The sequence below is a fragment of the Arachis hypogaea genome, chromosome 19, assembly GCF_003086295.3.
Source record: "Arachis hypogaea cultivar Tifrunner chromosome 19, arahy.Tifrunner.gnm2.J5K5, whole genome shotgun sequence".
NCBI classification, from domain to species: Eukaryota; Viridiplantae; Streptophyta; class Magnoliopsida; order Fabales; family Fabaceae; genus Arachis; species Arachis hypogaea.
The window spans coordinates 1,950,830-2,021,913 of record NC_092054.1 but is presented as its reverse complement, the minus strand read 5'-3'; the positions used below and the strand labels follow the sequence as shown (position 1 = coordinate 2,021,913).

Sequence of the window (71,084 nt, the reverse complement as noted above, 5' to 3'; positions counted from 1 at the left end):
CAATATTAAGGCCTAAGGGATAGGATAAAAGTTAGATAATGTTTTAGTAATTTTTTGTTTTAAAAAGTTATAAAAAAAATTAGTATTTTTGAAATTAGTCTTTGAAAAAAATTTTTATAATGTTAACAAAGAAAAAGGGAGAAATTTTTGTTTTACAATCTATCCATTAAATTACTAGAATGCTTATTAACATTTTTCTTTTTTTTTTTTTTTTAGTATTTCAGATAGCCTAATAACTAATTCGTTGCGATGTAAGCTCCATTTAATAAAATTATGCCGCTGGCTAATGAGTTGTTGCATACACAAGACAAGATTCGAACTTCCGACATTTGTTTAAACAAACGAGTGAGCTGACTACTCGACTAAGCCAAATTAGTTGTATTAACATTTAACATTTTTTTTTTGTTATTTAACATTTTTTTGGACTTGGGTTATACCCAACAACCCAAATCCGACTCCAAGAACCACCCGACCCACTTCCTAAACTAATGTTGCGTTAGACATGTCCTTCATGGCCGTCGTTAATGTGAATAGCCTCCATAGTCATGAATTATGCTTTCTAGTTGTTGTGGATGACTTCCTCTATGCGCGAATTCCGTCAAAGCCAACGACGACGACAACAAGCTCTCAGCGCAACAAGCTCTGACGAGGCCAGTGAAAAAGACGACGGGCAAGCTCCGATGCGTGGCAAGCTCCGGCGAGGTAAGCGACGAAGAGGACGAGCAAGCTCCTCAGTGCAGGGATCTCCGACGCCGCCAACAACGAAGATGACGAGGTGGGTCTTTCAAGGTCGTTCCAAAACGTCCGATTTGGTCTCTTCCATGAACAGAGCTCCGACGTGCCTCTGTGTAGGAGGGAGGACAGGAATGTTGGCCGCGATTCCGTGAATCATCAACGCCATAGATTATGTTGGTGCATCTATTCCGTTTGAAATCCAATTAACTGCATTCATTTTTAATATTGTTTCCCATTGAAGAATTTTTGTGAAAATCGTATCAATGGCTCTCTTTTTCTTTCTCTTTTTTTTTTCTTTTTTGTGTGGAGGATCTAGTATCTTATTGTTTGGATGATAATTTTTTTTTCATCTCAAAATTCGTTGCACTGAATCCCATGTTTTTTCTCATTATTGTGTTCTCAAACTTTTTTTTTCTATAATATTACGAATTTTTGTAGACAATTGAAGGCTCCAATTTGAGTACAAAATTTTCGCTTTTACTGTTTTAGCCACTACGTGTGCTAGAAGGTTGCTATCCCTAAGAGTCTACATCAGACCCTTTTCAGTTAAAGCTTCCAAAAATATGTGAATATCTTGAATAAATGTTGATGCTATGCCAATGGAACTTTTGGATTTGATCATCTGCACCAATTTTTTATTGTTTGATTCAATTAATGTCCTTCTCAATTATAAATTGTTTACAATGATAAGGACCTGTCATATTGTCATGACTTCAACTATAATGCTTGAGTTAAGTTTGAATTTTACCTGTAAATCTTAGTAACACCTTCCTTTCTTTGTTTCTAACTACAATAGAAATAATTCTGTTGTTAGATTCCTTCTTGAAGGTAGCATCTACATTTAAGAGACGATGACGAGATAGGGAGCGATGACAACGACCAGCTCCGGAATCTGCTACTTCTGCATAAAGAATATGTTTAAAATAGGGATAAGGAGGCCAAAAAATCTTTATGCAAGTGGCCAAAAAATATTTTTTTTTAAAGCTGTTGGAGATAGATATGTCACTTACATAAAGATGTTTAAAATATTTTTTTTAAATTTTTTTTTATTTTAACCAATCAAATTGTAACACACATAATTAGTTAGTGAATCCCACTAGGGAGCTAATGAGAAATCTTGACAATATATACAATGGGCTGGTTATTTAACCCAATAGAGATAAATAATAAAAACTCCTCCATAGATTATCCTAAATTCAAAAACTTTCATTGAGTTATTTCACATCAAATTTCAAATTTCAAATTTTAAATCCCCTAATTTTAAATTTTAAAGTTTTAAAAAAATTAATTAATTATTTCAAAAAAATAACCATCCAAAATCCTAATTTACCAAAACATTTCATTCCAATACCCTCTTCTTTTTCAACCAGTGATTCGCTGCTTAGCTTGCCACACGCCACTCACCCTTAAGAAAAATAACCATCCACTTAAGAATAAAAATAATCATCCGCATATCTAATGAATTGAACATCCAACATATTTTAATTATATACAACTAACCCAATCCAGTCAAAATAATCATCTAGATAAAAATTAAAATGATCATCCGCATACCTACTAAAATGACCATCTTAAATTGACCTTTAAATACAATAAAATATCCCATTTACATTAAGAATAAACATCTCATTTACATGAAAAATAAACATCTACATGCATACATAAAACTTTTGCTCCGCTGCATACTGTGCCCCAGCATCCCTCTGCGCGTCCAGCATCGATCTTCTGATCGCTTCTTCGATGACGCTGCTGTCGCCGCCATCATGCCTGTCGTCGTTTCGTGCCGACCCACCATCCTTGGACTCGGCGTCTCAATCCTCACTAAAACCCTTTCATTCGCTGCGGCGTTCTCAGACTTTGGAGACCCGATATCGTTACTCGTCTGTCTCGCCTTCTTCTTCGCCAAGCTTGTAGATGAAAAAGTGGTGAAACATAATTATTCTGACGAAGCATTGAAGGTCTTAAAAAAGTGGAGAAATTCATGAACTTTCCTGCTACAAAGTCTTGTTGGTTTAATAATGGCGAGTCTGATATTCTTGGTTTCTTGAAAGTAGTTGTTGCTGCTGACGATGATGAATTATACAAATATGTGTATGAGAATTGTGATGCTGCTGCTGCCGCTTGGTGTTTATTATTATCTTTTTCTTTTGAGGGTGTCTTCTTCGTTGTTATGATACTACTATTTGTACTTGATGATGATGATCTTTCTTTCACCACAACTTGCTCCAAGAAACAATCGTTCCCGTAACTGAAAATTCAAAAAATGAAATAAATAAACAAAAGAGAGAGAGTAAAGAAAGAGAGGGAGAGTGGCTTACACAGAGGTTGGCTTCTTAAGGGATTCATCAAGTCCGGTTGCACGAACTGCTTCTTATACGAGTTCGTCTCACTCTTCGAAAGCTCCTCACTGGAGTTAGGGTACAGTTTGATTTTCAGTGAAGCGCTTCTCGCATCGGTGATTCCGTCGGTTTTAGCGGCACTGATGAGAGAGGATGGAGAGGGAGAGAGAGACTGGTTAGAGGTGTTCGTAACTATTTGAAATCCTTAGTTGCTTTGTATTTAAAATTGGAAATAATTTTGTAATTAATTAATTTAATTATCATTTAATGTTAATTTCAAAAATACTTCTATTGTATACATTGTACACTAATTACATTGGCTTCTTATACTTTCTCTTAGTTAAACCATATTAATTTTGTCCAAATTAGACCGAATAAATCGGTTTGATTGAAAATTAGATAAATTATATTTTAAACCGGTCTGAATTAATATTTTTTATATAAAATGACTACAATTCTGTCCAAAATGCCCACATTCAAAATTGTTAATTCCAAGTGTACCCGTTTGCCAAATCAAATTAGGGTTCACTTATCTACTTATCTCATTTGCTCATCTTCTCGGTTTAGGAAACCATCATCTTCTCAGCTAGAGCCGCTACTCCATCGTCCGCGCCAGCGCCAGGACCACCACCTCGTTGTTGCCATGGTAGCCACCGTGAGTTGGGTGAGTTGCCGTCGCACGCTGAAGTTTGTAAGACCCAGAAATTTCAGAAAAATCTTATTAAGAGCTAATTTTGATTTATTTATTCATTAAGTACCTTAACCTCATAAATTATTTTATTAAAGACAAATTAAAGCAAATCTTGATTAATTGAGTTTAAAGTAATTTAAGGTTTTATCTGATTTTATAATTATCGAATTATTTTCTATACTTGAATAATAAAGTTTAGCAAATATAAAATAATAAAAAATTTATATAACTTAGTTTAAGTAATTGAGATTTCAGAATTTAATACTAATATTTTTAAAAATAAAAAAATTAATTATATTACTTTATAATTTCAATTAAAATATTTGATTTCAAATCAATTAATATTTTAATACGATAAATAATATTTTAAAATAATTTTAGAAATTTAATTAGATTTTAGATTAATCCAAAAATTTTCAAATTTATCACAAAATCATAATTCCCAAATCAAAACTCTAAATCCCCAAAACACAACCCTAACCCTAATTCCCTAACCCTAGCCGCCATACCCCTTTTTCCAAAATAACCTAACACCCACAGCTTCAGAATCCAACACCCATAGCTTCAGAAAAAAAAAAAAAAAGGGAAGAGGGGAAGGGGACCGCCGAGGAGAAGGAGAGGAAGAGAAGGGGAAGCTGTCCGCGCCAGTTCCTCGCCGCCGTGCTGCATCGCCGTTTATAGGGAGTTGCCGTCGCTGTCGATCCCCCACGAGCCGCCATCGCAAGTCAATGACGAAGAGAGAGAGAGCCGCGAGGAGGAGTGGGTCGCGCCACCCAGTCGCCGTCGTCGTCTTCGCCGCGCCGCCGTCAGCCATGGGTGAAGCAGAAGAGAGTGTGCGAAAAGAGAGAGACCGACGGGAGAGCATGCGCGCGGGAAGGGAGAAGTCAGTTCTGTCATCGTCGTCGCAGAGAACGCCCACCGCCACTGCACCACGCCTCGCCGCTACCGCCGCGCCGTTGCTGCAAATTGTGCCACGGCTGGGGTTTGTCCCCGCAGTCAACTGGGTCGCCAGGAGAAGCAGAACAAAACAGAGGGAAACGCGAAGGAGGATGACGAAGGCCACCATCGCTGCTATTGCCGTCGCTGGGGTCGTCGGATGCCACCGTGACCACCACTGAACTCTACGCTGCCGTTAGTCACTGATAGAGGTATCTTTGCCGCCTCTATTTCGTCCTTCGCTTTCTTAAACTTGTTCTACTTCCACGTTTACTCTAATATTATCCTATTTTCTGTTACAATTAGGTTGAATATTGACGCTAGTGTTGTCGTGGGACTGCTGAAGCTGCTGTTACTATTTTGTCACTGCTATGGTTTTCATGTTCTAATTTTAATTCAATTCTAGTCCTTACTTTGTCTTGAATCCCAGGGTTGTAATTGCTTTTAATTCCTATCCAATTTGAATCTTCTATTTTGCTGCAACCATGGCCACTGCTGTGAAGACTAATATTGTCGCTGTTCCGGTTGCTGCCACTGCCGTTCCAGTTGCGTGAGAGTCACAGCTGCTGCCATGAATTAAAAGGAGAGGAAATTATCACGATAAATTTATGCGAACTCGGCTAATCGAGGTAGGGGATTGTTTTAAAGTTAAAATATTTTGGAGTTGAATACTTGATAAGTTTAGTAAATTAATGCAAATGAAATATAATGTTGTGATTGAAATGAGCTTTTTGATGTGATTAAAGTTGTGGCTGAATTGAGAATCGATTTATTATTCTTTGAAATTTCTGGCAAAATGATTGGATATATTGATTTTGAACTTTTGATTGAAATTGGTTCTTATTGATTTTGAATGATGAATTTGGGAATATTAGTTTGAAAAGTTGGTTTTGACTGAGTTGAGGTTAAAAGAGGGGACCTGTGATGGGTGGCAAATTCCAGTATTTAGGGGAGGTGTTGTCGGAATTTTTCTAAGAATTTGAAGAAAGTTTTGGTTGTGATTTTGAAAATGATTTTGATTTAAGTAACTTTAATAAAGGAAGTATATTTTGAATGCTTTTAAATATTATTAAAGATAATCGGATTCTTATGATTTTGTTAACTTTGTAGTTTTAAACTCACTTGATTTTTAATAATGAAAGGAAATTTGATTAATTAACTAAAGACTTAAAAACAGTAAAGTAAGTATAAATTCAAGGGTTTGGGAATAGAAAAGTGAGTTTGAGGTTTTTAATGAAATTGAACATAAGAGTTAAGAGGAAGAAGGTTATTTTAAGGAATATGATGAAAACTGTGTGGTATTGATTTAGAGGTAAGTTTAGTAAGTTATTTAAAGATTATATTTAAAATTGAGATGTGATTTAGTGACAATTAATTTTGGTTGAGGTCTGATGATGATTTCGAGGTTGAGGGAGGACAATGATTAAGTATGATTGATGTATGGTGATAATTTTGGTTAATTATAGTGTTGTGGGGGTGAAGATTGTGATTGATGACAATGGTTATGTTACTGATGACAAGATTTGTGATGAATGAGACATGATTAAGAATGATGCGGATGTTGATGAATTATGATTGAAATATTCATATGGCTTATTTATTTGAATTATCTGAGATACGAGTTTCTCTGGGTAAAGAGCCGTGGCTTGCCACCACGTGTTCCAGGTTGAGACTCGATACTCTATTGACCCTGCGACGTAAGGGTGATCGGGCACTTATAAATTTCCGGGAATGGTACCCCCATTGAGCGATTTGATATATATATGAGAAAAAGCTATGCATAGGCTCATGGGGATGCGTGTCGGGGGACAGTCCAATGGTTTAGCAAACCGGACTTGTCGGGTTGGCTTGATAATCGACATATGAGACTCATCAGCCATAGGAGAGGCATACATCATATGTATTTGTATGTTTTGATTGAGTGTGCATTTTTTTGGTTTGCCTAACTGCCTAGCCACATTTATCTGTTATTTGTTTTACTTGTTTTACTTGCTGTACCTAAATCCTACCTGTGATTTCTTTGTTTGTCTTGTATGTGTATGTTTATCTGAGAGACTTTTTGGGTGAAGGCGTGATGAGGGTGGTTTCTGGTATGAGGTAATGAAGGTTGGGGTAGAACGAACTAGGTGTTGTCTTATTATTTTAACTTATGTACTAGTTGGATAGGAAAGAGCAAGTAAATTGAGGGATAGAAAGTCTTTATGCACGACTTTGATTTTTTCATTTTTTTTAAACTATTCACCTTACTGGTTTGTAAACTAAAAGAATTCCTTTACGACTTTTCAAATTAAGTTTTTATACAAAGTTTTTCCCAAAAGGTAATTTCATGGATAAACTGCTTTTATAACGAAACTAATTGTATTTGCAAGTATGTCTTTGCTTTGATGGTATTTCCTTCCCTACTGAGAACCTGCGAGAACGATGTTCTCACTCTCTTACAGGTCTTTTCTTTTTCAGGTTATATGCGACAAAGTTTGGAAGAGCTTATTTATTTCCATTTCTGTTCTAAACGATATTTGTGTTGTATTAGTTACTTTTTCCCTCGTCTTTATCTTTACAAGTTTTATAAGAGAGATATAATTCTGATTATGTAATGCTTGTGAAATTAACAATATGTATATATATGTATTTTTTGTGAGTATTATAATTTGTAATGTATGGATGTAAGCTTTGAAAAAAATATATGGTTTAAGTTTTAAATAGGCTCCTATTTTAGTATTAAATATGTTTAGAGTCGTCGTAATATCCAATTTATCAGAGTGCTGCAGCCGGAAGCATGACGTTCTGATAATGAGGGTGTTACAAAGTTATTAGCCACTCATCTTCTCATCTTCTCCCATCGCAGAACGCAGGACTAGTACTTCAAGCACGACATCAGCGTCGCTGTCGTAACGTTTGTAAGCTGGGTGAGACGTCATTTAGCCAACACCGGACCATCATCTTCTTTTCCACTGTGTTCTCATCTTCTCTTCTTTTGCCAATGCAGGACCATCTGAAGATAGGTCCTCTAGCCGCCGCCAAGACAACCACCTCCTCGTCATCGTTAGCTTGCCACCGTGGCCTTGGTTAGTCGCCCTGATCTTAATTTGTGTCGTGATTGCATAATGTATAACTGATTTGTTCATTCAATATTCAATTTTTCATAGATAAGTAGTGTTAAATTTTAATCTATGAATTGAAAGCCTGAGATTTTTGTATAATTTTTTTTACTTTCATAACTTTGAGACGATGGTTATACTGCAATTTGTGATATTGAAATCATCCCTGCTGGTATTTATCTAGCTGTAGAAATCTGCGAATTGAATTACTTTTGCATTGTTTGTGTATTCTATGAATTGAATCTGCGAGACCATCCCTGCTTGTACTACATTTTGTAGAATTCCAAAAATACTACATTTTGTAATCACGTAGATTTGAGGACTGGACATTTATTTTTATTAGACTAGAAAATCGTTCATTTAGGTGACTACAATTTTCTAGCCTAATAAGAACAAGTGTCCACTCCTCAAATCTACGTGACTACAAAATGTAGTACAAGCAGGGATGGTCTCGCAGATTCAATTCATAGAATACACAAACAATGCAAAAGTAATTCAATTCGCAGATTTCTACAGCTAGATAAATACAAGTAGGGATGATTTCAATACCACAAATTGCAGTATAACCATCATCTCAAAGTTATGAAGGTAAATAAATTATACAAAAATCTCAGGACTTCAATTCATAGATTAAAATTTAATACTACTTATCTATGAAAAATTGAATATTGAATGAACAAATCAGTTATACATTATGCAATCACGACACAAATTAAGATCAGGGCGACTAACCAAGGTCACTGTGGCAAGCTAATGATGACGAGGAGGTGGTTGTCCTGGCGGTGGCTAGAGGACCTATCTTCAGATGGTCCTGCATTGGCAAAAGAAGAGAAAGAGAATATGAGAACACAGTGGAAAAGAAGATGATGGTCCTGTGTTGGCTAAACGGCGACTCACCCAGTTTACAAACGCTACAACAGGGATGCTGATGTCGTGCTCGGCGTACTAGTCCTGCGTTCTGTGATGGGAGAAGATGAGTGGCTACTAACTTAAGCGTGCGACGGCAACTCACGGTGGCTACCATGGCAACGAGGTGGTGGTCCTGGCGTGGGCGACGGAGTAGCGGCTCTAGCTGAGAAGATGATGGTTTCCTAAACCGAGGAGATGAGCAAATAAGATAAGTAGATAACTGAACCCTAATTTGATTTGGCAAAGGGTACACTTGGAATTAGCAATTTTGAATGTGGGTATTTTGGACAGGGTTGTAGTTATTTTATATAAAAAATATTAATTCAGACCGGTTTCAAAATTTAGTTTATCTAATTTTCAATCGAACCGATTTATTTGGTCTAACTTGAACAAAATTAATATGGTTTAACTAAGAGAAAGTATGAGGAGCCAATGTAATTAGTGTACAATGTATATAATAGAAGTATTTTTGAAATTAACATTAGATGTTAATTAAATTAATTAATTACAAAATTATTTCCAATTTTAAATATAAAGCAAATAAGGATTCCAAACAATTACGAACACTTCCAACCGGTCTCTCGCTCCCCCTCTCTCCCTCTCTCATCGGTGTCACTGAAACCGACCAGGTCGTCAACGCAAGAAGCACTTCGCTGAAGACCAAGCTGTACCCTAACCCCAGCAAGGAGCTTTCGAAGAGTGAGACGAACTCGTATGCGACGCGGTTCCCGAGACCGGGCTTGATGAATCCTTTAAGAAGCCAACCTCCGTGTAAGAAGCCACTCTCCCTCTCTTTCTTTACTCTCTCTCTTTTGTTTATTTATTTCATTTTTTGAATTTTCAGTTACGGGAATGATGGTTTCTTGGAGCAAGTTGTAGTGAAAGAAGGATCATCATCAAGTACAAGTAGTAGTATCATAACAACGAAGAAGACACCCTCAAAAGAAAAAGATAATAATAAACACCAAGCGGCAGCTGCAGCATCACAATTCTCATACACATCTTTGTATAATTCATTATCTTCAGCAGCAACAACTACTTTCAAGAAACCAAGAATATTAGACTCGTCATTATTAAACCAACAAGACTTTGTAGCAGGAAAGTTCATGAATTTCTCCACTTTTTTAAGACCTTCAATGCTTCGTCATAATAATTCTGTTTCACCACTTTTTCATCTACAAGCTTGGCAAAGAAGGCGAGGTAGACGAGCCACAGGATCGGGTCGCCAAAGTCTGAGAAAGCCGCAGTGAATGGAAAGGTTTTAGTGAGGATAGAGACGCCGAGTTCGAGGATGGCGGGTCGGCACGAAACGACGACAGGCATGATGGCGGCGACAGCAGCGTCACCGGAGAAGTGATCAGAAGATCGATGCTGGACATGCAGAGGAATGCTCAGAGACAGTATGCAGCGAAAGTTTTATGTATGCATGTAGATGTTTATTTTTCATGTAAATGAGATGTTTATTCTTAATGTAAATGAGATATTTTATTGTATTTAATGGTCAATTTAAGATGATCATTTTAGTAGGTATGCGGATGGTTATTTTAATTTTTATGGAGATGATTATTTTGACTGAATTGGGTTTAGTTATATATAATTAAAATATGTTGGATGTTCAATTCATTATATATGCGAATGATTATTTTTATTCTTAAGTGGATGATTATTTTTATTAAGGGTGAGTGGCGTGTGGCAAGCCGCAGCGAATCGCCGTTGAAAAAGAAGAGGGTATTGAAGTGAAATGGTAAATTAGGATTTTGGATGGTTATTTTTTTGAAATAATTAATTAAATTTTTTAAAACTTTGAAATTTAAAATTGGGGGATTTGAAATTTGAAATTTGATGTGAAATAACTGAATGAGAATTTTTGAATTTAGGATAATCTGTGGAGGAGTTTTTATTATTTATCTCTATTGGGTTAAATAACTAGCCCATTGTATATATTGTCAATATTTCTCATTGGTTCCCTAGCGTGATTCTTTAACTAATTATGTGTGTTACAATTTGATTGGTTAAAATAAAAACTCTTTAAAAAATATATTTTAAACATCTTTATGTAAGTGACCTACTTATCTCCAACATCTTTAAAAAAAAGATTTTTTGGCCTCCCTATCCCTATTTTAAACATCTTCTTTATGCAGAAGTAGCAGGTTTCGGAGCTAGTTATTGTTATCGCTCCCTATCTCGTCATCGTCTCTCAAATGTAGATGCTACCTTCAAGAAGGAATCTAACAACGGAATTATTTCTGTTGTAGTTAGAGACAAAGAAAGAAAGGTGTTACCAAGATTTACAGGTAGAATTCAAACTTAACTCAAGCATTATAGTTGAAGCCATGACAATATGACAGCCCTGATCATTGTAAACAATTTACCATTGAGAAGGACATTAATTGAATCAAACAATAAAAAATTGGTGCAGGTGATCAAATCCAAAAGTTTCATTAGCATAGCATAAGCAATTATTTAAGATATTCAGATACTTTTAAAAGCTTTATCTGAAAATGGTCTAATGTAGACTCTTAGGGATAGCAACCTTCTAGCACACGCAGTGGCTAAAGCAGCTAAAGCGAAAATTCTGTACTCAAATTGGAGCATTCAATCGCCTGCAGAAATTCGTAATATTATAGAAAAAAAAAGTTTAAGAACACAATATTGACAAAAAACATGGGATTCAGTGCAACGAATTTTGAGGTGAAAAAAAATTATCATCCAAACAATAAGAAACTAGATCCTCCCCACAAAAAAGAAAAAAAAAAAAGAGAAAGAAGAAGAGAGTCATTGATACGATTTTCACAAAAATTCTTCAATCGGAGACAATGTTAAAAATGAATGCAGTTAATTGGATTTCAAATGGAAGAGATGCACCAACATAATCTATGGCGTTGATGATTCACGAAACCGCCGGCCAACATTCCTGTCCTCCCTCCTACACAGAGGCACGTTGGAGCTCTGTTCATGGAAGAGACTAAATCGGACGTTTTGGAACGACCTTGAAAGACCCACCTCGTCATCTTCGTTGTTGGCGGCGTTGGAGATCCCTGCACTGAGGAGCTTGCTCGTCCTCTTCGTCGCTTACCTCGCTGGAGCTTGCTACGCATAGGAGCTTGCTACGCATAGGAGCTTGTCCGTCGTCTTTTTCACTGGCCTCGTAAGAGCTTGTTGCACAGAGAGCTTGTTGTCATCGTCGTCGTTGGCTTTGACAGAATTCGCGCGCAGAGGAAGTCATCCGCAACAACTAGAAAGCATAATTCATGGGTATGGAGGCTATTCACACTAACGACGGCCATGGAAGGCATGTCTAACGCAACATTAGCTTAGGAAGCGGGTCGGGTGGTTCTTGGAGTCGGGGTTGGGTTGTTGGGTATAACCCAAGTCCAAAAAAAATGTTAAATGTTTATACAATTAATTTGGCTTAGTCGAGTGGTCAGCTCACTTGTTTGTTTAAACAAGTGTCGGAAGTTCGAATCTTGTTTTACGTATGCAATAACTTATTAGCCAGCGGCATAATTTTAAATGGAGCCTAGATCGACAACGAATTAGTTATTGGCCTATTTGAAATACTGTGAAAACAAAAAAAGTTAAATGTTAATACACATTCTAATAATTTAATGGATAAATTGTAAAACAAAAATTTCTCCCTTTTTCTTTGTTAACTTGATAAAATTTTTTTCAAAGACTGATTTCAAAAATACTAATTTTTTTATAACTTTTTAAAACAAAAAATTATTAAAATATTATCTAATCTTTATCCTGTCCATTAATATTGATGTAGGATCTACGAGTTCACTCCCATGTAAGCTCATAAGAAGAGAAGTTTCTTAAAATATTATATAACCTTATATATATAATCGCATTGAATTTGGACAATTTTATAATTAAGTTTGTATTTAAATTAAAATCTCGAATTAGATTGTATATTTGCTTTCATTTTTTATAACATATCCAATCTGTTGCGATGTACAATCTATTTCGATAGACCCATTTATTTTTCGAGTAAATCTCCATATTTGTTGTTGTTTTGTTTTATATAAAAAAATTGATCTTTTTCTGTTTATATTTGAATCATTCAATAAAAAATACCTTAAAGAAAAGCAACACATACAAATCCTAACTCAGAATAATTTCTAAAAGAATAAGAGTGAATAATTATTTTTAATTATAAAAAATTTAGACGCTGATAAAAGTAATCATAAAATCTAAACTAATGTTATATTAATAAAAAAATATTTTTTTTATTTTATTGAAATAAAAAGCTCAACACAATAAGGTGTAGCATTTAGAAAGTCCAGAGTTACAATACAAACACTAAACATAAAAATCGTAGTTATCTCCAGCATTGCCATCAACAACTAGACGGAACAAAGCCAATCCACTCTTTGTAGTTCCTAATCGACTTAGTAATAACTTCTGCAACGCATGTTTCTTGATTTCTGAAAATCCTGGCATTCCTTTCCAGCCACGTATTCCAAATGATAGCAAAAAAATCAATTAGCCACCTGTTACGTTCGACTTTTCTTACAGGAGCTCTTGTCCAACTTTCGAAGTGTTACTTAATGGTTCCTGAAATAGACCAAAATTTATTATAGGCGTATAACTAAGCACACCACGCCTACCACGTGAACTCACAGCCAATGAATAAGTGGAAATCATTCTCAGTTTCTTTTTTACATAAAACACAAATCATATCCCCGTGATCAATAATGCCCAATCTAATCAATCTTTCCTTAGTATTGACCCTACCAACTAACACAAACCAGGTGAATAGCTCAACTCTTGGTGGTACTAGTCCTCTCCATATAGATTTAGTGAAACTATAACTCGTAATGTCCTCTGAGAAAGTCTCAGCCTGCAAAGCTTGCACAAATAAGTTAGTAGAGTAAACTCCTGATCTATCAAATTTCTATACTATTATGTCCTCCCTCTCACTTGTTAACCTGACAGATTGTAGAATTCCATGAAGTTGGTTAACTAATTCTAACTCCATTGGAATAGTACCATTCTCCAATGAAAGTTTCATATCCACTCCAACCCATCCCACAACCCATAGTCCCTTCTTACAAATCCGACTTGATATGAAACCGAGAAAAGTCTTGGAAATACATCCTGCAACACACCACATGATAACCAATTATCTTCCTAGAAATGAATTCTTCTACCATCTCCTAACTCTAATGATAACCCTCTGACCATCTTATCTCTCGCTTGATGTTTTCTTATCTGCAATTGACAAATGTCCCTCCACGGACCCTTTATATTAGGAGCTGGCTGACAAGAAAGAAGGACATTTGGATTCAAGTCATTGCAGGAGCACACAATTTTCTTCCATAATGGGCAATCCTCATTTGAAAACCGCCACTACCACTTGAACAACAATGCTGTATTCCGGAGCACTGCATCGCCCACGCCCAAACCCCCGAAGCGTTTTGGAGCTTGTACAATATCCCACCTTACCAAAGGTACCCCATCCCTTCCGTCCTCGTTACTCCACAAGAACCTCCTCTGCAAAGATATCAACTTATCTGCTACTGCTCTAGACATCTTATATAAATTAAGATAGTAAACTGACAGACTATTAAGCACAAATTTGATGAGTACCAGCTTACCATATTTATTAATCGTTTTGGCTTTCCATAAATTAAGTTTTTCTTCTACTTTATCTATAATAGGTTTTCATGTATTGACCAATTTCAGATTCACTCCCAAAAAAATACCAAAATATTTATAAAAAAAAATATTTAATAGTTAATTTTTGTTAATTCTATTAAAAAATTACTTAAAATTATCAAATTAATCCTATTATCATGATCAACCTTTGAAATTTCCAATCCAATTGCAATAACAACAATCAAAAGTTCAACATCACCACTAAACTTTCATAATCTTCTTCAACCTATATAGCACACTTCATCTCCATAACCTCCATAACATAACACAAGAAATAATATTGGTTATAATTTTGCCTCCTCTTTTTTTTTTTTTTTTTTTGTAAGAAATTTCTTTAATTTTTTACTTGTCCTTGACCTCATGCAAGTCGCAACAATTAAGAATGTCATTACATAGCATGGAGAATAAGATCTCATGTCCCCATTCCATAAAGAGAAATTAAGGATTGAGAAAGGTGCTTCAGATTAGCCGACAGGATAGTGAGCTGTAAATGAGTTAATAATCCACCGTGTTTAAAGCATAATTCTTTTATAATAGATAACTATCAAAATTTATAACCAACTTGAATTGGTCGAGTGGTGAACTCACTTGTCTACTTAAGTAAGTGTTGAATGTTTGAATCTCGTATTGTGCATGTAGGACATGTAGGATACCGTGGAAAACAAAAAAAAAATTATCAAAATTTATTATTTAATTATAAACTTATTTTTAAAATTTTTTTAATTTAATTTAATAATTTAATAATATATTTTATTCTATATTTTTAAATATTAATAATTAATTAATAGACAAAAATAACAAATTTTAAAGATGTTCTAACATTCTTCATTCTGGACCAATAAATAAAATGCATAAATGAAACCTATTTTCTATATTAGTTTAAGTCATTGGGCTTTACTTGACAAAAGTTGACTGCAATGGCAATGAGAGAGTCACTTTTGGAATTGTTTTATGAAAGGTTTTTGTTAAGTCGTTAAATATTAAAAGAATGAAAATAATGTTGGTGGAATTTGATAAAATTTAACTTTTCATCCTTATAAAAATATTTATTTTTTATCCTAATAAAAAATTTTGGTTTCAGTGCAATAAAATAAAAATAATTTATTTTATTCTTATTTTTAGTTTATTCTGTTAAGAAAACTAAAATGTTGATATGATAAAATTTAGCCTGAATTTCTTTATTTGTTTTGGATAATAATGATTGAAATTAAATTATATATAAATAAATAAATTCTACTTAACTTTTTATTTTAAGGAGGAGGATATACGAGTTCTCTATCAATTTCCTTTTTTTTTTTTAATTCTTGTCTTTACCTTTGTTTTTCTTTTTCTATTTTCATTATCCCTTTTTCTTTTCTTCGAAGTTAAAACCAGCGGGAAAATTCTTTTAAATTAAATGGTGCGTGACTAGAGATCCAATATTTATTCTAAGTTTGTAACCAATTGTGTTATTCGGATTTTCTTTAAAATATTTAGAATTTTTTATTAGTTCGATGGTTTGAATTATTTGATCTGTTAATTTACTTTAGTTACTAAAAATCCAAAATTAACATTTCAATCTATGAAATTATATTTTGCCAATGACTTTGTAACTTAACTAGTCAAACACTTTATAAATAGATTACATCCTTTATTTATAAATAGACATTTTTCATCATACACTTACAACAATATCCAAACACCTCTTAATATACAATTTCATCATAAATACTAACAATAAAGATATTTTGCACATAACTATTCATATAATAAGTTTCGTTAAATTTAATACTTGTTTAATAAAAATAATTAGATGAATACACATGTATAGTTATTTTCATATGAAATTAATAATTAAAAATTATTAGATAATAATTTAATCGAACATATCAAATTATTTAGCGATTCTTAATTAATAACTTCGTATAAAGTCAAGTCCATACTTGTTTTTATCAAAATAACTTAGATGAAATCAATAAATAAATAATATAGTTTTTCTAATTTTGTTAAAAAAAAAAAAGAAAAAAAAAATATAATTTGAAGGGTAAGATGATAAGATCTACATTGATTTGCCAACTTCCTAGGAATGATTTATGGTTGGATGTTATGTACCACCATGTAGTGACTTCACTTAAAAACAAACTTTTTTTTTTACCACATCACAAAAAAGGAAAAAAAAAAAGGAGGGGGGGGGGATTAAATACCAAAATGAAATAATCAAAATAAATATATGTCTAAATCACAGCAAAAGCATACAAGTTTAATTTCCTCCATCAAATGAAACCATGAACACAAATTAAAGTAAACCAAAAATGATTGATATTCCGATCATCAATTGTCTTTATGAGATTCTTTTCCCCTTTCATCATATGTATTTTTTGTTTTTTTAAAGAAAAAAATATATTATCCTAAAAAAATAATACAATACAAATGATGTGTATATAATTTCAGAACAGTTATTGACAATCATTCACAATTGTGTAGAGTTAGATATTATTATCATCATCGTGATATTAACAAGGTACCAACTATGTCCCATTAGATATACTCTCCACCTAGAAGGACATAGAATAAATAAAAAACAAAAATTAAAAATTAAAAATTAAAAAAATGAAGTAAAATATGGGAAGGGTATCTTTCCCTTTGTGAAGGGTTTGGTTTGTGCATTGGTTGCTAATATGTTTATGTATGTTTGAATATATATCACTTTCACGTTCCCGTTATCATTAGTGCTTAATTTAGTAAATATTTTTATTTATAACATTCTTCTTTGTACAATTTAATATATCTGGAGAAAAAATAGGAGAGTTTTAAATTATTAATTAAGATATATAATAAATGCTAATAATTTTGGGATATTATTTATACCAGATTAGCTAATATATATTCTAAACCAACGCAAGTTGGCACAGATGGATGAGGATCTGTGTCCTTTAACCATCTCTCTCTGATTTCATATTCACTGGAGAATGGGAATGGAGCTTACTTACTTGGGAGGGTCACCTACTTTGTCTCTGCAGGGATTAGTCATTGGACTTTCGGCCTGATAGATACTCTGGTGTAAACAAAAAAAAAAGCTAATATATATTTTAAGAGTACAAGTTAAAATTATAAATTAAAATATTTTTTAAATGTAAAGTTTAATTTTTAATATATTTATTGTGCATTCATTAAGATAAAAAAATAAAAATTTTTTAAATGATTGAAAATACATTAGGACATGAGTATTAACTATTGTCTATTAAGTATTATGTGGATGCTACATAAAAATAAAAAAAGATGAAAAAATGATAAAAATTATTTTTAATAGATAATTAAATATTTATTTAAATGAATGTGTTATTTTATTATTATTGTTTTTTTAAAATAAATTATAAAGCCCTCTTTATTTTTCCTCTATAAAAATCATATTATCATAGTATTGTCTTTAAAATTAAGCCTTATTTTTCAATTGCTGCTTGGTATGTGGTCCCCATTAGGCATTTGGTAGTTCAAATCCAAAATTCCAGGTTGTCTCTTTAATTCCTATTTATGATATTACAATTAAACACCCTAAAAAAAGGGTAAAAAGAAAAAAAAGAGAAGAAGCACTATATAAGACTTTTTTATTTGCAATAGCAACGAATATAAAACAAGGAAATTTTGAACTTCTAGACTAATATTTTATTGTATTTTAAATATTTTTGTTTGTAATGTTAGTGTGTTAGCTAGATTAGTTGGCTGATTAGCTATAATCAATTTTAGTTGTAGTAGTTAGTACAGTTTCACTAATATATATATAAAATATTTGATAAATTTAGCAAAGGGCAAATCACAATAATAAACCAAGGGAAGCAAAATTTTACACAAATTCGTCAAACTAAAATTTGCTTCATGAATCCACCAATACACATTTATATGTAGTTCGAATCAGCCTGATTCGAACTCCATTTCTACATAATTCGAACCAGCTTGGTTCGAATTATACACAAACACACGCACACACTAATTCGAACCAGCTTGGTTCGAATTATACACTTATTAAAAAAATTAATAATTTAAAAATTAAAAAATATATATTTTATTTTATACATTACAAAAAAAGCTAACAAAATATTTAATTACGAGACTTCTTTGAAATATTAATGAGCTATCAATTCGAATTCCATACAATACTCTTTTGTCCATTTTTAATAGCTCATGAATATTTTTTAATAAATTTTTTAAATAAATTTATTTAAATTATACTACAAAAAATATTTGATCCTATGCAAAACAATTTTAAAAAAATGGCTTAAAAAATGTTAAGAATACTATAAAAATTTGTAACGTTCTAATGACTTAGGACATTAAAGAAATACTCTACATAGTCAATAATAATTTAGAAATTAAAGAAAAAATATTTTTATCATATATTTACCTAAATCACTAGAATATTATAAATTTTTATAGTACTCATAATATCTTTTAAGCTATTTTTAAAAAATTATTTTGTATAGAATAAAATATTTTTTTAATTGTTTTATATGGAATAAAATATTTCCTTTTATTTCTAAATTATTATTGACTATGTAGAGTATTTTATTTAAAATTTGAGTACATGTATGTATTTACCTAAGTTAGAATGTTACAAATTTTTATAGTACTCCTAACATTTTTTAAGCCATTTTTTTAAAATTGTTTTGCAGGATCAAATGTTTTTTGTAGTATAATTTAAATAAATTTATTAAAAAATATTCATGAGTTATTAAAAATGGACAAAAGAGTATTGTATGGAATTCGAATCGATAGCTCATTAATATTTTAAAAAAGGTCTCGTAATTAAATATTTTGTTAGCTTTTTTTAATATATAAAATAAAATATATATTTATTTAATTTTTAAATTATTAATTTTTTTAATAAGTGTATAATTCAAACCAAGTTGGTTCAAATTAGTGTGTGCGTGTGTTTGTGTATAATTCAAACCAAGCTGGTTCGAATTATGTAGAAATGGAGTTCGAATCAGGCTAGTTCGAACTACATATAAATGTGCATTGGTGGATTCATGAAACAGATTTTGGTTTGGCGGATTTGTATAAAATTTTGCTCCCTTTGGCTTATTTGAGTTCTTTACCCTTTAGCAAAATATATAAATAAAATTAATTATTATTTTCTCGCTTATAAGAATAAGTTTAGTATTTTGATTGGAATGAGTTTATAATTTTAGAATTATGTTATTTTGCTAAGTTAACTCTTAGAGTTAAATGTTATATAAATAAACAGTTTCCATTTAAATATTAGTAATTTATCTTACAGAATAATATTTTCTCCCTCATATATTAAGAGAAAAAACATAATATTTCAATTTCTCCTCGACCAATTACCATATTGAATTTAACATAATCAATTAGAAAAACTTAACTGTACTTATAATTTATTATTGGAATAGTATTAATTTTTGAAAATGCAAACATAGTTAGACTTTGATGAGACTTTGAGAGGTTTGCAATGAGTGAAATCATAAAGAAAAGGTAATTAATTAATTAATTGATGATTAAATACAGTAACACCAACTGTACTTCAACCCTTTCTGACTTTATCCATTCAAACTAAAGTACCGCTAACATATATTTATCTTAATAAAAAATAATCCTCTAAAGATAATACTGTATATTTGACTTATATTTCCTATATTAGATTATAAATATTTGGTATCGGTTAGCAGCATGAGAACAAATAAAAAAAAAAATTAAATAGAATAAACAAATCTGAAAAAGGAAGATTAAATTAAAAAAAAAGATTAAGTGACATATAACTACTCTATTTCAAAATAAGGTGTAAATTAATAATAAAAATATTCTCAAAATATTTTTAGATATACAGCCGTTCTTAATAAAATTTTAGATATTGGATTTTAATTTTTTTTGCAAACATAATCATAAAATAAGATATTTTATTTTTAAAATTTGATAATTCTACTATAAGTGATTTTTTTGTGAGGATTTTATAAATGATTAAACATTTTTAAGAAATTAAATAGCTATTCAGATATTTTAACATTTTTTAAATAAATACACCAATTTGTAAAATATAAAACTCATCTAATACTTATAATAAATTTTATTATTATTATTATTATTATTATTATTATCATATTTTAAAAATCTTTATTATTAACATATTTTAAAAGAACTGCCAATGAGTTATAGTTCAAATGACATAATCTCTTTATATTTATCTAAGAGATCGCGGATTCAAACCTCCCTAATTTTGGTAAGAAAAGAAAAACATATTCTAAAAAAAAACTAGTGATTTTCTAACTAGACAATATTTTTTTTGTTGGATTATCCAAAATATAATAAAATAAAATAAAAACAGAGAAAGAGAAAAGGGATGTGTTATCGGATAGGATGCTTTGCACGCCATTCAAAACAGCTTACGTCAGCGTCCCTAAGGCCGTTTCTTGCTGAATCTGAAAGCTCAGCTCCCACGATATTCTCAGCTCACCAATCACAATCCTCTGCACCCATGACCACCGGAGCCACTAATCACACACCCTTCATTCTTCCCATCATACTCATCACCGACACCCTACTTCCATCCAATGCTGGAAAATCACCCTCGGTCCCACCAATTACCTAACGCATACGGAATATTCCTCTATGCCAACAATCATAATATATATAGAGTCTTATGATATTCATTTTTTTTACAAAAAATTGGTATAATACATTTTTTTTAATGATATGCGATTATAGTTTAATACAGTTAAAAATAAAAATTAAATTTATAAAAATATAAACAGTATAATTTCTCTTAAATGTTTTGGTCATAACTCTTATATATTGTTATATGTTGTTATTCTTGTTAACTTTTTTCTTAAGCGAAATAAAGCATAATAGCCCCTTTCTTAATATTTATTTTTGCTTAGTTTAAATTATTTGAGTAAGTAATAAGAAAACTAATGATACCAAAGCTTTAAGGTGATGATCCAATTTGATTGCCGCGTTTATTTATAAGGATATACGATGGTGTCCTCTTTATCACACGAAGAATATAAAAATAATACATTGAATTACTCTTTTATTCGTACCTACTTAATCTGATTTAATTTGAGATGAATATCAAATAAAAAATTTTGTATTTATATAAAAAATATTTAACCACTAAATCAAGATCTTTAATTAAAAATTTGATACTTTTATTTTTTATAAGAAAATTAAATTTATTTAATAATATATACATACTAAATTATAATTCCAAGATCTTCTCAAATTATTGGATATTACATTTTTTTTTATGATTCGCGAAATCGTAGATAGAGTCGAATATCCCCAAATTAAGGACGATAATATTAAAATTGACATGTTATAAACATAAGTATAGAGTAAGATTGAATTTTAGTAAAAAATAAATTCACGAGTAGGATTAGAATTAGGTCTAAATCCTATCATATTATATTCATTATCACTTCTATATTGAATGGAGACACACTTTTTTTTTTTATTTTTTATTATTATTACTATCAAAATATATTCTTAATTCTAAATTTTGTGTGAAAAAAAAATAAAGATAAATTAGATTTTTTTTGTTTGTTCTCTCTTATATTTAGTTTATTATTAAATAAAATATAAAAATACTAATTTTTATATTTTTATTTTTTGTGTTATATTTTTAGTATTTTATTTTATCATATTTTTAAAATCAAATGCAACCTAAGTTGCATACAAAAAAAAAAAAGAAAATGAAAAAAATGCTACCAAATTAGTAAAATTTATTATTTTTATCCAACAATTAACTATTAATATTTAAAAGTGTTAGTTAAAAATATAAAATTAGACTAATAAACTAAATATATTGAGTTGCTAGCCAAAAGTACGGATTACTATAAATTAAAAATTACTGACTCTCAAACTTTTGTTTATAAAAAATTATTTTTTAATTTTAAATTAATAAGAGTAATTAAGCATTAAGCTGAAAGAAATTTCAATAGTTTTTTATTTTCGTATTTGTTTTTTTTTTCTTTTTGGAAATTATATGTATTCTCTATAAGAGATGGTTAAAATTGAGTTAATAAGACAACATTATGAGACTAATTTTTTTTAACGGAGTTTTAATATACAAAACTAGAACCATCATACATAAAAGCAATTAGGCATGTATAACTTGAAATATTTTCATTTAATAGGGTTTACGTTGCAAGCAATTATTTTTGTGTCACTTAGAATATAATAATAATTTTTTTGGGGTAAATTATAAATGCCAAGCAAAAATCCAAACAACTTAGATTTAGCTTACTAAAGTTTCTTTAATTTTTTTTAAGATATGTTTGTACTTTCAAAGAAGTATAAATATTTTATTTTATATTTTGTAAATAAAATTTATCCTTTTTTATTGGTCAACAGCAAATAATGCTAGTAAATGATTATTATAACAAAAAAACCATAAATAGTTAAATACATTGAATCAAATATTCGCTTACAAAAATATATTAATATCAATTATATTAGGTATATATTAAAATTAATCATTAAAGTTAATTATTAATATATTAAAAATAAATTAAATAATATTTATATTAATATATAAAATATATAATAATTAATTTTAATGATTAATTTTAATATATAAATAAAATTTTTGTATGAATATTATCACCTACGTAACCAGAGTTACACTATATAACCTCTCCAAGTAAATCTACCATATGTCCGCAGCATACCAAAATAAATAAAATAATAAATAATATAAAAAACTACCATATATCCGTGTGTAACACACTCTCCATTCTCCAAAATCATTTTCCTCTCTCCCGCCTTAATTTCATTCCATTTCCTCACTCATCCACCGTTCAAATCACTTCAAATCTAATGACACCAAATCCAACGGTCACAAAACAGGGTACAACATAACGTTCGTAACTTTCACGTACCCCATCATTCTCTCCCCCGCTATAAAACCGCAAGCCTCGCCGCACTCGAGCTCACATTCTCTCCGTGACTTACACTCCATTTCTCTCTGTGTTCCGGCGAACGCCGCTTTACATTTTTCCGGTGAGGTAACCGGCGGAGTTAGGTTTTTTCCGGCGAGAATGGGAGGGGCTATTCTGTCGGAGCTCGCGACGGAGATAGTGATTCCGGTATGCGCCGTCGTCGGGATCGTGTTCTCACTGGTGCAGTGGTTCCTCGTTTCAAAGGTGAAGCTCACACCGCACGCAACGTCGTCTTCGAGTGGTAACAGCAACAACAACAACAACGGGAAGAACGGTTACGGAGATTACCTGATCGAAGAGGAGGAAGGAATCAACGACCATAGCGTCGTGGTCAAGTGTGCCGACATTCAAAGCGCCATCTCCGAAGGTGAGATCTGAGCTTTTCTTACTTGAGATCTCGTTGTGTCGTCGGTTTATTTTTCTGGCGTGTCGTTTTTGGAGCTGAATCTAACGTTTTGTGTTTTGTTTTTTGTTTTTCTTATTTGTTCGGTTGAGTAGTTGTGTTAGTAAATAGTTATGCTTTCGAAAGGATAAGCTTGTTAGTGCTTGTTTGGATTTAAAGTGTTCGTGTTTCTGTGCCGTTTGCGGTCTTAACGACTGTGTAGATTAAGTTCCCGAATTATTGGAATTGAATGCTACTACTAGATATTATCGTGAATAGTGGATACACAAAGATCTAGCTTTATCTGTTTATCTGAAAGCCTGAAATATAGCTGTTGTCAAAATATCTTAGTGTTTTATCACTTTATGGTTTAATATGAAGTCGTTGTTTTTCTTATTATTAATCTGCTATTATTAGTACATCCGTCCTATTATTATCTAGTGTTAGTGCGGTTATTATTTTTAGTTGTTGTTATTATTATTTTGTAATAAATTAATAATTAATTAATAATCCATCTAGTACTGTTGATATTTTACTGTGGGGTTTTATCATATTACAAATTGTTCTGATTCCAAGAATGATGGAAGCATCCTAAATCGGTATATATCCTGCTGCCTGTATAAATATTATGATTTTGATGAAGAAAGTAATTTGCTTTAAAATAATCAACCTGACTGTGGTGGTTCCTTAATCTAGAATGCTGATACCTAATCACCGCATGGCATGTGATAGACTAATATGGCACATTGCTGATTTGCTTACACATTTAGTGTTGGGACTTGGATGGGTATTTTGGTCTTTGTACTTACAAGCTCTGAATTTGTTTGCAGGTGCCACATCCTTTCTTTTCACTGAATATCAGTATGTGGGAATCTTCATGGTTGCTTTTGCGGTTCTGATCTTCCTTTTCCTGGGTTCTGTGGAAAGCTTCAGCACCAAGAGCCAGGCTTGCACATATGACAAGACTAAGATTTGCAAGCCAGCCCTTGCAACTGCATTGTTCAGTACTGTATCATTCTTGCTCGGTGCTTTGACTTCGGTTCTCTCTGGTTACCTTGGGATGAAAATTGCAACCTATGCCAATGCCAGGACAACCTTGGAAGCAAGAAAGGGAGTTGGGAAGGCTTTTATCACTGCATTCAGGTCTGGTGCAGTGATGGGTTTTCTGCTTGCAGCAAATGGTCTTTTGGTGCTCTACATTGCCATTAATGTCTTTAAGATATATTATGGTGATGATTGGGAAGGTCTTTTTGAGGCTATAACTGGTTATGGCTTGGGTGGATCTTCCATGGCTCTGTTTGGGAGAGTTGGTGGTGGTATCTATACCAAGGCTGCTGATGTTGGTGCTGACCTTGTAGGAAAAGTTGAAAGAAATATCCCTGAGGATGATCCAAGAAACCCTGCTGTAAGTCACATTTCCCCCCTTTCTACTTCCTTTTTCCATTTTCTTCACAGGAAGAATTGATTGAAGAATAATGTAGTTATCTCATCAGTCCTCCCTGTATTTGCTGAAACAATTGATCCATTTTCATGATCTTATCAGGTGATTGCTGACAATGTTGGTGACAATGTTGGAGATATTGCTGGGATGGGCTCTGATCTTTTTGGCTCCTATGCTGAATCATCTTGTGCTGCCCTTGTTGTTGCTTCCATTTCCTCATTTGGAATCGACCATGACTTCACTGCCATGTTGTATCCCCTACTTGTCAGCTCTGTGGGCATTCTCATCTGTTTGATTACTACTCTCTTTGCAACTGATTTCTTTGAGATCAAAGCCGTCAAGGAAATTGAACCAGCATTGAAAAAGCAGCTTATCATTTCTACAGCACTCATGACTGTTGGAATTGCAATTATTAGTTGGCTTGCTCTCCCATCGACCTTCACTATTTTCAACTTTGGAGCTCAGAAAGAAGTTAAGAGCTGGTACGTTAAGTTTGTTTTAATGTTTTTTTATGGGAAAAAATTGTTTGTTGAATTTCTTGGCCTGGTTTTGTATATACATAGTATTGCTTTAGATTATTCCATTAAAACCTCGTGTCTCCGTTTCTTGATTATATTCCCATATTTCATTTATTTTTGTTATCTTGGATTGTTGATAACGTTTTTAATAGAGTTGTTTTTACATGGTTGACATTTTCAGGCAGTTATTCCTATGTGTGGCCGTAGGACTCTGGGCTGGACTTATTATAGGGTTTGTCACGGAATATTATACAAGCAATGCTTACAGGTAGCTGAATGCTGAGTTTCTGACGTGCCTTACTATATTTCATTTATAGATAGATGTGTAATGCCCTTAACTTCCTTTTTGTGATTGACTTTCAGCCCTGTACAAGATGTTGCTGATTCCTGCCGGACTGGAGCTGCAACCAATGTCATCTTTGGCCTTGCGCTAGGATACAAGTCTGTCATTATTCCTATTTTTGCCATTGCCATAAGTATCTTCGTAAGTTTCAGTTTTGCTGCAATGTATGGAATTGCTGTGGCTGCCCTTGGAATGCTTAGTACCATCGCTACTGGATTGGCTATTGATGCCTATGGACCTATCAGTGACAATGCTGGAGGCATTGCTGAAATGGCTGGAATGAGCCATCGTATCCGCGAGAGAACTGATGCACTTGATGCTGCTGGCAACACAACTGCTGCCATTGGCAAGGTAATTTGAAGCTTTTAGAGTGGTTGCATACATTCAGCCTATATTTTTGTTCAAATGACTATGGCGTTACATCTATGCTAAAATATAGATTAGTATCTATAGCCTTTATCTTAATTAAGAACGAGTTAAAAAATATTCTAATGTTATTGATTACTTCTTATCCTCTGGTCATTTCATCATGATTATCAACCCAAAGTTACACCTGAGTTATGTGTTCTATTCTTCCATCACTAGGGATTCGCCATTGGATCTGCTGCTCTGGTATCTTTGGCCCTATTCGGTGCCTTTGTCAGCAGAGCAGGAATTTCAACTGTTGATGTCTTGACTCCCAAGGTCTTTATTGGACTCTTAGTTGGCGCCATGCTCCCCTACTGGTTCTCTGCCATGACCATGAAGAGTGTAGGAAGTGCAGCTTTGAAGATGGTTGAGGAAGTTCGCAGGCAGTTCAACACCATTCCAGGACTCATGGAGGGTCACGCCAAGCCTGATTATGCCACATGCGTCAAGATTTCCACTGATGCATCCATCAAGGAGATGATTCCTCCAGGTGCCCTTGTCATGCTTACACCACTCATTGTCGGTACCTTCTTTGGTGTGGAAACTCTCTCAGGCGTTCTTGCAGGTGCTCTTGTTTCTGGTGTGCAGGTAATATCAGTTACTAAGACTGCATTATGTGAAGTTCAGTTGGAAGTATTGTGTTCCAACATTCCTGTCAAGTTTTCTGAATCTTTGTTCTTTTGAATTGTTTTTTCAGATTGCAATATCAGCATCAAACACTGGTGGTGCCTGGGATAATGCCAAGAAGTACATTGAGGTAAAGATTTTTAAACTGGAACTTTTTTGAGAATGCTTTTTTTTTTTCTATTATGGAATTTTCATTGTGTTTGTTCATTGGATGATAAAATTCGCTGGCAATTTCTTATTTCAGGCCGGTGCATCTGAGCATGCTAGGACCTTGGGACCAAAGGGATCTGATCCACACAAGGCAGCTGTTATTGGTGACACCATTGGTGACCCTTTGAAGGACACTTCTGGGCCTTCACTCAATATCCTTATTAAGCTTATGGCCGTGGAATCACTCGTCTTTGCTCCATTTTTTGCCACCCATGGCGGCCTTCTTTTCAAGCTCTTTTGAATGAGTGGGAGCCACTCTGGTAGTAGAGGCTTCTTTTACTTTTAAATCCTATTTTTTGTCGGAGCTTTCAGTCGCTTTTTTGCCTTTTATTTTGTACCAATCAATAGCTTCTTTCCACCTTTAGGTAGCTTCTTCGATTATGAGAATTCCAAATTTGTCACAAGAACTAGATTTTGCCGACAAGGATTTTCAATTAATTTTCCGGCTTTGGAAGATGCCAATGTTTTTGGGAAATATCATTATTATCAATTTCAAAGATAGATTGGACGGTGTGATTCTTCATTCTTGTAATCTGATTTCAGGACCCGTAGTAACTTCGAATATTAGGAAAGGGGTTTTCATATGCTTTTATACCAAGAGATTTACTATTAAAAAATGACGAAATTTTTTGTTCAAAGAGCATGTAACAACTCGATTCCATTTGCTTAAAGAGATCAATCATCAATGCCGTATTACTCGTTTAAAGGTTTAATTGTATCAGTTTGCAAACGGTATCCTTTTCCATTGCACATTTGCACTTGAGTCAAGATCAGCAATGAAATAATATATAGCAATTATTAGTTTTATTATTATTTTAAAAAATTCTTAACAAATAACAATGTATTTCTCTGTTTCTTCTTGTTTCAAACACTAATACCGATCCACACACTCCTCACAAATACATGACTTGTTTATTATTTATAAAAAATAAGTGTATTTTTCGAAATTGAAATCATCTTTGATAACCAGAGTGATATTTTTTCTTTTGGGGCTTATTTTGCAAAAAGCTAATTTTTTAACCAAAATGACAATTTACTTAGATAGATATTACCACCTTTATTTTAATAATATCAGTTCTATATAGCAGTTTTTTCTTTTAGTTTACCCCAAAGGTTAATATACTTTTAAGGGCCCTACTTCTAATCACTTCCTTAATCAATTCCTGTATTTATAAGACTCTTAAAACCATGTGCATTCGATTTAAATTTATATTTATTAATATGACAAGATAAAGTTGGATAATATATATATATATCGGGTAATTGATTTTTTTTTCTAAAATGATAATATAAAATTGAATATACGTGTTGGGAATGTACTTGATAATTCAATTTAAATCCATGAACTTTTTTTTTTCATTTTCTTTCTTTTAGGTGAACTTATTATTATTTTTTTTTTCATTTTCTGATTTTCTATTTTTGGGATCTCTTATGTCTGAAGAATCCACAACTTTTTTTTCTTTTTACCTCCCCAAACGCATAACTGAAACAAATTGGCGAAAAAAAAAAAAAACTCAGACACACTTTTCTGCTTACCTTCTGGAGAAACGCTGCGACAACAACCAAGCGGTGGGGTCAGCCAGTGGAGGAGCTTCGGCGACTGTGCGGCGAGTTCGACGGTGGTACTTCGTTGGGTGTGATTTTTTCTTTCCCTTTTCTTATGTAAACTTCTTTGGATGGGTCTGGTGTCCGACTATGATGATTATTTGATTGATTTATTAAATTATGTTTTTTTGTTTGTTGGAGAAGATAGTGCTGAAAAATTCTTCTGTGCTTTTGAGCTATGGATTCAGTGTTCAGATGATGTTTCGCAGGGTTTTAAATGATGAACTCCAGGTGTTTGATAAAAGTTCTGTAGGGATATTGTATCAAGACATATTGTTGAGTTCATTTGTAACAAGAATGAGTACAATAACGTATGCATATTACGGTGATTGTGTATTAGTAGTAACTAACATAACAGGCTTTACAAATTACTCTCATCACATTGCATCTTATCGTGTTATATTGCTGTAGTTTGTTGTTTGATTGTGCTATTGGGTTAGTGTGGTGGTGAGGGGTAGGAAATGGAAGATATCAAGCATATTGAAAGGCTCTATGAATAAAATAGGAAGAACATGTTAATAAAATCATGAATTGAGAAGATAAAATAAAGAGGATCTATTATTTATTTATGTATTGTTCTTAAGTATATTTACTAAATACAATGGGAATTTGAAGGGGTTTGGTGGACAAATTTTTCTTCCAAAATGGAAGTTATTGACCTAATTGCTATATAAGTACTGCAATTAGGTCAATAACTTCCATTTTGTATGGATTCCACCAAATGATCCAAAGGTTTAACTTGTTGCACCCTCACTTTACAAGGATATTCACTTTAGAAGATCCATCAAAGATTGAGTGCTAATGTGGATAATTGATTTGAACAAGTGATGTAGTTGTTGTTCATCACATGAGTCAATCACCTTCTTAGCCTACCATTCCAAAACAAAAATCACCACAAGCATGCTAGTTTTGAATCTATCATAGCCTTGCATCCGATATTGATTCTACTTGCATTCCATCTTTTTTTGTTGGTTTCATTTCCTTTTTGCAGTGAGCAGCCATGGCTCTGCGAACAGTGACTCGAAAGTTGGGCAATAAGTTGTTTCCTCTCTTGTCTTCCACATCCCACCTCCATTCGCATGCCACCAGTTTTGGTTGGTTTTCACTTCTTGTTCTCTGCAAAGAATAGTGTCTTTTATTCTTTTATAATAATAAAGTTGGACTTTTTCCTTTTCTTTTTTCATGACACCGATTTGTAATTAATACTTTGTCACGTTTCACTTTCAGGATTCAAGGAAGTGAAAGAAGAAGAAAAGGCTGCAATGGTTGGGAATGTCTTCTCAAACGTTGCTTCTAACTATGACCTCATGAATGATCTCATGAGTGCCGGGTTGCACCGGTTGTGGAAGGACAGGTTACATTCTCATTGCTGCCTTTCGGTTGTATTATTGTTTCCTAAAGTTTAGATTCTGAATCCCGTTGCTATTAGCATCTGACATTGAATAAAATCCTTTGTTTTCTACTCACATCTCAGACTGGTTTCAAAGCTCAATCCTTTTCCTGGAATGAAGCATCTTGATGTGGCTGGTGGCACAGGTTCATAACTCTACTTTCTACAATGTTTCTGTTCTGAGCATATGAATATGAAGTAAATTCGGATCTGTTATAATTTATATGACATGAAGGGGATAACCCATGTGAGATACTTGTGTACCTGGAAGATATCATAGACTTGTCCATTTATTTAAGGGAGAGACGTTTTAGTTCATGAGGCACTTGTCACAGTGAAGTCTACCTGCTCCGAGTTTGCTGATCTGTCTTTCTATTTCTTTTTTAGCTAAAGCAGTTTTTAGTTTGCAGCATACTCTTAAATTTTTATTCATAATGGGCATTTTACTCGTGTTCTTGTTGAATGTCCAATTACGAAGTGTACAGGAAGGAATTGTTTGTTAGCTGGCTGATAGTAGTCAAAAAGTATACATTATTTGAACAATTTTAATGTTGCAAAAGACTCATTACGGCAATACATGGCATTTTAACTTTGTTCAAAAGTAAGCTGTGTGCGCTTCATGTTCAATTGTTTGTTTGAAGTTTCCATGACGAACATAATTATGCAATGTGTATTTTTATTTAAAATAAAGCTTGCTTCTCTAAGCAATATTCTTGTTGGTATGGATTTTAGAGGAATAAAGTGTTGTTACTGCTGCATATCATCTTTGCTATGCTTCATTATCCTTTATATCAAGGATAAGATTTCATGATTTTACAGGGGATGTTGCTTTCAGAATCTTAGAAAGGATAAACAGAGTTAAGCAAAGAGGAATTCAACGTGATTTTGAAGATATATTAGAGGCAGAAACTAAGATATATGTGTGTGATATTAACCCTAACATGTTAAATGTTGGCAAACAGCGGGCCTTGCAGAAAGGTAAATGAGAGTGCCTTACAATGTCATTAGTTATTTCTGACTTTTATAAAGGACTTTGGTTCTGCATACTTGTATTTATGTGAAGTGAATTTCTGCTAACAATAATAGGTTTCACTGAAGACGGTTCCCTTGTATGGGTGGAGGGAAATGCTGAAAGCTTGGGATTCCAAAATGATTCAATGGATGGTTACACTATAGCATTTGGGATACGGAATGTCACACACATAGAGAAAGTTCTCAGTGAAGCTCATAGGTAGGCTTGCATTTTTTAAAGATGTTGTAACTTGTGTGCCATCGCAGCTTATGGCTACTGATGGAAATGTATGGTTTATCACTTTCTGGGTTGATCATTTTTGACAGGGTACTGAAGCGTGGAGGCAGGTTCCTTTGCCTTGAACTTAGCCATGTGGGAATTCCTGTATTTAAAGAATTGTAAGTATCATTTGCTCTGTTTTGCAAGAATGCTGCATACTGGTTGTTTCCTTCCGAAAAAGGTGATAGAGTAGATATTGATACAAGAGAAAGTCTAGGGGGCCAGCAGATTTTGTGGTTTTTAGCCATCAATGATGTTTTTAATGGTGTGAGATTGCATCTAATGGTGTAGAATCATTCAATTTCCTTTTGATGGTTAAGTGCTGGCCAGAATTTAACAAAAGTGTTGGCCCCCTAGTGCTCCTCTTGATATAATGCATGCTAAATTTGAGAAATAAAGTTGAACAAAATTATTCAGTAATGAATGTAATCAACGCATACACTCTATGGAATACATATTCCATATTTACATAGAACTGTATAATTTCCTCTTGCTTATAGACTTCAAATTTTGGGTAAGAAACTAGTGTATTTGAAAGTAGAAGGAAACTAGATAACATATATTTACAGAGTGGGTGAGATGTCTTCCAAGAAAGATGGAAGAAAAGAAACGAAAATAATGAGCCAGCTGAAAACTTACAATCCTTGCATGCCTTCCTTGCGAATTAAATCTTCAATGTTCTGCTATTCATCTTCTTGCAGGTATGATTTATATTCTTTCTCCGTTATTCCATCTATGGGAGAGATGGTTGCTGGTGACCGTGAATCTTATCAGTACTTAGTTGAGAGTATCCAGCGTTTCCCTACACAGGTTTTCATTCTTTCATATATTGGTAGCTGTTGATGTTCTTACTTCTTTATCAGTTGCACTTGCTAATGGATCTCTTAATTCTTCTCAACATGGCTGGATTTAGTATACAGTGAGCCTGTATTTTGTGTTCGGAAAAGATGGGAACCAGGTTTTGAGTAGGAAGATGGGTCGTAGACCAATGAGATGATATTCCACATTTCTTTGTTACATATGATTTAATTTTAGCAAGCTGCGTTCCCAGTTATTTAACTCAGCATTATCATCTGTTTTTCTACCATGGAGCTTTATCTTCAATTTTTGAATATTTGCTTATGCTTGCATGTTTATGTATTATCATACTAAGCATTGTGCAGAATTTGCTCTGATATATTCATGTCTAGAAATTTTGCTTATGGGGGATTATCCTAATTATCCTATTCTATGTTGAATTTGCAGGAGAAATTTGCATCAATGATTGCTGATGCAGGGTTCCAGAAAGTAGAGTATGAGAATCTAGTAGGGGGAGTGGTTGCCGTCCATTCAGGGGTCAAAATCTGATATTTTCATGACCTTTACGCACATGTATCTAATAATTCACAATCCTGATCTTCTAAAATACAAGTAAAATACATCTGAACCATTGATGAGAAAATTAGTGGTTTCATATTTAATAAGCAAAATTATATGCATAACTACCCATGTCACATGAAAGTTGAAACCATTGATTTTCTCATTAGTTCAGACATTGCAATTTAATCCCTTATCCAATAATTTATGGATCTTTCTGAGCTGCTTATAGGCATGGATGCCGATGTCAAGTGTGATAAGTCATCATCTACTCAGAGAAGAGTGACTCTGTTAGAATATGTTCTTTAATTTATGCGGTCATAGTTGGCACTTGCAATTCACAATTTTGGTGAGAATTTGTATATAACTTTTTTTACTTATGTTAAATTCTTTACCAAGAAGATAGAAACAGAATTGACGTTTGGCATGTTTGTGTTACGAAAAGAAGAAATGTCGTGTGGACGGAATTCATTTTAGAAAGCTGTTAGAGAATCATCAAAATTTATTATTTTTTACTATTAATTAGATATCAATATTTAAAAATGTAGGTTAAAGTATATTGTTGAATTATTAAACTAAAGAAATTGAGTTGACGACTAAAAATAATAACAAAAAATAAAATTTTGATAATGTTCTAACATTTTTCATCATTTTATGTATGTGTAGACTCGAGTTATTATTTTGGTAATTTATTTTGAACAAGTGGCGTATTAATATATATTAGCACAAAAAAGGAGAGAAAAAACTCTTAAGATATTTGTTCAAGTACCGATAAAATCTCATCTGAACTTTAAACAGCGATTGAAGTAGCCTTACTTTTTCATCTGCATATATGTAATATTGTGGTTTTTAGTGAGTACAATTAGATTAGATATTCATGATGCATGGTACAATTTTCTGATCAATTACTAATATATAGTGCAAAGTCACAAGCAATTGAGTAGTAGAAGCAACAAGTACCATACCATTCTAACCAAATAAGTGGAGAATAATTTGTACCAAAAAAAAGGTGAGAATAATCCATTCATTTCTATAATTATTTTCTTATAAAAAATATAATATAATATATACAAGTGGCATTATTAATTTATTATTATTCCAAATACGAGTAGTAAATAATAGTACCTATTACCTTCGCTTTTAAAATATCGTACAATAAAAAAATGAATAATATATATTCGGGAATGAATTCTCTCGATTGTTAAAAAAAATTGAAGGTGTAAAGTGTGATCTTTAATCCTTCATTGCTTTCTTTTTTATATTTATTTTTGGTTTTACCTATAAAATTAATGATAAAAGATCACACTTTACTCTCTCAATTGTTAAAAAAAAATTGAGAGAATCCATTTTTTACGTATTTATTCGTAGAAATATGAATAAATATGATGCAATAATTAATAGTCATTAGTCTAATTTTAGCTATAATTTTATTTAAATACAATAAATTATATAAAATTTTAATCTACATATTAAATAGGTATATACAATAATATAAAAAAAAAATAATTTATTCTCTGTCTTAAGAATTGCCTAATTAATCTTCACAGTACCACTAGTAGTATAGAATAAAAAGAGGCAAGAAACAGGGGCGCAAAAAGAGTGGCGTCATTGCGTGCACAAAGCTCACAAGCCATCCCTCTAACGGGTCCCACTCAGCCTTCTTCAAACGGATAAAGTCAACAAACAAATCCCTCTCTCGCTCTCTCTTTATTATTCTTTTCCCTCCTTTCTTATCCACCTCGCTCTCCGAACCCATCGTACTCGCCACGTGCCCTTCTTACATTGCTTCGGATCCAGCTTCGGTATCCAGCCACGTAGCACTTCTCTCTTCCCCACCCACCCTCACCTCTCTCACCCACCCAACACACCCACACAGAAACACTCACTCACTTCCTTCTTTCTTTTTCTCTGTTTTTTTAACTCCCTTTCCTTTACACTCACTCCAAAATTTCTCAGTTTCTTCTTCTTTCTCTCAAAACAGGAGAGAGGATCTGCGCGCCTTCAAACGATGTCGTTTTGAGCTTATCGCCGATCATGTCAAGGTGAAACTGTTACTTAGCTTTTTCACCATTTCGTATTCTCTGCTCCGTTTGTTTTCGCTCCAAATTCTGCTTCCTTCTTTCATTTTTGTTTTCAAAATTTTCATCGCAGCTTCCAGAAACTTCTTTTCACTTGTGTTTTTTTTATTCTTACGTTTCGTTAGTTATCATCTGGAAATTTCGAAGACAATCTGTGGTCTGTGGAGTATGGAGACTCTGCTGTTTGATCATGGCTTCTTACTTCGTAGATCACCATATCTAGCTAGTTATTATTCAGCTTGATCATTTATTTATTTTTCTCTAAATATTCGTGTTCATCGTTGATGGAACTCGGAGCCTCTTGCGATTGGAAACAAAATCGCGCTGTTATTATTGTTAGTATTATTTTAAAATTTTGCTTCATTATATTACTGTAATTTATAGCGTTAGTGTCCTAAGATTCTGTATTTTCACGTGAATGGAACCGTTCGAAGAGAATCTCTGGAATATGGAGCATCGTGCGGTTGAAAAAAACAAATGTATTGCGCTGTTATTAACTTATTGTTGATATTAGTTTAAGAGAAAGATGTTAAATGTTGATTATGATGCGGTTGCTGTAATTTTCAAGCTGTTAATGGCTTCAGTGTGAATGATCAAGTATACTGAAAACTTTTTCATCTGTGCTCTTTCGCTCTCTGTGTCTTTTATACAGGGTGACGTTGATTGCATACGTTCATTTTTGGTTATTGATTAGAATATACTAGTGTTCTGGTGCAATTTCTGTGACAAATATTGATTACAAGATATTTCCTGGATATGGGGGGAGCGTGTTCTAGGAAGCCCGAGCGGGATTCTGAAGATAGTCCATGTAGAGGACTTTCACGAAGATTTTGCAAAAGTGGGAGTTTGAAATGGTGGACATCCTCGTTCGCTTATCCTTCTGTAGATTTCCATTTACGGAAAGGAGATTGTCCATCGCTGTTGGAGTTGTGCATCAAGAAAATAAATGAGGTATTGTTCAAGAAAATGTATCCTTCACCGATGGACTAAATTTTGATATAATCAACAGCAATTTTTATTTCAACAGGATATTGACAGATATAATTCATTTTCTATGCTGCCTCGGGATATAAGTCAGCAAATTTTTAATAAATTGGTTTGTTCCCAACGCCTAACCAGCGTTTCCCTTGAAGCTTTTCGAGATTGTGCGCTTCAGGTATATACTTTTAATTAACTCTGCCTCTGGATTTCTAGATATTTGTGCGCTTATGATCTAAAATGTTATCATGCTGCTTTTTTTACAGGACCTTGACTTGGGTGAATATGCCGGTGTTAATGATTCTTGGATGGATGTCATCTCATCACAGGGTTCATCATTACTTTCCGTGGATCTTTCTGGGTCTGATGTCACTGATTTTGGGCTGAGTTACCTAAAATATTGTGAAAATCTCCTTTCCTTAAATCTAAATTACTGTGATCAAATCTCGGATCATGGACTGGAGTGCATCAGTGGTATTCTTCCTTTTCCTTCATGGAGTCTTTGTTATGGAATCACAATAATTGGCAGTTATTCACATATTTCCTATATTTGAACTTGGTTGTTGGTCCCCTGATACCTGGCATTTGTTTTTGGTGTTGTGTTTGCATTGGGCGTTTAAGTTGTTTATCAAATATTTAAGTGCTTATTCATCAGCCACTAACTGAAGGTTTATGACGACTGTTATACTATATACCAGGTCTGTCAAACTTGACAAGTTTGAGCCTCAGAAGAAATGATTCAATATCTGCTCAAGGAATGAGTATCTTGTCTGGTCTTGTTAATTTAGTCAAGTTGGACTTGGAGAGATGTCCTGGGATTCATGGAGGCCTGGTTCACATTCAAGGTTGGTTATCAATCCAATATTTGTCTAAAAAGTAGAACATTACTGATCAGTCTTCTTTGGTTCTCTTCAAGTACCCCCTGTTTTATTAGTGTTCAAAGGATGTGTGAATTTTCTATTCTAGCTGTTAAACTTAATTAATTTGTACAGGTGCTAATGTACCTTCATGATGCTGTGTCGTTTTCTACAACAATCGTTTGCGTATTTCAATTTTAATTGACAAAAATTCCATCAACGATGTGGAATGTAATTTATGGATCAGCCAAGTAGTGTAACGATTTTTAAGCCACTGTCCACCTTTTAAATTTGTTGAGTACATTGAATATCTAAGATAAATATGTTGTTTGAGATAAGGAAATATTGATCTTCTCCAGAAGCAGGAATTGATATACTCATTACACTCAGAAACTTTATGTGAAATAAATAATGTCACCCTTAAAAATGGCCTAATCTCTATTGTCCATGTTAATCACAAGTTGTGTAGAAGGAGAATAACAATATGAAGGAATTCTATTATGCTGGTTGTGTTAATGTAGCATGGATGGAAAACAGAAATAGATTTCCTTGAGACATTCAATCCAATCCAATCCAATGATTTGTTGATAATTTTCAGGTTTAACCAAGTTGCAATCACTCAATATTAAATGGTGCAATTGCATAACCGATTCTGATATGAAGCCTCTATCAGGTTTGTTTCAGCTTGCTTCCCTTTGATTACAGTTGCTGAAAATTTTAAGCATATTCTTCCTATTTTCAGTTAGTGTGCATCGTGTTTCTGCCATTACACATTGTTTATAAACTTTATATAATTGATAGCTGCTTTCTAATAAAATTAAAAGATGTCTATTCATACTGATAAAATGGGATGCATTGTACTGGTTCATTTTATTTCCATCCAGCAATGACATTGCTCCAATGCATTATGGCAAATGATGTTTAGCTGTAAGGTCTTTTTTTCTTTTTTGAACTAGTTGCCAATTTCAAAGAGGCTATGATGCCATATCAAAACCTTTGCTCCTGAAGGCTAATGAGTTCAAGTGTGTGAATACTTTTATTTCTCTAAGAAAGAACACATTGCAACTGTGCTTAACTACTGTATAATTGTCAGTTTGATGTGTACATATAGAAGTATAGTCATTGTTGTCTTAGTCAACACATGGTTCAATGATTAACAGAACAATGTATTTTATTCAATTTGCTTCCAGAGTTGGTGTGTTTGGAGAGTCTTGAGATTTCTTGCAGTAAAGTCACTAATTTTGGCATCAGCTTTCTAAAAGGTACTTCCTGTTTCCTTGTATTATTGTGGTGTTTCAGAACAATCAGGATTTTTTATTTTATAGGTTCAACCTAACATTTTCATCTTCTTCCATGGATTTTTCTTTGTTTTCTGTTTTTATGTGAATATATGGTTATAATTCTGAATGCAGCTATCAACTAATCAGTTTGTCTTTTCTGGGGAAAAATTTCAGTTATATATGCAATCTTGTGCTTCATTTCTTTGATGTAGACTTCAGTTGTATAAATCATTCTTGGAAAAGTCTCTTTGTTTTTCCTTTTGTCCTTGTAATTTCTGAAGTTGATATTGTTTTAGTCAGTCAGTAGACATGTTGCAGTGTGAAATATAAACCTATATACAATACTAGCATCTCAGCTTGCCAGTTTGAACAGAATTCTTGAGTTTCAGTATTTCATAATTATCTATGCTTCATTAATTTTCGATGATGTCCTGGTTCATTTCAGGATTGCAAAAGCTTTCCTTACTAAACTTGGAAGGGTGCCTTGTAACAGCTGCATGCTTGGATTCTCTTGCAGGTTTAATTGCTTGATATACTTTTATGCTTATTACATTGCCGATCTAGAAAATTGGCCGCTTTATTATATTCCCTAGAAACAATACAACTATACAACTACTAAACCTATAAACCAGCCAGCATATTTAAGGATATCCTGCAGTGGTGCCATTGTGAGAATGGTTGAATTCTTGTCTTCTCTCTCTAGAAAACTCTGCATCACCCTCCAAAATGATACTTCTGCACCCCACATTCCAAGCAAATAATAAACCCTCCTGTTAGCTCAGCTCTATATTAAAACTTCAGAGATGCAGATTTGTCAGTGTACTGCTGCTGTAAAATGTTTTCCATCATGTTTATTAGTATATATTATAGATTAATATGTCCTTGTTGTTTCTTGCCAGATCTTCCTCTCTTGTCAAACTTGAATCTTAATAGATGCAATATTACCGACGACGGCTGTGAAAAGTTTTCACGTAAGCTGTTGGGACTTGTCTATCTGCTATTTTTGTTTGATAATTATATATTTTAAAATATGCTCATCTGTTTCAAATTTCTTGTACCATAAGAATTATTGTGGACAAGGCAGCCGTAGAAAACTTTTTATTTTAACTTTTGCAGGGCTGGAAAATTTGAAAGTACTCAACTTGGGATTTAATGATATTACTGATGCATGTTTAGCACACTTGAAAGGTGAGAAAAATATGGACCTGCTCTCTCTCTCTCTCTCATAACCCATTGCAGAAAACACGGTTTTTGGTCTAACTTTCTGTGATTCCATGATTCGATATAATAATTTAATGAGAAATGTTCAATGCCCGCAATAGTCCAGAACTACTTCTTTTTTCCTGTAAATTTTATGTCACGAGATCCAAGTATAAATAGGCTAAGTTCGTATATGATTTATGACGGGATGTAGTGGCGATTCATTTGATCCACGTAACTGACTGCTTGGGACAATGTTTTATTGTTATTGTTGTCATCGTATGTGGCAGTCCAACTCAGCAGTCAACACTTCCAAATTATCAATTAGATTTCAAAAATATAGGAATGAAAATAAATGAAAATAGAAGTATTTACAATCAAAGTTCAAAAGATTTATTACGGAGTTTTTTTTCCTTAGCAGTATTGACAAAGTTGGAGAGCTTGAACCTTGATTCATGTAGGATTGGTGATGAAGGGTTGATCAACTTGGCAGGTAGGTTCTTGAATATTTTGTTTGTTTCTGGATGAAAATAAAAATGTTGCGAACAAATTTTGGGAAAAGTGAAAAATAAGTAGCTTGCACCTTTCCTCTCGGTGGCATAAATGTGTCCAATATAAACTCAAAGAATGATGCCTTACATGTGATTTGTCATTGGAAATGCCACTGTCCAAGGGAAAATATGACCGACTTTTTTGGCCTATGCTTTTTAGGCCATAGGCAACTGAAGTGCTTGGTATTGTCTGATACAGAAGTTGGAGATACTGGGTTACACCATTTGTCAGGTTAGATATGCTAGTTCCTTATTACTTGTTCTATTTGTGTGCTTTTTGGTGGAAATAACTGCTTGTATTTGTAATGATGTCAGTTTTGATATCTCAACATGTTTTCAGAGATACTAACAAATTTTTTTTCTCATATATCAAGTTGTTGAGGGCATGTAGGACCTATTCTCTACATATGTAATTGTGTTTTCATTGTATTCCTCCTTACAAAATTAGCTTCATCCTTCCTTTCTCCATTTTAATGACTGGGAGGGGGGAAATTGAGGAAAAACTGAACTTTATTTCAGTTGATAAATATGTATTACAGCATGTGGGATTTTCTTGTATAACAAAGTAATTATTACCTAATAATTGGCAATCAATGGCTGATACTAATGTACGTGTAAATTACAACATTAATACAAGTTATCTGATATGAAAACTCTACACAATATTGTACAGTTATACGCGAAATGCAGTTGTAATAGCTCTCTCCTTCATGTTAAATACTATAATGTATAATGGAAAGCTATGCTTTATAGAGGAATCTTGTTTTTTGCTTTGCTTTTTTAGAGGGGAACCTTTATCCCCCAATGTTCTGTGATTATCATTGCCGCAGACTCTTAACAGTTTTTTATTATATCATTATATATTCAATTTCTCTTAGGATTGTCTGGCCTGGAGAAAATAAATCTGTCATTCACTGTGGTTAGTGATAGTGGTTTAAGGAAACTGTGTGGACTCACATCTCTTAAGTCACTTAATTTGGATGCTCACCAAATTACTGATGCTGGACTGGCAGCCCTTACAAGTATGTGTTGATATGGATGTACTACAATTCAAAGGAATAACTCTATTTCTGCAAACTCCTATTCTCTTCTATCTAATTGATTTGCTATTACTTTTTTTCCCCACTCATTGAGCTTTAGTGCTTGTTTTGGAGCCATTATTAAAAAAACATCTTTTTAATTTTTTTTTATATGTGTGGGAAAATATTTTTAATACAAGTACAATCACTAGAAAAAGGTAAAACAAAAAAAAAGATATGTTTTTGAGAAGTTATAATTTTCATTTTCTGGAAAAAGATATTTTCTATAATATGAAAAAAATATGTTCAAGGGTAAAATAAGAACATTTAATATTCATCCTAATGTAAAAATTTTTGAAAAGATAAAGTCTACATCCAAAATAAAACAATTTTCACTTCAGAAGTTCCTTTCAAAAAAGATCTTTTTAGAGAAGATCGTCCAAACAAGTCCTTAGAGTACTTTGTTTCATGATCTTCTAAGCTTAATGTTGCAGCATCCATAGTTCTCACTTTACTGATGCAGGTTTGACTGGGCTTACTGACCTTGATTTATTCGGTGCCCGAATCACAGATTATGGAACAAATTATCTGAGAAGTATGTCTAATGTTACTTAAATATGTTTCAAGTTCCCTGGATTTTTAGTTTTCACATGACTGGAAGTTGAAATATGACTCTCAGTTGATATATGGTCCTGTAATTGTTTTCTTTGTTTCTCACCAAGTCTAGTTTTAATTGTTACAGTTAAATTGCATGAACTTATGAACTTGGATTCTGTGAAATTCAAGTAGGAAATGTTTTTATCTTAAATCTTAATTGTGAGAGCATGTCCTATAGGACATCTGTTTGATCAGATCACTTGATATCAGTTAGATGTGGAGCTCGAACTCTCTTCCTCCGTCTCGCACGTTTCTAGTTTGGAAAGGATGATGCACCTTCTGGGCTGATATAACTATAAATTTGGGATGCCTTCTTTCTGACAAGCTCCATAAACAATTTTAGTTTTAGTTCCCAAATATATATTGTATAGACTTCTATGCTAGTATTAAATCTTTTGCTGCTTCTGTTTGATTCCATTTGGTTATACTCGAAGTTTACCATTTTGCTCAACTGTATTATATTACAGAATTTAAGAACCTGAGGTCCTTGGAGATATGTGGTGGAGGATTGACTGATGCCGGTGTGAAAAATATTAGAGCGCTTTCTTGTCTTATGTGCCTAAACTTATCACAAAACTGCAACCTTACGGACAAAAGCCTGGAGTCAATTTCAGGTATGCAGTGCCATTGCCTTCAGAAACCCATGACTGCATTTTTTCCCCTTTGTTTTCCACTTTGCGTAAATACTAGCATGAAGAAATAATAATAGTAATAATAAAAAATAAGTGTATTAGTATGCACTATTGCACTAACCTCCTTTCTTTTTATTAAATGTGTGTAATATTAACAAACAAGATGGTAAATGCCTGGCATTATAATTAAGAGGTTGCGGGTTTGAATCTTAGAAATAGCACAAATATGTTTCTACATTATGGAAGGCATTTTAGGAACAAAATTTGTGTACCAAATCATCCCTTTTCCCCAATTGTATAGAAATATAAATTTTATAATAGACGAAGACAACAAGCAATAATAATAATAATAATAAAGTGGGCTTGGATAGATAAAAATTGAGCGTGATGTATTTTGAGGTGTTGTGAAATATGCAGACTCTGGTGGTATTATTTCGTTGCTCAATGTTTGTGCACTCAAATTTCAGGGCTTACTCGATTAATCTCTTTGAATGTTTCAAATTCTCGCATCACCAACTCTGGTCTGCAGCATTTGAGAACACTGAAGAACTTGAGGTCTCTGACATTGGAATCCTGCAAGGTGACAGCATATGACATAAAGAAACTAAGATCAACACACCTCCCGAATCTGGTCAGCTTCCGGCCAGAATAGGTAGTTCGGGGAGGAATTCTAATCTGTATATTAGTATATATGTAAATATGGTACCAACATCATATTAGGGAGGAACATGGAAAGACAACCTCAAATCGTGTATAGGCTTATTGGGCTTCATGAAAAGGTGTGAATTGCCTCTGCTCTGTGAATATGTTATTTATGAATTATGATGTAAAACGATGATTCTGGGTTGCGTTAAGGTGATGGGGGGTGTGTGGATAGATTTATAATCCTCTATCGTCTCTATGCACACCTACGATACCTTTATAATTGAATTCTCTTTGCGTTGTTGAAATGTTTTAGGTTGTGATTTAAAAGTTTGCACTTGGAAGAATAAACATATGAATAATATTTTTTAATCTTAAAACCAACCTCATTAATAGTATATGTAAGGGTGGCAAATGGGTCTAGACCCGACGGGTCGGCTCGCATAACCGTCAAAAAAGGCGGGTCGGGATGAAAAATTGGGACCGATAAATAGCAAAAGTCCGCCTAATTTCACCGTTTAAATCGCGGGTTTTGGTGGGGTGGGGTGGATTTTTCCGTCGGGCTTAATGTTTTTTAAATGAGGGGATATTTTTACAATTTTTTTTTATCAAAACTTAACTTTTTTTAACCTTACAAGAGTATGAAGATAAAAATTGAGTGGTTTAGATTATGTTTATGTTACTTTGGAGACAATATTTATAATTATGTTTCAAATTATGTTTATGTTTATTTTGCTTTGGAGAGAATATTTATACTTTAAGATGAAAATTTGGTTTATAATTATGATTATTAGATATTTATAGTTATAAAGATTTTAATGTTTATGAATATAAAAAATATAATTTTTTTATGCCTTTAAAAATTATAAATTATATATATTATTTAATAGAGTGGAATGGGGTGGAATTTTAAGACCGTCTTATTAGGTGAGGCAGGGTGGGCTTCCCCACTATATGTAACAATTCTAACTAATAAAACTAGATAAATGATAGAAATGGATTTTCAGATTTTTTCCATTAATGGAATTAATATTTCAAATTTCCATTAAATTAAATTAGGGTTTAACTATGGTGTACTAAATACACATGATAAGATTATTAGTAGAAAATTTAAGTTTTTTAATAAAAAAAATTTTAATTAGTAATCTTAATATGGTTTTAAAGCACAAGTCACAAGATAGCTAAACTCGTTAAATTTATCTTCCAAATTTAGTTACGTTCGTTTTTACAAAATACTTATTTTTCATTAAGTTTTATTTGTATATGTGGGGTTTTAAACCTCTCCATACCATACTACAGCTAGAATTTAAAACTATCGCAGGATTTTTTACCCTCACAAATATGTAATATACTTTTAGAATAAAATTTAAAAACTCTCACCAAACTATATTATTTCAACTTTTTCGAAGTGTAATTTTTAAAACCCTACACTTAAAAAAGAGAGACTAAAATAAAAGAAAAAAAATAATGCAATGTGAAAAGAAGAGAAATAGATTCAATTCTTATAAAAGAACTAGTCTTTTGACATGGATGATGGATCATCTTTGAGGTTGATCTGAAGAGAAATAGATTGTTCGATTCTTATAAAAGAACTAGTCTTTTGACATGGATCATGGATCATCTTTGAGGTTGATCTGAAGAGGGTCCTCCAACTGATGGAGCTGCCACATTGCTTGCTGAACCATTCTCAACTGGTGGAGGCACACCCCACTTGCCTTCCGATTCAAGCGGCTCAAACACGTGAACTCCGCCGTCTGACAGCCCTATTGCAAACTGATTCGGTTCTTGCGGATGCGCCGCAATTACAAGCGGTTGTACGTTGGAACTGCCACATAAAACACATTAAGGTAGCATTCAACAAATGGTCAGGCACTAAGATAATGAATAAAATGGGTTAGTGTTGTATTACTTCCTGAACTTTACACCCTATGTACCTTGGCCACTAAGCTTTTAATATGCAAATTTGGTAAATATAACGGTCGTTTTGGACATTATAAAGTTTTGGGGGCTAAAATACAAATGGTGTATAAAGCCCTAAATAAAAACCCCCCCAAGGCATAGTTACTTTGACTCTCATTTTAGAGATATTAATAGAGATTGACCATACTAGACAGTAGACATTTTCTTTTGAATTCCAAAAATACTTTTAATTTGTGAGAAATTACCTGACGCTTCCTGAAAGATAAGCAGACGGATTGATTCGACATCGTAATCTGAGGTTTGAAGCACTAAATACACACACTGTTGCATCTAAAAAGCTGGCGTATATCAGCTGACTATCACACGAGAAAGTCGCATGCGATATTGGTGCAGCTGAATCTCGCGGGAACCACTACAATTCGAACACCCGACATCAGAAAATCTATAAAGGAAAAAAAAAAATGAAACAAAATTATTTGGACAAGACATCAAACTGAATTAGCTGACCTGCTTCAAACATTCTAGCTTTGTTGCTTCATAAATTGCTAGCTGAGTTTCATGTACAACCAAGAAATGTATCTGATCCTGATGAAACTGTACACGCGTATCTGCCTGCGCTGACGGAGTCCTCCCGGGAGGAAGCTGCAAGAATCTACTTTTCTGCTTTTCCCATCCATCAGTATTCCACACACAAATCTGCACGATAAACGAAGTTCGAAGACAACTCTTAATATCATAATTATGCAAATTGTGTTGCTCGGAGGGTTTTACTAGTTGAGAGCCTATTAAAGATTCAAAACTAAAAATTCTTCTAGTGCAAGTGCTTTTGTATACATGTTCTTTCAATACATTTAATCATAGAAAAGAAAAATGCTTGAGGCACATCCATTTGGAAAATTATTACCTGGGCATCTGCCCCAGATGAAACTAGCACATTCAATACGTGTGAGAAAGCAAGACCAGTTATTCTTTTAGTATGACCCTTGAGTTTACTTTTAACCTGCAAAATGAAATCAGCATAAACACTATATCTCAAATTTCAAATGAGTAGAAACTCTTAAGAGGCAGCATTGTTACCTCGTCCACGCGGACATTATATATTTGAATGGAGGAATCATCCATGCCTATGGCAATAATGTTGTTATCCTGAGGATGAAAAGCAAGAAAGGTTGCTGCAGGTGGTGGAGGCATGAATGTCGTCATTGTCTGTACTTAGCGAAAAAAAGATTGAAATTGGTTAATCAGCACTATTTCAAAATCTATATAGTCTTGAACTTGGAAAATAACCAGGCTCATAGGTCACCTTAAAAGTCATCATATTGAAAAGGGATATCTTCCCTCCTGAGGCGGACATTACATAAGAATCATTTTTGGACAGAGCAAAGCATGGAACAGCATCTTCGGGACTACTATCGGCAATGTCATTAGTCATCAGAATGCCACTTGATGGTTGCCACAATTGAGGTTGCATGCTGGCAGTGGCCTACAGAACAAATATCAACTTTCAAAACATGAACAGCAATAATCCAACAGTAGTTGGTTTGTTCGCATGGACACGCACCTTGCCAGATGAGTTACGGTCATTTCGCTGCCATTTCCAGAGAAGGTGAATAGCATTTGATGCTAATGCAAGAACAGCATTACCAGAGTTTGTATATATCAACCTTGATATCTGTCATAATAACAAAGATCAGAACAATTTCATTGATGGATATGAGGTTCTACATCACAGACAGACTAGAGAGCTAAAAAGGTAAAGCAGGAAGAATCTCCAAATATCTACTACTTCATTAATCTTAGTCTTCCAAGATACGTTCGATACCAGTTGACTATAGTGGAAAGCCAAACCTGAAAACCTACTTGGGATTGATTTACATTATAAAACTACAGTGAAACACCAATACTTAGCTGATACAAGAGCTCCCAGCACATCACAAACATCAAAACCAGACATATGAAGAGTTTTTTTATAAAAGGGTAAGTCGCCATGAGATTCTATTATTAAATTTCAGTGGAAGCGTAGTTTGACCAATTTAAATAAATAACATACCTTTGGTACTCTCACATTGTCTGGTAACTTCAAGGATCTACACTGAGACGGTTCATTTATTTCAGTGAGCTTCCATATTTTTGACTTGTCATTGGATTCTTCACTTATTCTAGGCTTAACATCACCTAAGTTCCGTGCATCCCCATTCTGATGAAAAGTAATTATGATTATAGTAATAATAATATTCTGTATCAAATGTTGCATGTTGAACAGAAGAAAAATAAAAAACAGAAAGCTACGAATAAGATGGAAGGTTGCAAGTAATGATAAGTACTGTTGATATAAGGACAAGATCACGAACCATTCCGGGAATTGCTACTACAGAAGAGGCCCTCTCCGCAAGTGCGGCACTAGTCGCTGCGGCGGCAGCAGCAGAAATTGGATTTATGGTAGGCTGCAAGAAACACAGCATGTTAGCTTGAAGTTTAATTTTATTTCTTTTTTCTCATCATTTGTAGATTAAGTTTTCGTAAGGTACATATCTACCTTTGCCATGGCTTCTGATGTTCGTGATGCATCATATAAAGAATTCTCTAATGTGCGCAACAAACGCATACCATCTGCATTGGCTAAAATTTTGATTCCATTCTCATTCGCAGAGACGGCTAGAAGTGTTCCATCCTTGTTGAATCGGATACGTGGGCTTGCCTAAAATTCATATCAAGCAACCATTAGCAACTACTTATTCCAAATACTAGCTCTCAACTATTTTGCAACAAACTAATGAACTTACAGGAAGACCCCCATCAGCATCGATGGCTTGCAGAGGCTGAACATTGTCCATGTCCCAGAATTTTATGGAGAAATCATCACCAGCAGCCAAAAATCGATTTTTGGTGGTATCAAATTGCACAACACCCAAAGACCGCTTACGGAATCCTTGATAAGTCCTTTTGACAGCTCCTTCACTTTCATTCCACTCAACAATAGAGGATTCCCCATCTTTGCTTGTCCCGCACGAAAAGAGCCTGTAGCAAATATTTGTGGTGGGAACATTTAAACACCATATTAAGAACAGAAAGTATAATTCAACCGTGCAGCCAGATTCAGCATAACACGAGGAGCAATGGTTGAGAATTCGAACCTTGTTCCATCAGCACTATAAGCCATGGTGGTGCACCAACGACCAGGTGCATCATAATCAACACGAGATCCCAAATTGTCATACAGCCATGCTTTTATCTTTCCATCTAATGCCGTTGAAAAAATAAACTACAACGTCACAACAAAAAACTATCAGCATTAAACTAAACGAGGAAAAGTTAGCAGAAGCATCTACTTCAGGGTTTTGTATTATTAAGTCAAAGGAATCGGGAATCGCAACGACCAACTCAACTAACATTTCTCCTACCTGAATGTTTTCTTTATAATGTGGGCATACAGAATATACTGGAGCTTCATGGCCCTCAAAAGTATACTGCTTAGTACCCGTAGCAGCATCCCACACCTTAAATTACACAACGTAGTTAGGAACATATATGATCTACTCCAGTTGATTAAACCAACTCAGGCTGTACAAGACGTACCTTAATGGTCTTATCATCACCACAGGTTATCACACATAGTTGCTTATTTGGATGCGAAAATGCAAGATCATTTACTCCACCAACATGAGCATCAATCTATAAATAAGGTTTGGAAGTAAATAATCAGAGAAATGCATATGAATATATATACTTATATATATGTGCACGCGCGTGTTTATAACTATATGGCATGTACCTCAAGGTGCTGCCTCACATCATCCCCGCCATTATAAGAGTATATTTGAACAATGTGTCTTGAATAAGCAACTCCTGTTCCATTCCATATACAAACAAAAGATATTTGCAATCAGATTTAGTTTACATCTGAAAGTATATATATTATATCATTAAAACAAAGAACAAAAAAACAAAAAACTCAACTTACCGAATAAAGCACCATCAGGACTCCAAATCACTCGGTTGACAGAAACACCAGGATCTTTGACGAGTGCAGCCTGAATTGTTCAAGATTAGTTCTCTTCCGTCATAAAAAAATTACAATTTTTTACAAATTTTCATCAAGAACAGTGTAAGAGATTACCTGAAATGGCATTGAACATGCACTAAGGTCCCAAACTTTGAAATTCCTCAAGACCAACCGCTCCCTAGACCCCACCTCCCACAAAGCGATGTCCCCAACATTAGTGCCAACTATCAAATTTGCATCAAGGAAAGCTCATTCAATTCCCAATTCGATAGCGAAAAACGTGCAATTAAAAGAAGAAAAAAACAGGCTATCAAAAGGCCTTAGAAGAGCAACAGACCAAGAAGTAAAGATTGTTGCACAGGATGGAAGTCCATGCTCATAGGTGATGAACCCTGATTCAAAGTTCGCACGACAGTCTTCGGCAAGTCATCAGGTGCCGTAAAAGCTTGACTATGACCGTGACCGTGACCATGACCAGGGAATGTTGCCGACAACACATTGACGGGTAGATTTACCTGCACAAAGTGACAACTATGAACTATTAGCAGAAATTTCAGGGGTCAAACTAGATTATGCCTGAAGATGAATTGTTAATGATTCGTCCATAAGCAATACAAGATTACCTCCTCGGATATTCCCATTGGTCTAGTTCTCTTAGCAACATGATCTGAGTCTCCAGATGGGTAATCAACAGAGGGATTAGTTGGAGGAGTCCTTGGATGCTTCAAAGCAGCTTTAACAAGGCAATAGAACAGGTAGTAAGTCAAAGAACAAACTTAATATACCCTACAATATCTTAGCACAATTATACATAGAGTTTGAGACTAAATAAAGCGAAATAACTCAATACCAGGGATTGATGGAGCACCAAGACCTATAGCTCCACCTCCAGAAACTGCAGGATGTGCCACAGTGGTAGGATTTGACATCCACCCAGCCAGGGGCGTCGGCACTGGTGCTGGAGTAGGTTGAAAAGGCTGTAAACACGAAGCACCGAGAGTCAAGTATGGTAATAAGAACCAAAAGTGATAGAGAAATAGAATATAATGCGGATGCCTATGATGAAAATAAGATGAATCAGTTTAAGTAGCTCACCCCATGTGCACCGAGAGGAGGAAATGCTCCGGCCTTTGGTAAGGACCCTAATAGCGGATTATTAGCAGGTGAAGGAGCTCGTGCACCATTTGGTTGTCCACAAGAGTGATCCACAAAAAGAGTTTTTATATCAGGATTTGGCCGTGGATTCTTGCAAAGTTGATGCTGCCAATTCAAGCTGTAAATGATTTTTCAAAAACAAAGGAAAAAGAAAGCCAGTTATTCAGTAATCTCAAACAAAAAATAAACACCAATGCTGCATAGCATAACAAGAATGTATAATGTAACATCAACAATGTAAACGTGCGGATAATTACTGCAACACATTTTCCTATATACAAATTCAAGTAGTCTATTTACAATATTAAAACTGGAAATTGTTCGAAATCCTATCAAAGCTCTCGTTTTGGATAACAATAACAACATTTTTATTAATAAACACACAACACAAGTTTTATTCTCTATAAGAAATAGGGTCACTTGGGAAAAATTTACCTTTGATTGATGAGAGTCCGTAACCTTGAGTTCTTAAGGTTGGGAAATTGCAACTTATCACGAAACAAAGGATTCGCTTCAATGAGCTTTTTGAGCTCAACCAACATGATTGCTCTAGCAGATTTTGTATCACCATACTTAGACAATTGCTCATTTTCCCTAGTAGTACACAAACAAACTCGAATCATTCGCTGCACATTACATAAGTTTCACACCAAAACCCACAAGAGATCAGTATATATACTCATACCTAAAATTCTCCAATGTCAAAAGCTGTGTGATTTCCTTGAACAATTCTTCATTAAAAGTAGCAAACACTTTCAAATCCTTTACTAATATTTCTACAGCCTTGGACCGGTCATGCCTACCAAAAAATTTAAGCACAGTTCAACTAAAGTCTCAAACTAGTCACTAGAACAGAACTAGAAAATGCTGAAACAGTCAACAAAATTCAAACAAAGTGTGAAACTTATGATATGAACTTACTTATCCAATGCCTCAAGATACTTCTGTTTCCTTATCTCAAAAAATATCTTCATAGAATATCTATTATCATCTACCTTAGTGAAACCAGAAAGGTACTTTTCAACCTCATCCCAATTGCCATTGTGCACTTCATCCTCAAAGTACTTCATATTGAAGAAAAATCCAGACTCCTGTTCAAGCCTATCATTTTCAAAATTGACAAGACCAAAAAAAAAAAGAAATTAATTAATGTGGTAAAAAAAACCAAATAAATAATCAAAATAAACTAAGGAAAAATTAGTTTAATTTAATGAAAACAACAAACTAGCCCCACTTGTGAACAGTCTCCTTGAACTTTTCCTCATCCAGAAACTGCAAGATCAAGAACACCAATTCTCTACTAAGAGAAGACATCGCAACCTCCCACTTCCTCGATTAGATATGCACCAAAATGAGCAAAAACTGAACTAGATCTGCAAACACAACACAACAAAAAAAATAAATTTTTTTTTTAGCAAAAGGAAAAGTAACTTGAAAAAATCACACACCAATAATAATAATAATAATAACAGAGACAAAGTGATAATTCAAATCCGCACCATGAATCAAACCATTTAAGCAGAAGCATTAATAGAAGTAAATTAGAAAAAAACTTCTTCCATATTTTTGCCAAAATTAACCAAAAGGAAAGAGAGATGCGGTTTTTTTTTTGGGGTGGAAGAGAGAGAGAGAGAGAGAGAGAGAGAGAGAGAGAAAATAAAATGAAAACAATTTGACTCTTATGTCTATCTATTTATTCCACACCTATCCCAGATGATCGAAAAAAAAGCAGCTTTAACCTCTCTTATGGGAATCCAAGATGCATGAAGCAAAAAGTGTCAAAACCCCAAAAACAAAATTAAAAAAAATAAATTAAATTAAACCCACAAAAAAAATAAAGGAAATTTCGAATTGGGTAACAAAAATTAAAAAAATAAGTAAGAAAAGCTTGAAACTTTAACAGATTCGAAAAAACTAGAAAGATAGAGAGAGAAAGAGTGAGAAGAAAAGAAAAGGAAGAAGCACCAAAGCTCTGATAAAAGCTCTCACCTTCTTCAAACAACAACACATGGGAAAGCAAAAGAAGAAAGAAAGAAGGAACAAAAACAAAAGGGGGTCTCCGAATATGGAACCCCTCAACCCAACAAAGAAGCCAAAGCTTTCTCTCTCTTTCTTGCACTTTCTCTCTCCTCAAACTCTCTCTCACTCTATTTATCTTTTCTCTTTCTCTCTCTAGAAAACTACAAACACAACACACCTATTTATATGCGCCACATTTGAACTTGCATAAATAGGTTTATTTTATGTAAGAGGCGACATATAGATGGATGAAAACAACGTTTACTTATCATTGATAACTTGTCGAATGTTTATAGCTTATTTGATAAGTCAACCTACTTATATAACAAGTGCAGTTAACTGCGGGGCCCACTAAGCCGGCTTCGGTTTTTGTCTAAACAATCGGCTTGGAATATGGAGCTAAATAGCTGTCTTCTTTTCAGTTTCCCAGTGGAAAAAAGAATTTTCCTTTCTAATTTTCTAGACTATTAATTGTTAAGAAATATATTTTCAATTTTATATATGTTAAATATATTTAAAAGGATTTATTTTTGTTTTTATTTTACAGTATTTTTTAATTTAATAGATCAAAAATTGGTTCGTTAGATATAAATAAGATCTAAGAGTTTATTAATAACTAATAAAATTTTGCATTTACAAAAAAAAAATTTAATTAGAACATATATTAGCCAAATTTCATTTTTAAAAGGTAAAAATCTATATTTTAAAATTCTCAATTAAAAAATTCATAAAAAATACAAAATTTAAATTTTTAGTTCATTTGTTATTTGTTTATTAAAGTAACAAAATTAAAATCTTCTCTTAATGATAATTTTAACATGAGTCCTTACATACAAGTTAAGTAAATCCTATCTTTAATTATAGAAGAGCAATGTTAGGGACTAACAACTTTTGTGATTGGTAACCATAAAATAGTCATCAATGATGATTTAATAGTGTGAAATTGATGTGAAATTTTTTTCTAATAATTCACTTTTTTCTACTAATTATATACCGACCAAAATTCAATAAAATTGCTCCGTTCTAGACTTTTCTATTATAAAATTAAGTGGACAATTATTTAAGACGGAAGAAATAAAGAAAAGAACAAGTAAATAAATGTGTTGGAAACGACAAAGTTTCTCGGGGAGGGGACACCGTATTATTTGGGGCGAGAGTTTGGAGAATATTACGGTCGCTGCCATCGCGAGATGAAGCGGGTAGGGGAGCCTAGTACACTTGTTGAATCATGTGATACAGTCTATGATTGTGATACGAGAGGATATGATATGTTATGATATATCGCGATATAATGAAGAGTAGTTGAAATTGAAATTGAAATTGAAATGTGTGGTTCGTGGTGAGAGAGGTGTGTAGGTTATTGTCCCTGTCAGGTGTGTACGTCTGCCTGTTCTTTTCCACGTAGCACCATATATTATTCCCATTATGCATCTTCATCCTCTTCTTCGGTTACGTTATTCCCACAAAAACTATTTCTTTTACGAATATTTTTATTTCTCCTTTTTTTATACACTTTATAATATTTATAGAGTTTAATTTTGATCTATTGATAGTGTAAAATATTTTATATAATTGCGTAATTATAATTTTTTTAGATAATTATTTACGCAGTTATATAAAAGATAATTATTTTTATTATATTACGTAATTAAATACACATATAAAACTATTTTACATTAATAATACATTAAAATTAAATTCATTTAAAATATGACAAACACTTGTACCAATATGTCTTTAAATTCATCCTAGAATAGTTACCAAAATCAATTATGATGTATTTTTGTACAGATATATGTAGTATCAGTAGTGTACTACATTGATGGAAAGAGGGTAATAGCTAATAATAGAGAAAAATCTAAAACAGTTCCTGACAATTATTTTGAAAGACAATGAGACTTTTGACAAAAAAAAAAATCGATCCGGTCTCTGAACAATTACCTCGAAAGGACAATGATGTCCTGTGCCAAAAAAAAGTCAATATTATTTTTTTTTCATATGAGCTAATCTGTCCCAAAAAAAGATCAGGCGCCGAATTGGGTTTTTTTTTTTTTTGGATATTGTCATCCTTTCGATATAATTATCAGGGATCGGATGGAGTATTCACTCTTAATAATTTGTAAAAAGTCTCTAATTTTTAGTTTGGCCCTTTTTAATTTAAATTTTTTTCTTAACTTATATTTTTATGTTGGTCCATTCCAAAAAAAATTAGTTCCGCTATTATATAATTTTAACATATTTTATATTAGTGACTGAACTTAATGCACATCTAATATAATTATAAAAAAATATGTAAAATATTGATACTAATACATAGGTATTTTCGTTTTAGATACATACTAACATAAATAGAAATCTGCATGCAATTATTTTAATGTAAAATTGATAATTGATAATTGTTAAGTAATAATTTAATCAAATATATAAAATTATTTAATAATTTTTAACTATTAATTTTGTATGAAAATAACGAATTTTGCCATTAAAATACTAAAATAGTATATTACAATTTCATTGTGTTTTTTTTTTCTTTGTCTCAATAAACCCACTATTTAAAAATATTTTTTTATTTTTTGATTGTTTATATATTTTAACCGTGGTGATGATGATACGTAAAACTTGTTGGGTCATCCATGTGGTTAACGTCTATTTTTCCACGTTATGAATGGTAACCCACATGAAATGAATGTGGTGTAAAATATAGAATAGATTTTACTTGTTATTTAATAAATTAAATATGTATTAACGTGATCTATAAATACTGCAAAATAAATACGCACAATATTTTTTCATTAAAATCTTTTCTCCTGTTTTAAAATTCAAATTTAAATCTTGGATGAAGGAAAGAGTTTTAAAAAAAAATTAGCACAAGGCTTACCATGTTATTTTTTAGTACACATAATTGATTGACCATTCTCCCATTAGATCTTATTGTTTAGAATTATGAATTTAGTTTATGCATTTTAATTTTTTTTTTTTTGGTAACTGATAAAATTATGAAGAAATAAGAATAAAAAAAATAAAAAAATTTTATTGATTGTTTTTTATTGAATTTAATTGAAGTGCATTAAATTATAAAGGTAAAATTAAATATATAGAGCATTGGACTAAGAAAGATAAAACTAAATATATTCTTTTCTTTTTGTTGTTTGAATTTCCTCTTGTGATTTATATGGCCGAAATTGATCGATGGTCGAACCTTAATTCTGATCTTCTGTATCAAATCACGGAGCATCTGTATTCCTACAATGATTACATTCGACTTCGATTGGTTTGTAAGGAATGGAACTCTAAACTTTCAAGCATTCCAAATCATAAAAGAAATCCATGACTGTTGTTACCTGGCACTACTCACGACTCTTTTTTGAGCCATATTCTAGAAAAGGAGCAGATCTACCATGTTATGTTCCCCGATTTTGATATTAATGACAACTTAATTTATGGTTGTGGCTATAGAGGTTGATTACTGTTGTGATATCCGAGAAAGCAATACGAATGTTAAATTCTTTTGCTAAATCTCATGTTGATCTTCCTCAAATTTCAACTTTTTCAGATGTGGTTCGTTATCATCATGACTGGTGGCACAGGGATGAATATGTTCTGGTGGAACTTAGTGACAGTTGGATCTATACTATTGACGCCATTAGTTTTCATAAGTATGAGATTTGGAAGATCGTGATATCCTCCCCTCCTGACAATGACGATTTCATGGCAGTGGTTATATATGGAGAGTGCGGTAATTTGGACGTTTATAAGCTGAATGACAAGAGATTGACACATATTCTAATGGAAGAGATATCGTCATTCTTTCAAGATGTCATATTTTTTCAAGACAAGATATACGCCGTAGATTTTGATACAAATCTGTATGAGTTTGATAAGAAGGTCATTATGGACGAATTATGGAAGAAGTCCCGGCCTCAACTCGTGCCGCCGCTGTCCTCTGTTGGAGGAATATGTGAAGCCCCGCCTCCTGCCAAATTGGCCATGTACTATAATTGCAGCATGAACAAATATGTGATTGGTTGTGTTGACGGCAGTTTGTTAATGATAGTTAAATATGATTCTTGGGTTATGGAAATGTCACACATCTGCAATAAATTTGATGTGTTCAAGTTGAACAAGAATTCAAAAGAATGGTCAAGAATTCATAGTTTAGAAGATTTTGCAGTAATGATTGGATATAATTTGTCTGTTCAAATGTTTCTTGGCAATTTTTCATATTGCAAGGGAAATCATATATACTACACAGACACCAAGTGGAGTTGCACACTCATGGCAAATCCAGCCTGCAAGATATGGGCATCTTTAACATGAAAGATACAAAGACTAACAAAATACTACCAAATGTGAAATGGTTGTGTCCTCCAACTTTATTATTACCCTAATGAAGGACTCTTTTATTTATTTACTTACTATCTACCAAAATTTTTTAGTGTTTTTTCTTGCACTTATAAAGTTATTTTTTAGTCTTCTACTTCATAGGATTTAACTAAAAGTAGTTAAAATAAAAAGTTTAGGATTTTTTGAATGTATTAAAAATCTAAAAAGTTTGTATAATTTATTTGGATTTCTTATTTATAGTATCTTTATCACATTTGTTTTTAGGTTGATAATATAAAAACAAATTCTTATAAATATTATAATCGAATGTGTATGTCAGTGTAGATTTAAAAAAAAAAAAGGACGTGTGAAGCGCAATAAGAGTGCAGATGAAACTGCTAAAACAGATGCAGATTGAACTGCTGAAACAAAATGCAGACATGACTGCTGAAACAGAATGCAGACAGAACTGCCGCGCAGAAGGTCATAGTAACTATTCCATGAATGATAGTTGTTTTATGTTAGAACAAGGGTAATCAAGACTGGTGTTGGATTTTTTATTTAGATGGATGTAATAGAGATTGGTTGGATTCTGAGCTAAATTGAAAGATTGATTATTCATTGTGAGAGGAGGTTGAAAAAGAAGTAGGGTGATTTCTCACCGGAAAGATGATAGCTTATGTATCCTTTTCAAGGAGGATACCAAGGCTCTGATACCATAATAAAACTATGAAGGAATAAGAATAAGAAAAGATGAAGAAATTTTATTAATTGTTGATTGATTGAATTGAATTGAAGTGTATTAAATTATGAAGGTAAAACTATATATATATAAAGCATTGGTCTAAGAAAAATAAAAATAAATAAAAATAAGATAAGATAAAATAATAAACACTAAAATTGTAATTAAATTTATGTATTCTATTAGATTAAATTTATAGACCACAAAACTTTTTTATTATTGTCATGGATCAAAGTAATACAGTAACTATGCATTTTAATTTATAAATATGTAGCCTTCGATATATATAATTGGAAGGCTATGGTTCTATTTAGTGAAATTATTTCGACCCCCCAAACTTAATTAATTTTAATATATTTCTCTGAACACGAAAATTTATATAAAATATTTCAAAGATATATTTGAGGAATAATGGCGTCCTTATTATATATAATATAATGTATTTTTTTTTTCTTCTTTCCTTATCTTTCTTTCCAAATTCCAACTCACCAAACAAAGATATATTTGATTTGATTAATAAACTATCCATTAAATTAAAATCTGACAACATTACAAAATTCTATGAATTATAAATACATAAAAATGCCAATATAAGATCAATAACAGCGGTGATGTATGTATACACGGATCTATGGGTTTAACATTTATAATAAATAATATACATACCAAATTCTAACTATTTATTTTGCTTAAGAATTTGAACTTAATTATAAATTTTACATTCTAAATAAATGGTTGAAAATTTGTGTCAATATATACTACTAACGCCAACTCCATAAGTAAATCAATGTTTTCGAATACAGTATCTATATATAATTTTGACAACATTTAAAATATATTGCTAAAAATAAAGCCGTTCTCTTTTATATTTATGATTTTATGATACACTTTTATTTTTCTTTTTCAATTTAAAAATTATTTTTAAATTTTTAAAGTTTAATTACTCTATTAGTCGTTATAGTTTCACCAAATTTTTAATTAGGTCTTTATATTCTTTTTTTTTAATTGGGTCTCTACACTATTTTTAATTTTGTAATTAGATCATTTTTCACGTCAAAAATATTAAAATTAATAGAATATTTATATCAAAATTCATACGGTCAAATATCAAATTAGATTTTTAACTATAAATACCTTTAATTTGCGATGAAATATTCTATTTATTTTAATATTTTTTATATAAAAATGATCTAATTACAAAATTAAAAGCAGTATAAGTACCAAATTGAAAAGAAAAAAAGTATAGGGACTTAATTAAAAATTTGGTAAAACTATAAGGACTTATAGTATAATTAATTTTTTTAAATATTATTTTATTTTTAATAATATTTTTAAGTATTATCAAATTGAGAGTGAGAGAGAGAGAGAGACCACTAAAAACATGTTGATATATTGAGGGATCGCAAAAATCTATAGGGTGGCCCTTTTAAATCGTCACTATCAACAGGGATGCTTAAAATAATTATGGGACAAAGGGTGAAACCTCATTGATGCAATCATGCTAAACAATTTGGAAATGCCTTCCCCACCACACTCTTGTTCTTTTCCGATCCCTTCCTAAAATAAATTCATATTTTATTTAAAAAAAAAAAAAAGAGCTAACCCAATAAGTGCTTTTGTTCCTTAATTCCTTATTTTATGGATTGATGTTAACTCGTATATTATTTATCACAGGTAAGACGAAACTTTATAATGAATTAGTTTCAAGGATATTAAATTATTAATACTAGTTAAGAAGAAATTAGTTTGTATATATTATTAGTGATTAATCAATATAAAAAAGAATTTAATTTTAATGTACTATTAGTATAAAATAACTTGACATGTGTATCTAATTATATAACACTATGTTATCAAAAATAATTATTACTTTTATTGACTACGTAAATAATCATCTAAAAAGACGAATGTAATTGCACGTCTGTATAAAATATTTTATATTATCAATGCATCAAAATAAAATTTTATAAAAAATTACCCTAAAAATAATTATATGTATGTTGTATGTATAGAAACAATTAAATTCCTTCAATAAAAGAATCTAATATACCTTCTTTCTCTCTCAAATATTTCCAGTTATTTAAATTACAAATAAATAAATTAAAATTTCAAATATATTCACCTAATTATTTTAATTCTTTAATAATGGTCAATTATTCTACTCATAAAGTGTCATCTAATAATACTAATGGTTTAAATTAATTATTTGTGTACTTATTTTTATCAGTTTAAACTTAAAAAAAATTAATTCATGATACGATATCAAAATTTTGTTAATTTTAAAGTTAAAAGTCTAAAGTCTAATTTTTATTGACTAAAAAATATAAATATAATCCAAAAAAATTCTTATAAAAAAATATATTACAAATATAATCATTTATATGTATTTTTTATTCAATCAATACAAAATTACTTACTATATTCAACCATAAATGTTTCAATTAAATACTAAAAATATTCCTCTATTTGTTATTTTTTGTTTTGTCATCCATTTAAAACAAATAAAGGTGGACCACAGTCTTATACTGACGGAAAGTGAAGTAGAAAGCATGATAAATGAGACAGAATTTTTTATATATATAGAAAAGTAGAAAGATAAGAATTATTGTTGATAAATTATTCAAATATCTTTCATACATTAATTTACCGTTCTTCCTATAATGCTTAAATTTTAGACATAAAATTAAAAAATAAAATAATTGATCCTACTTTTTTATCTTTCTATATTTAGACAATTTAAACAATAAATTTATAAACACTAAAGGATTTCCCTTAATTTATCTGCTACTGTGTATATCTAAGTTCATTCTTTTATTATTTTTTGTCACCTAGTGTCTAAACTTATCAAACCTTTTAATTAGTTTGAATTGACTACTCAGGTTCATTAATCATCACTTATTTATCATAGAACGAAAAATCTCTAATTTACAAAAAAAATAAAAGCAAATTTTATGTACGGGTAAATTGAAACAATTCTACAGATTTTGTTTTTGATATTGGAGCAGTAACGGTGTTTTTTCAAAATATGAGTTGATAGAGTGTTATTTTTAAATGTGAAATCGTTTAATTAGATAAACAAAAATGTAACCGTCCGATTTGTGAGAAGTACAGAAATTGAAACGTTCAATTTATGAGGATACAGAAATTGGACTGAGAAATTTGTGAAATCGACCGAGAAATTTATGAGAGAACAGAAATCGGACCGAGAGATTTCTATTAAAAAAAATTAAAAATTTTGAATTATGGAAATTGGACTCTCCGATTTGTGTATTTTTCACACTTTTAAAAAACACAAAAAATTACAATATTAAAATATATCACCACTTTTATTTCCATATATATAAAAAAAAAAAAGCCACAATTCTACACAATAAACAATAAAATAAAAAATTCGCCATGCACATAGTAGGTGGCTATTTAGTGAGAAATTGGTTATCATGATTCAGAAAATTCATAAATTCTTATATGGAATATAATAATAGTATAAAGTTGTTTCACACTTTATATTGTCAAGGTACATAAAGTAATCTCCTTTTATTTATAATATTCCAGCAGTACAAAACTTTATTTGAAAAAAACAAATGACAAAATTCTCGAGTATTCATATAACGACTCACTTCAATAATGTACAACCGAAGACTAGAAGGATACAAATTTACGGCATTAACTATTCGAAAGATTTAATCCCTACAAAAAAATTTTTAAAAATATTATCGATAAAATAATTTTTAGAGAATTTAAAAATACGATAAAAAAACTAATAAATATTATTTGTATAAACAACAAAAAATTTTATATTTAATAAATGACTTATCAATTAAATCTAAATTTATGTAGTAATATTTAAAAAATACACAAAAAATTTGAAATAAAATTTGATCTCTAATTTTTTTATTTTTAAAAAATATGGTTATTCATAATAAAAAATTTTAAAAAATTTTATTTTTTAATTATGATTGCAAAAAATTATATCAAAATTTGTTCTTTAAAATTATTTTTTAAAATATATATTTAATATCTAATTTTTTTGTGATATAAATTTTTTGATACTATTTTAATAGTTTATTCAAAATATATATTAAAAAGATTGTGTCATGTACACATAACAAACCATATAACATATATTATGTTACTATTTATCTATTATTACACAAAGTGCAAAATTTCAAATAAAATTTACGCACATTTAATAATAATAAATTAAATTATAATTAATATACATGACGTTTTACAAGTGATATGTACTACTCTACACGTAATATTTTTTAAATGAGATTAATTTTTGTTTTTTGATGCAAGAGTATGAAATAAGATATGTGATATTCATACTCTAAAATTGATGTTCCGTTTTAAAGCATAATTTACAATTATTAGTTGATTAAACTGTTGCTAATCTTGAAAGATGTGCATCGTAGTGGATGAAACTAATCATTTAGAGTTAAAATATAATGTAATTTAATTTCTTTTTTTAGAGAAATATTTATCAAAAACATATTTTTTGGAAAAAAAATAGTGATTTATTTTTATTTATTAGATGGGGACCCTTTTATTTTTATTTATATATTTTTAATTTAATTTTGATATCAATAATTTAAATATCTATTTTATTTAGATAATTATGTTTGAATCCTACTAGGAAGTTAATAGAATATTTGTACAATGTGTACAATGGGCTGAGTTAAAAAATGAAATTCATCCATACTATCCAGAATAATCATTTGGGTACCAAGAATAATAAACATCTCATACGAAAAGCTTAAGCTGATAGGAAAAGGTAATACTAATGGTTATATCTCTAATACTGAATCGGACATTTTTAAACCTCCATTGTACACATTGTATAGATATTCCATTGGCTCCCTATACTTCCTCATTATGTTTTATGTACAAAATATAAAAGTTTAATTAAATACACATATAAACTTTTTTTTATATTAATAATACACTAAAATTAAATTTCTCTTGTTTTTTTATTGTTAAATTAAGATTATTATTTTAAATAATAAGTGGGTTTTCAAAAGAAAACATTTCGTAAGTTAATGATTAATCTGTTGTAAATTTGAATTTTATTTAAGAGTCTATTATTTATCAATAAATTACTATATGTACAAGGTATGATTTAAACTTTTAATACATGCTTAAATAGTAGACGAATGAGTTAATTACTCGACTATTTCAAATTAGTTAAAAAATGAGTGAATATCCATCTCGATCTCTGATAATTTTTTCGAAGGACTACGAGATCTCCAATAAAAAAAATACCCATTTCGACTTTGATATTTAACTTCATGATACTGATTAATCTTTCTATCAATGATGTCTTAAAAATATGTTTTTGTGACATGTTAATCACTAAAATATGCTCTATTTAATTTTTATAAATAAAAATAATTTAAAAATTATTAATGTTTTTTAGTCTTATACAATAAATTTAATCAATATACTTGAAAAAAGTAACAAAAGATAAAAAATAACTAAATAATCCTGATAATTATCTCTAAAAGATTAGGGGTGAACGCGGATCGGATCGAATCGGATATGGTCAAAATTTCGATTCGATCCGCACTAAAATCATCGGATCCAATATCCGCAGTTTTTAAGGTTTGATCCGAACCGATCCAATCCGCACATTTGCGGATCGGATCAGATCGGATATTGGATATATCCACAAAACACAAAAATATTTTTAAGAGCTTATTTTTATTAAAAACATATCAATAAAGTTCATTTTTTTTATTCTTTTAAATATATTTACACTTAAAATAATATTAAACATACTTTTCTTAAATAATAAATTAAAATAATACAACATATATGATAATTATTAGTTAAAATAAAACATAAAAAGAATATTTACTTATTTATTTCTTAATTTTTGCGGATACCAACACAAAATTCAAAATCCGACTAGTGTGCGGATCTGATCCGATCCAATCCGAAAATCTTGCGGATCGGATCTATATCCGTAATTTTCGGATCGGATTCGGATAAACACCACGGATATACGGATCGGATCCGATCTATGAATACCTCTAGTAAAAAAATAACGAGATTTCTTATAAAAAAATTGTCAATTTTAGTTAGTTCTTAACAAATAAATCAATAATTTAATATATTATATAGGTTAATTTTATTAATACAAAAAAATAGTGATAGAATCAATTTTTACAAAAATAAAGTAAAGAGCCAAAAAAAAATTTTATTGAAACTTTGGTTCTCTTTTGAAATAATTGTTGAGGACTGTTTTTTTTTTTTTTTTTAAATAAAGGGTTATGCATGGTTGTAATGGATATGGTAAGGGGGAAGAAAGAAGAAGAGTGGATAGAGAAGGGAAAACGGGCACCACTCAGCACTCAGCACTCAGCAAAGCATACCGACCCACAGACCCATTCATTATTGACATTGACACCCTTCTTTGTGGGTCCCACCAACTTGCCCCTTACCTCACTCTTGTGGGTCCCACTCTCTTTGATACTCTGAACTCTGAACTTTCAGTAGCTGCTTCTCTTTGTGGGTCCTTCTCACTAAAATAAATAACACCTTTTTTAACTCACTCTTCTACCAAGCACGGATACTTTGCTTAGTTGCTGTGTCTTTGTGTTGAACATATTTCGGACACGATACTCATTGATACTCATCTGACATGCATGTTTACTGTATTCAGATCGTGTTTCAATAAAAAATAAAAATTTTTTTTCCGGACACACTTAGACACACCTAAATACCATCACGTGTCAGCATGTCCGGTTTTATTCTTAATATATATTCTTAAAATAAATTTAGATATAGTATATATTATTATTTATCAAAATAAAAAATATTTTAAATACTTAATATAATTAAATAAGGCATTAAAAATAATTTAAAAAATTAATTTATATTTTAATATCAATAAAATATTAAAATATCATTACAGTTTATCTAAAATATACTTTATATTTTATATGTATGCGTGTCTCCGTGTCATGTAAGATTTTAAAATTCACGTGTCAGCATGTTCCGTGTCGTGTCATGTCCCGTTTCCGTGCCAATGTCCGTGCATCATAGCTTCTACATCATTTTGCAAAAATATTATTAAATCCCAAAAACTCAAATTCGATCTGAGGAAACTTTAATCCAGCGATCTAACTAAAATATACTATCTCATATTAATACATTATTGGTATTAAATAAAAATTTTGTAATCATTTCAACAAAATATGACTATAAATATAAAAAATTAGTAGTAGTATTAGTTTTGTTTCAACATTGTAATTTGATTTTAGTTTTTTTTTTTTTTTTGGGTTACATTACATCATTGTTAATTTAACAAGAAATGAATGAGGTTATTCATGTAATATAACTATATAAAGTACCTTTACAACTGCAATAATTTGTTTATTTTTAGTACTCTTCTATTTGTACCTGGCTTTCTTAATTATTATAGAATACAAGTTTAATTTAAGATAGGAACTCATATTAAAGTGTTTAATAATATGATCTTATAGCAGTACATAATTATTTATAATTATAAAAATTCTTCTCTTACCTCTTTTTAAACTCACATCTAGGAATAGCAAAAAAATTCGCATTAGTAAATATCCATAGAAATTATTTGTCGCAAAAAAAAAAAAAAACTAATAAAAATCTGCAAATTTTTTATAGAAATGAAAATTCGATTCGTGAATAAATAAGAACGGATACAAAATTTAAGGTATTTGTCTTATAAAGACTCTAAAAAAATCTAAAATTGAGTTTATATGCCATTTTAAAAAATTATATTTTATAATAATTTTTTTAACATTAAAAATTTTGGTAATGATTCTTTAGATGCTAATATTTTAAACGATAATTTTTAATAAATTTTTAAAAATAATTTATTATTCTGTTATAAATTCATAAATTTGTAGAAATATAAAATTTGTTAAATTTGAATTAAAACATAAAATTTGAATTACTATTTTTATTTGTTTTAATTTTTTTCTATTATTTTAAATTCAAATAAAAGATATTTTTGTTATTAATATTTATATTTTAAAATTAATAAAAAATAAATAAAAGATTTTGTACAACTAATAAATTGAATAAAGTTGATTTGATTTATTTATATATTATACTAGTAGTAAATCGAATTAGGTTAATTCAATTTACTATATATATACTTCATATAATAAATTTAATATTGTGTCATTTTTATCTTGCTTTTTCTCTAATAAATTGAATTAACTCAATTCGATTTATACGTGAATGAATAAAATTAAATTACCTTATATAGATATATTTAAGATAGGATAACTGGATAAGTAACCACTTCTAATTTAAGACATTTATATAATTTTAAACTATATTTATTTGATTAAGGTGAATTACCATATATATTATGGACTTTCTCGAGAGGTTGACAAGAGGCCAAACCACTAAGTGCCACGTAGACAATGCCATATTATTATAGCAATATAATTTATCTGTAGCATATATAATAAGATTCCCTTAGCATCAAAACATGATATCCAATGACACTTCAAATTTATGAGAAGATTCTTTCTATTATACTATACACATATTCAACGTCCCAAGCAATCATTGAACCTATTAGATTAGGTGCTTGTTCCCCAGCATATTAGTGGCAAGGCCAACATTACCATAAAAATTAAAAATCTATTTATGCTAATGATCCTAATAATAGCATATGCTATATATCAACCAATGGAAATTAACATGTTAATCAAGGGTTGATGATGAAAACCTGAAAATATTTGATAACAAAAAAAATTAATAAAAAAATCATAACTTATTTTATTTAATTTTTATTAATTATTATAATAATTAATAAATATTAAATAAAATAAATTTTAACTATTTTTTTATTTTCCTAACATTACCTATGTCACATAAACCTTTCTTGCAAATAAGCATCAGAATGTGAGTTACTTTAATTAGTTGATTTCCTTTTATGATTTTAATTAAAGAAAATTCAGAACATTGATTTTCGTAGATTTGCTAACCTTTTAAACGCGGATGATAAAAAAAGATAAAAATCCATTATATATATATATATATATATATATATATATATATATATATATATATATATATATATAATAAGATTTTCAAATAAAAATATTAATAAATATTGTTAAAATTCTTTAGTGGAGGTTTCATTTTTGCTGTACTTAAATTAGATGTTAATTAACAAACGTAGTCTTTAATTAAACCCTTTTTTTCATTGTTTTATAATTTTTATTTTACAAAATTCAATTACATAACATCACTAATTTAATTTCAGTAATATAAAAAATAAAAAATAAAACTAATTTATACGTTAAAAGATGTAAATATTCTATTAAAATTATTTTTCATTTTTCTTCATCTCATTGCTCCTAAGTTCTAAGACTTTCATTTGTTTGGAATTTATATATACTACTCTACTTAGATATCCTTTGAATTAAATCTTAAAGTGATTTCTAAAATTGTACTCAGATTTAAAGTGGTTCTTAAAATTAATAGTTACCCAATTATGCCCTTAAACTTGCATTTTAAAACTTATAATAATTTCTCATTCAGTTTTCGTCAACTAGATTCCATTGAAAAACACACATGGTATCAGTTCTAACATGCTGACAAGTCCAACAACTGTCTGATGTAGAAGAGAAAAGTTTTTTTATGACAATTTAGTCCGTAAATCAATTTTTAAACTCTAATCCCTAAATTTAATTCAATAACTGAAGTCATTTTCTTCTCTTATCTTTTTCGTTATAGCTGTTTTGTAAACCTTATCCTCCCTATCTTCAGAAGAAGTTTACAAGTTTACAGTATTGCATACTATAAATTTTTTCTCACCCTTCCTCGTCTCTTCTTATAACAGATTAGAACATTCTCAACCAAATAATCTACAATCCAGATTTGTTCTAATGCTTATACTGACAACTCAATGAATGGATATCATGAAAAAAAAAAAGAACAAAGAAATTGAAAATAGAGAATAAACAAGAACAAAGAAACCACGCTCCAACAATTTTAATACGATTTACTCACTCTAACATTGGCTTATCTTTCTCTGCAAATAGGAGTGATAAATGGGCCTAAACCCATTGGGTCGACCTGTGTAATCCGTAAAAAAAAAAAAAAAAAAAAAGCGGTGCGGGCTGAAAAATTAAGACTATCAAATAGCAAAAACCCGTCTAAACCGCAGGCTTTGATGGGGCAGGGCGGGCTTCCCCGTCGGCTTGGTGTTTTCTTGACAAGAGGATATTTTTGTCATTTTTTTGTGAAAACTCAACTTCTCCCAAACCAACTCACAAGAGAATGAAGATAAAAATTGAATGTTTTAGATTATGTTTATTTTGCTTTGGAGACAATATTTATAATTATGTTTATTAGATATTTATAATTACAAAGACTTTAATGTTTGTGAATATAAAAATTATAATTTTTTTATACGTTTAGAAATTATAAATTTATTCAAATGATTGTGAAATTATATATATTATTTAATAGTTAATAATAAATAAAAAAAGAGAACATTTGGTGGGTTTAGCCCGCCAGTCCGCAGTTAGGCGGGGTGGAGTGGGATTTTAGGACTGCCACACTAGGCGGGGCGGGCTAGCCCGCTTGCCACCCCTACTTGCAAATTTAATTTCAATTTCAGTTTAGCATAATCGAAGAACATAACCACCATTGTTCAGTACCTTTTTCTTTTTCTTCTTCATCATGCACCAACTTGCAACTCCAATAATTCTAAATAATAGAATTTCAACCACTACACTGATAGCCACTATTGCAGTAGTGCCAATTCCATTCTCATCTCCTCCAGCTATAGGACCTAAATTGTCTGTCTGTGATTTGTTTTGAGGTGGAGTGATAATGGATGCCGGAGGCAGCGTTAACCGATTTGGTGGTGTTGTGGAAGATGATGACCTAAGTGTAAAATTTGAAGGAGCTAGTTGAATGCTAGTTGTTGTGAGAGGAGGAGGTAGATTTCGGGAAGAAGGGGTTGATGTCAGCGGTAACGATGATCTTGGTGATGGCACTGATATGGGACTTGAGGGTGAGAAATTTGCCGAAGACGATACAGATGGTTGAGGTGGAGGTGAAGTTTTTGATGATGGTGCAGATCGTAATAAGGAAAGGAAGAAAAGAAAAGACTAAGGTCACTGAATTTTACCAAATTTAGAGATTATTGGAGTTTTTTAAAATGATTTAGAGACAAAATCGTTATCAAATTTTTTTTCTTTCACATCAGATAGCCAAAACGTGTCAGTGATGCTATGTGTGCTTTTCGATGGAATTTAGCTTATGAAAATTATCTGAGAGATTACTACGAGTCTCAAAATACAAATTCGAGGGTATAATTGAATAACTATTAATTTCAAGAACCATTTTAAATTTCAAATACAACTTTAAGATCCATTTTAAAACTTAACTCAATATCCTTCTTACAATTTTTCAATCATATGTTTTATTTTATGATTATCATGTTTTATTTATATTCCTCCAAGTTTGTAGGAGGACCTCCTCAGGTAGCAATTATAACCCATGTAATATATACCTATGTAATATATATTTTTTAGGGCAAAAATGTTAATAAGCCAAGGCAGGATGGAATTTACGTATATCAGCCAAAATGAAAATCGTTTCACCAATGAGCCAAAGCATATTTATATATAATTCGAACTAGCCTGGTTCGAACTACATTTACACATAAATCGAACCAATTCAGTTCGAATTACTAAGGAATACTCGATGAACATAATTCGAACCTACTTGGTTTGAACTACAAGTGTTTATAATTCGAACTAGACTTGTTCGAATTATACCCTTTGAACGCTTCCCAAGTAATTCGAACCTACTTGGTTCGAATTACTCTAAATTTGACTCCAATAGTAATTCGAGTAAGGCTGGTTCGAATTATGTGAATTTCGGCTATATAAGGAGTTTGAATCAGCCTCATTCGAACCATTGTTCCATTCTCCTACCCCACCAAATCCCAGAGAAAACGACCCATATTTGATCCGACAAAGACCTGAACGGAATACTTAGCCGATGGGGGACGATCCGGCAAGGTTATATTGGTTGGACAGAGTTGTTCATATAGCCGGGGTAATCAACAACGAGGTTAGTACATAAAAAACTTCGTGATAGCGGTATATGTGAGTTAGTGGTTTTGCATGCGGTTTTAGTGGCGGTTTATATTAGCGGTTAATCGTAGTGGTATTGCTAGTGGTTTAGTTGAGAGGTTTTGCATGCGGGTTAGATGGTGGTTTAGTTGGTGGTTTATGTTAGTGGTTTATGTTACTTGTTTTATGTTACCTGTTTTATGTTAGTGGTTTATGTTGGTTGTTTTATGTTGGTGGTTTAGTTGGCGGTTTATGTTAGTTGTTTTATGTTAGTGGTTTATGTTAGTTGTTTTATGTTAGCTGTTTTATGTTAGTGGTTTATGTTAGTTGTTTTATGTTAGTGGTTTAGTTGTGTGGTATATGATAGTTGTTTTGCATGTGGTTCTCGTTAATGGAATTTTATGCGGTTTATAATAGTGGTTTATTGATGTGCTTTTGTTGCCGGTTTAGGTTAGTTGTTTTTAGTATTGGTTTTGTTAGTACTTTTGTATGCTGTTTTGTTGATGATTTACCTTGGCGGTTTATTTTGGTGGTATTGGAAGTGGTTGACCATGTGCTTTTGTAAGCGGTTCGTGATAGTGGTTTTGCATGTGTTTGAGATAAGTGGATTTCTTTGAGGTTTATGTTAGCGGTTTGAGCATGTGGTTTTCAATGAGGTTTGATATATTGGTTTTGCATGTAGATTCTGTACTCGGTTTCCTTTAGTGGTTTATCGTGTGGGTTATTTTTGTCATTGGTTATCAAGTTGGTTCTAACAATGCGGTGCATGTAATGCGCAACCACAACGATGCATCAGGAGCATGCAGCGGCAGCAGGGCATGCGACTCGATGAGAGATACGTTCCGTACTTGCAGATGGCCGGATTATACCATCTTGCGAGGCTGAACGATAGATGGTTCCGGTTAGATGAGGCCCTTGTGAGTGCCTTCGACGAGCGATGGCGTCTGGAGACGCACACGTTCTATATGCCGTTCGGAGAGTGCACGATCACACTTCAGGACGTGGCGTACTAGTTGGGGTTGCCAGTGAACGGGAGTTATGTGAGCGGCTGCCTTTCAGATTTCCAGATATACATCCAGGGTGGCCGTCCAGCTTGGGTGTGGTTCCAGGAGTTGCTTGGAGTGATTCCTCCTCCCAGCCAGGTTCAGAAGTACGCAGTAAACTGCAGCTGGTTCCAGGAGACTTTTGGAGAGTGCCCCGAGGGAGCCGATGAGAAGATTGTGCGGCGATTTGCTCGTGCCTACATCATGATGTTGTTGGGTACGCAGCTGTTTGCCGACAAGTCCGGCAACCGCATTCACATCAGATGGCTTCCCTACGTAGCTAGGCTTGAGGAGATGGGTACCTACAGCTGGGGGTCTGCAGCACTGGCATGGTTGTACCGGTGCATGTGCCGAGTGGCGAACAAACATGTGGTCAAGTTAGCGGGCTCACTACAGCTACTTCAGTCCTGGATCTTCTGGCGCTTTCCTCGGTTTAGGCCTGCAGGGTATGACACGTTCAGCTGGCCGTTGTCCTCGAGGTACTCTATTCAGGCTTCTCTATTTCAATTTAATATAGCTAAGTCCATGTTCATTAATAACGTATTACAAATCTCTCACACATTTAATTAGCAATAAGACACATGTGAGATGCAGGTGGTCAGGTTACAACCCTTCCGGTAGCAAGAAGGGTCCTAGAGTGCAGATGTGGAGGCTGAGGATAGACATGTTACAGGACAGGGAGGTGAGTCAACTACTGCCCAAGTTTATTTAGTTAACCAAACTTTATGAATTGGGTGCATGAGTTGGCCTGACAATGTTGAGTTATCTGTGCAGTTTATCTGGATGCCGTATAGCAGCCCCGAGGTACTTTAGGTTGTGCATCCAGAGGCTTTGGAGCCTCGGCATACAGCATTGTGGCGGTCTGTGACGTCACTGATATACTTTGCCGTCATAGAGTGGCATTAGATAGATAGGGTTCTACCGCAGTTCGGCAGGGTCCAGCCCCGTCCGCATCCCGCCCTGAACATCGACTTTCTGATGTCGAAGGACGGCCGAGGCGGTGATCGATGGTTCCCG

The 71,084-nt window shown here is 32.1% G+C and overlaps 5 protein-coding genes and 2 long non-coding RNA genes across 22 annotated transcripts; 6 read left to right on the top strand and 1 right to left on the bottom strand.

The window, feature by feature from the left end:
• Nucleotides 1–4,227: 4,227 nt before the first annotated feature.
• On the top strand, nt 4,228–7,342 carry LOC140181793 (uncharacterized). 2 transcript variants are annotated; one of them, XR_011877168.1, is made up of 3 exons: nt 4,228–4,913; nt 5,008–5,330; nt 7,159–7,342. It is a non-coding gene; the product is annotated as an uncharacterized lncRNA (long non-coding RNA). The 2 variants fall into 2 exon arrangements; XR_011877167.1 differs by having other exon boundaries at nt 4,250–4,913; nt 7,143–7,342.
• Nucleotides 7,343–8,651: 1,309 nt separating this feature from the next.
• LOC140181794 (uncharacterized) lies at nt 8,652–10,235 on the top strand. The gene is made up of 2 exons (XR_011877169.1): nt 8,652–9,479; nt 9,553–10,235. It is a non-coding gene; the product is annotated as an uncharacterized lncRNA (long non-coding RNA).
• Nucleotides 10,236–23,019: 12,784 nt separating this feature from the next.
• LOC112775929 (pyrophosphate-energized vacuolar membrane proton pump) lies at nt 23,020–27,732 on the top strand. The gene is made up of 8 exons (XM_025819838.3): nt 23,020–23,669; nt 24,515–25,089; nt 25,228–25,607; nt 25,825–25,911; nt 26,007–26,337; nt 26,572–26,982; nt 27,092–27,151; nt 27,266–27,732. The coding sequence occupies exons 1-8, from the start codon at nt 23,402–23,404 to the stop codon at nt 27,470–27,472; spliced, it is 2,319 nt and encodes a 772-aa protein (XP_025675623.1). The 5' UTR covers nt 23,020–23,401; the 3' UTR covers nt 27,473–27,732.
• Nucleotides 27,733–28,509: 777 nt separating this feature from the next.
• On the top strand, nt 28,510–33,353 carry LOC112775930 (2-methoxy-6-polyprenyl-1,4-benzoquinol methylase, mitochondrial). 3 transcript variants are annotated; one of them, XM_025819840.3, is made up of 9 exons: nt 28,510–28,865; nt 29,828–29,930; nt 30,064–30,190; nt 30,311–30,372; nt 31,046–31,204; nt 31,313–31,457; nt 31,565–31,636; nt 32,219–32,327; nt 32,763–33,353. In XM_025819840.3, exons 2-9 carry the CDS (start codon nt 29,837–29,839, stop codon nt 32,862–32,864), a joined length of 870 nt encoding a protein of 289 aa, XP_025675625.1. In that variant the 5' UTR covers nt 28,510–28,865; nt 29,828–29,836; the 3' UTR covers nt 32,865–33,353. The 3 variants fall into 3 exon arrangements, with proteins under 3 accessions (XP_025675625.1, XP_072083194.1, XP_072083195.1); XM_072227093.1 differs by lacking the exon at nt 28,510–28,865 and adding an exon at nt 28,981–29,147; XM_072227094.1 differs by lacking the exon at nt 28,510–28,865 and adding an exon at nt 28,986–29,067.
• Nucleotides 33,354–34,394: 1,041 nt separating this feature from the next.
• LOC112779562 (uncharacterized) lies at nt 34,395–43,075 on the top strand. Of its 12 annotated transcripts, none has more exons than XM_025823864.3 (16): nt 34,395–34,915; nt 35,604–35,902; nt 35,961–36,107; nt 36,196–36,403; nt 36,628–36,774; nt 37,385–37,459; nt 37,977–38,048; nt 38,512–38,583; nt 38,966–39,037; nt 39,183–39,254; nt 39,688–39,759; nt 39,978–40,049; nt 40,696–40,839; nt 41,360–41,431; nt 41,961–42,107; nt 42,593–43,075. In XM_025823864.3, exons 2-16 carry the CDS (start codon nt 35,708–35,710, stop codon nt 42,775–42,777), a joined length of 1,752 nt encoding a protein of 583 aa, XP_025679649.1. In that variant the 5' UTR covers nt 34,395–34,915; nt 35,604–35,707; the 3' UTR covers nt 42,778–43,075. The 12 variants fall into 12 exon arrangements, with proteins under 12 accessions (XP_025679649.1, XP_025679653.1, XP_025679651.1 ...); XM_025823868.3 differs by having other exon boundaries at nt 34,471–34,915; nt 35,979–36,107; XM_025823866.3 differs by having other exon boundaries at nt 34,471–34,915; nt 35,979–36,107; nt 39,685–39,759.
• Nucleotides 43,076–44,132: 1,057 nt separating this feature from the next.
• On the bottom strand, nt 44,133–52,077 carry LOC112777939 (topless-related protein 1). 2 transcript variants are annotated; one of them, XM_025822318.3, is made up of 26 exons: nt 51,835–52,077; nt 51,080–51,218; nt 50,767–50,946; nt 50,531–50,644; nt 50,281–50,439; nt 49,786–49,963; nt 49,541–49,667; nt 49,314–49,423; nt 49,028–49,205; nt 48,805–48,914; nt 48,649–48,718; nt 48,460–48,533; nt 48,264–48,359; nt 48,089–48,184; nt 47,822–47,949; nt 47,471–47,705; nt 47,224–47,385; nt 47,039–47,131; nt 46,738–46,884; nt 46,249–46,359; nt 45,991–46,170; nt 45,765–45,893; nt 45,592–45,687; nt 45,195–45,383; nt 44,933–45,099; nt 44,133–44,592 (listed from the first exon to the last, which is right to left on the bottom strand). In XM_025822318.3, exons 2-26 carry the CDS (start codon nt 51,157–51,159, stop codon nt 44,385–44,387), a joined length of 3,417 nt encoding a protein of 1,138 aa, XP_025678103.1. In that variant the 5' UTR covers nt 51,160–51,218; nt 51,835–52,077; the 3' UTR covers nt 44,133–44,384. The 2 variants fall into 2 exon arrangements, with proteins under 2 accessions (XP_025678103.1, XP_025678104.1); XM_025822319.3 differs by having other exon boundaries at nt 51,345–52,044.
• A 2,959-nt stretch (nt 52,078–55,036) lies between these two features.
• LOC140181879 (uncharacterized) lies at nt 55,037–56,181 on the top strand. The gene is made up of 2 exons (XM_072227504.1): nt 55,037–55,135; nt 55,321–56,181. The coding sequence occupies exons 1-2, from the start codon at nt 55,037–55,039 to the stop codon at nt 56,179–56,181; spliced, it is 960 nt and encodes a 319-aa protein (XP_072083605.1).
• Nucleotides 56,182–71,084: the final 14,903 nt, after the last annotated feature.

What these genes read in the sequence shown, in the direction of transcription:
- LOC112775930 (XM_025819840.3), top strand. Translation starts at nt 29,837, where the DNA reads ATGGCTCTGCGAACAGTGACTCGAAAGTTGGGCAATAAGTTGTTTCCT. An exon ending in GTTCTCAGTGAAGCTCATAG is followed by an intron (nt 31,458 to 31,564) that starts GTAGGCTTGCAT and finishes CATTTTTGACAG; the next exon opens with GGTACTGAAGCGTGGAGGCA. An exon ending in ATTCCTGTATTTAAAGAATT is followed by an intron (nt 31,637 to 32,218) that starts GTAAGTATCATT and finishes ATCTTCTTGCAG; the next exon opens with GTATGATTTATATTCTTTCT.
- LOC112779562 (XM_025823863.3), top strand. Translation starts at nt 35,708, where the DNA reads ATGGGGGGAGCGTGTTCTAGGAAGCCCGAGCGGGATTCTGAAGATAGT. An exon ending in TGGCATCAGCTTTCTAAAAG is followed by an intron (nt 38,049 to 38,511) that starts GTACTTCCTGTT and finishes GGTTCATTTCAG; the next exon opens with GATTGCAAAAGCTTTCCTTA. An exon ending in ATGTTTAGCACACTTGAAAG is followed by an intron (nt 39,255 to 39,684) that starts GTGAGAAAAATA and finishes TTTTTTCCTTAG; the next exon opens with CAGTATTGACAAAGTTGGAG.
- LOC112775929 (XM_025819838.3), top strand. Translation starts at nt 23,402, where the DNA reads ATGGGAGGGGCTATTCTGTCGGAGCTCGCGACGGAGATAGTGATTCCG. An exon ending in ATGATCCAAGAAACCCTGCT is followed by an intron (nt 25,090 to 25,227) that starts GTAAGTCACATT and finishes TGATCTTATCAG; the next exon opens with GTGATTGCTGACAATGTTGG. An exon ending in ATGCCAAGAAGTACATTGAG is followed by an intron (nt 27,152 to 27,265) that starts GTAAAGATTTTT and finishes TTCTTATTTCAG; the next exon opens with GCCGGTGCATCTGAGCATGC.
- LOC140181879 (XM_072227504.1), top strand. Translation starts at nt 55,037, where the DNA reads ATGGCCGAAATTGATCGATGGTCGAACCTTAATTCTGATCTTCTGTAT. An exon ending in ATTACATTCGACTTCGATTG is followed by an intron (nt 55,136 to 55,320) that starts GTTTGTAAGGAA and finishes TTGTGGCTATAG; the next exon opens with AGGTTGATTACTGTTGTGAT.
- LOC112777939 (XM_025822318.3), bottom strand. Translation starts at nt 51,159, where the DNA reads ATGTCTTCTCTTAGTAGAGAATTGGTGTTCTTGATCTTGCAGTTTCTG. An exon ending in TTCAAGGAGACTGTTCACAA is followed by an intron (nt 50,947 to 51,079) that starts GTGGGGCTAGTT and finishes TGAAAATGATAG; the next exon opens with GCTTGAACAGGAGTCTGGAT. An exon ending in TCCTGATGGTGCTTTATTCG is followed by an intron (nt 48,534 to 48,648) that starts GTAAGTTGAGTT and finishes GGAATGGAACAG; the next exon opens with GAGTTGCTTATTCAAGACAC.